Raw genomic sequence first — 67,597 nt, 5'->3', positions numbered from 1 at the left:
GCCTTCACGTGTTCCACTGGCCTCTACCCTCCTGTCAGCATTGGATTTGTATCTCTTCTACTACCCTCTGCTGGATCATCTCCATTCTCCTGGGTTTCCTATGAGTCCAGTTCCACGTGTTGCTGACTCCTGTGGATTTGTGTCCCTGTCGGTCTACTCACCTGTGCGCTGCACCTGCTAGACCGCTGCTTCTCCTATCCAGGGACTTCCTATCCAGTCGGCCTCCAGCCGCTCAGGTACCGCTGCAATCCCATCTGACTGCTACTGCTGAACCACGGTATGCATACTTCTCATTGACTGTGCTGTGTATTGCATATCTTGCTGGACTGTGTTTGGTTCTCTCTGGAGTCTGCTATCCGCTGAGTCTATTGCCATCATTGACTGTGTTATCATTGTGCTGGACTACTTCAAGAGACTTTCTAGATTGCAGACCTGATCAGTCATTTACATATATATATACCTATATTGTGCATATTACTGTGGATCGTGTATAAGGTGCCTGTGTATATCCTGTGTTGCAGTCTTCCCCCGTGCACCTCCTTTCATATATATGCAGTGGTACAACTTGCTGATGTCAGACCACTGATCCCTGTTTCCGGTATCACCTGTTCCATTATCCTCTCACATAGCAGTGGTACAACTTGCTACCGCAGACCACTGACTACCTGGATACCTCCACTTGGATTCCATTCCTTCACTCAGACAGCGGTACAACTTGCTACCCGCAGACCGCTGACTCTCATCACCTCCTTGTTTCTGTTGGACATTCCTCCTCACTATAGCAGTGGTACAACTTGCTACCGCAGACCACTGACTACCTTCACGTGTCCTTGTCCATACAGTTCCTTGTGTATCATTACCTCATTATTACCAGTGTTGCTAGTCATAGACTTTCCTGAGCATCTCATCGGCCATCATTTCATGTTCCGTGATCACCCAGCTACCAGAGTACCCTATTACCATCTACATTGCTCTGGTAAGCCTACCATCTGGTGATCCCTGGGTAAAGACTCCTAGTGCCCGTGACAGTAAGATCAGGCCATGACAGACCCAGATGTGGAACCTACCGCCAAAGAGATGCTGCAACATCTGGTTAGCCGTGTGGAGCAACAGGATGCCCGCCAACAGCTGTTACTTCAGTGTTATCAGTCATTAACCTCCCAAGCAACATCTGGACAGACTGTGACAGCTACTACTGAAGCTCCTGTGCTTTCCTCCGTTTCCCCATTGCCATCCCAGGTGTCTATAGCTTCCACGCTTCACCTGCCTACTCCGTCAAAGTACGATGGAGACCCCAAAACTTGTAGGGGTTTCCTTAACCAATGTTCAGTCCATTTTGAGCTCCAACCTCAAAATTTTTCTACCCATCGTTCCAGAGTGGCCTATCTTATCACTTTGTTCTCAGGACAAGCCCTGGCTTGGGCCTCCCCTCTGTGGGAGAGGAACGATCCAATATTACAAGATAGTGCCAAATTCATTTCTACATTCCGAAGTGTGTTCGATGAACCAGGTCGTGTGACCTCCGCTGCTTCCAGCATCCTCCGTCTGCGACAAGGATCTCATACTGTAGGCCAGTACGTCATTCAATTTAGGATCTTAACCTCTGAACTTCAGTGGAACACTGAAGCCCTAGTTGCCGCCTTCTGGCAGGGGCTTTCCGATAAAATTAAAGATGCACTGACTACCCAAGAGTTTCCTTCGTCACTTGAAGATTTGATCTCTCTATGCCATCGTGTTGATATGAGATTTCGTGAAAGAGAGGCTGAGAAAACGACTTCTGCTAAAGCACCTTTTCGCTCTAACCCTCAATTTCGTCCAGTGTCACCCGCTGTGATTCCCATGGAGATTGGACGTTCCAAGTTATCTTCTGAGGAGAGGAAACGAAGAGTCAAGAATAGACTCTGTATCTATTGTGCTGATTCCACTCATGTCCTCAGCTCCTGCCCTAAGAGATCGGGAAATGCCAGGCCCTAACTAGTTCTGGAGAGGTGAAGTTAGGGTCCCTGGAGTCCTCTCCATCGTCTATGAAATCTAAAGTCTGCGCTTTTGATGTGACTATTTCCTTTGCTACCAAGACCTTTGAGTCACAGGCATTGATTGATTCCGGAGCAGCAGGAAATTTTATTTCCAAATCGTTAGTTAATCAATGGTCTCTACCAATGATTACCTTAAAAACTCCCATTACTGTGACGGCTATCGATGGATCACGTCTCATCAACGGTCTCATCACCCAGAGTACGTCTCCAGTAACCCTTCAGATTGGTGCTCTGCATCATGAAGAGATATCGTTTTTAATTCTTCCTGTTACGACAAGTCCGATTGTCCTAGGCCTTCCATGGCTTCAGTGTCACTCTCCCCAGATTGACTGGCGCACCCCTCAAGTCACGTCTTGGGGGCCTGAATGTCACCATCATTGCCTTTCCCAAGTCATTCCTCTCAAGGTACAGCAAGCTTCCATTTCAGCTATTTCACCGGGACTCCCTCCTCAATATGCTTCATTTACCGATGTTTTTGATAAAGCTCAGTCTGAACGTCTTCCTCCTCATCGTTCTTGGGATTGTCCGATTGATCTTCTTCCTGGCAAGACTCCTCCCAGAGGCCGGGTCTATCCACTCTCGTTACCTGAAACTCAAGCTACATCTGAATATATACGGGAGAACCTCCAGCGTGGGTTCATTCGACCTTCCACCTCGCCCGCTGGAGCTGGGTTCTTCTTTGTCAAAAAGAAGGATGGATCATTACGCCCTTGTATAGATTTTCGTGGACTCAATGCCATTACTATCAAGAACCGGTATCCCATTCCGTTGATCACTGAGCTATTTGACCGCATTAAGGGAGCCCGTATTTTTACTAAGTTGGATCTTCGTGGTGCTTACAATTTAATCAGAATCCGTTCCGGTGACGAATGGAAGACGGCGTTTAACACCAGAGACGGGCATTACGAATATCTGGTAATGCCTTTCGGGCTATGTAATGCCCCCGCTGTTTTTCAGGGCTTCATCAATGAGATTTTTCGGGACTTATTATATGTATGTGTCGTCGTCTACCTGGACGACATATTGATTTTTTCACAGGACCTGCCTTCTCACCACCAACATGTGGCAGAAGTCCTCTCCAGGCTACGGAAAAATTCATTGTTCTGTAAATTAGAAAAATGTTCATTCGAATTACCCCAGATTCCATTCTTGGGGTATATTGTTTCCGGAGTTGGTCTGAAGATGGATCCTGACAAAGTAAATGCTGTACTACATTGGCCCCAGCCAACTACTCTTCGTGCCATCCAGCGTTTTTTAGGTTTTGCCAATTACTATAGACGCTTCATTCAAGACTTTTCTTCCATTGCATCTCCTATTGTGGCCCTGACTCGTAAAGGGGCTAATCCTAAGCAATGGTCTACTGAGGCTATTCAAGCCTTTCAAACATTAAAAGAGTCCTTCTCTTCGGCTCCAATCCTTCGTCAGCCTGATGTGACACTCCCTTTTTTCCTAGAAGTAGATGCCTCTAATGTGGGCTTAGGAGCTATTCTCTCCCAACGCTCGGAACAGCAAAAATTCCACCCTTGTGCCTTCTATTCTCGGGGTCTCCTACCCGCAGAGAAGAATTATACCATCGGAGACAAGGAATTACTGGCTATCAAAGCCGCATTAGAGGAATGGAGATACTTGTTGGAGGGAGCTCGCCATCCGGTGACGATCTTCACGGATCATAAGAACTTGTCATATCTCCAGTCTGCCCAATGCTTGAACCCTCGTCAAGCAAGATGGTCTCTTTTCTTTTCCCGTTTTGAATTAATAATTACCTTCAAACCAGCTGCCAAGAACAAAAAAGCTGATGCCTTATCTAGAGCCTTTGCTACGTCCTCTGATATAGAAGAGGTTTCCAACCATACCATTCTAGACCCCAAATGTATCTCACTGGCTGCTTCATCCACCAAAACGCTACCATTTGGGAAGACCCTCGTGCCTCCTACTCTAAGGAGGAAAATCCTTTCGTGGTTCCATGCCTCTCGTTTTTCTGGACACGCCGGTGAACACAAGACTTTTGAGATCCTCTCTCGAAGTTACTGGTGGCCTTCAATGAGGAGAGACGTCAAAGAGTTCATTGCTTCCTGTGAATTATGTTCGCAATTCAAATCCTCCCGCAGAACCCCAGCAGGGTTGCTGCGACCACTACCCATTCCGTCCAAACCATGGACCCATATTAGTATGGATTTCGTTACTGACTTACCACCTAGTAAGAACCATAACACTATTTGGGTGGTAGTGGACAGATTTTCGAAGATGGCTCATTTCATCCCTCTGTCTGGTTTGCCTTCCTCGTCTATCCTGGCTGAACATTTCATTAAAGAGATCTTCCGTATCCATGGATGTCCATCTGAGATTGTGTCTGATAGAGGAGTACAATTCGTGTCCAGATTCTGGCGAGCCCTTTGTAAAACCTTGGGCATACGATTAGCACTCTCATCTTCTTACCATCCACAATCCAATGGACAAACCGAACGCGTCAATCAAGATCTTGAGACTTTTATAAGGATATTTTCATCAGCCAATCAAGACAACTGGGTAGAGTTACTCCCTTGGGCTGAGTTCGCCCATAACAACATGTACCATGAGTCATCATCCAAAACTCCATTCTTTGTGGTCTACGGTCACCATCCGTCTTTTCCGGAATTTCCTGCCCTCCCGCCCACCCAAGTTCCTGCGGTGGAGACTGTTTGTCAGACCTTTAAAAATATCTGGTCTCAGGTTAGAACCTGTTTGAAGAAGACATCTGTCAAATATAAATCTTTCGCTGATAAGAAGAGGCGGGCTATTCCACCACTAAAAATTGGAGATCGTGTCTGGTTATCCACAAAAAATATTCGTTTGAAGGTTCCATCCATGAAATTCGCCCCTCGTTTTATTGGTCCATATAGGATCATTCAAGTTATCAATCCAGTATGTGTGAAACTCCTTCTTCCTAAGAGTCTTCGGATTTCTAATGCCTTCCATGTATCTTTGCTTAAACCTCTTATTATCAACCGTTTTTCAACTCCTCCCTCAGCTCCGCAGCCAGTTCAAGTCCATCAGGAGGAGGATTTTGAGATTACCGAGGTACTAGATGCAAAAATTTCGCGAGGAGTCCTCCACTTCCTCGTTCATTGGAAGGGCTTTGGTCCTGAGGAGCGCTCTTGGATCAAAGCTGAAGATCTTAATGCTCCTGCCCTTTTGAAGAAGTTTTACTCCAAAAATCCGGACAAGCCCGGTTCCAGGCGTTCTGTGCCCACCTTTAAAAGGGGGGGTACTGTCACTCACCGGACCGTGAGTGCCTCTTCCCGGACATTTAGGAACCGTGGCCGTCCACCATCCTGAGGGTCTGCGCATGCGCAGCCCTTTTCTATACTTCAGTGTATACCCCTTTAACTTAATTGGCAGATCAGGCAACCTCCCTATATTAAGCACCTGTGGTCACCACCACGTTGCCTGATCTTGGAGTCTCATTCCTCATGAGTCTCTGAAGGTGTTCCTGTATTACTTGTGTATTCAGTGTTGCTGATTCCTGTGGTTTCCAAACCACTTCTACTACTGTGGTTCCATACCACTTCTACCATCAACTGTATCATCATGACTGTTTGCTGATTCCTATCCGCTGCCTCCGTGCACTACAGTCTTTTACACCACTTCAACGTTATTTTATATCAATGTGACTGTTTGCTCATTGCTATCCGCTGCCTCCGTGCACTCCAGCTTTTACCTCACTCACCTGCTTCTCATCAAGTCTGTTTGCTGATTTCTATCCGCTGCCTCTGTGCACTACAGGCTCCTGCTTGCAACTCGCCTGTGTTCAACATCGTGACTGCCAGCTGACTACTATCCGCTGCCTCTGTGCACTACAGTCTCCTGCTTGCAACTCGCCTGTGTTCAACATCGTGACTGCCAGCTGATTACTATCCGCTGCCTCCGTGCACTACACTCTCATCTCATCTTTGCTGTGACTTCCTCGAGACTGCCACTTTTCATTACCATCTGCTACACTTCGTGATCTACAGTTCCTGCCCTGCGCTGCACTCCTGTTTCCCATCGCTGTTGGTTCCTGTGGTTGCTACTGGTTACCTCCGTGTGCCGCTGAGTCCTGCCGCTGTGGTCAGCGCTATCGTCCATCTCCTGCTGATCCACTCTCCACGCCTTCACGTGTTCCACTGGCCTCTACCCTCCTGTCAGCATTGGATTTGTATCTCTTCTACTACCCTCTGCTGGATCATCTCCATTCTCCTGGGTTTCCTATGAGTCCAGTTCCACGTGTTGCTGACTCCTGTGGATTTGTGTCCCTGTCGGTCTACTCACCTGTGCGCTGCACCTGCTAGACCGCTGCTTCTCCTATCCAGGGACTTCCTATCCAGTCGGCCTCCAGCCGCTCAGGTACCGCTGCAATCCCATCTGACTGCTACTGCTGAACCACGGTATGCATACTTCTCATTGACTGTGCTGTGTATTGCATATCTTGCTGGACTGTGTTTGGTTCTCTCTGGAGTCTGCTATCCGCTGAGTCTATTGCCATCATTGACTGTGTTATCATTGTGCTGGACTACTTCAAGAGACTTTCTAGATTGCAGACCTGATCAGTCATTTACATATATATATACCTATATTGTGCATATTACTGTGGATCGTGTATAAGGTGCCTGTGTATATCCTGTGTTGCAGTCTTCCCCCGTGCACCTCCTTTCATATATATGCAGTGGTACAACTTGCTGATGTCAGACCACTGATCCCTGTTTCCGGTATCACCTGTTCCATTATCCTCTCACATAGCAGTGGTACAACTTGCTACCGCAGACCACTGACTACCTGGATACCTCCACTTGGATTCCATTCCTTCACTCAGACAGCGGTACAACTTGCTACCCGCAGACCGCTGACTCTCATCACCTCCTTGTTTCTGTTGGACATTCCTCCTCACTATAGCAGTGGTACAACTTGCTACCGCAGACCACTGACTACCTTCACGTGTCCTTGTCCATACAGTTCCTTGTGTATCATTACCTCATTATTACCAGTGTTGCTAGTCATAGACTTTCCTGAGCATCTCATCGGCCATCATTTCATGTTCCGTGATCACCCAGCTACCAGAGTACCCTATTACCATCTACATTGCTCTGGTAAGCCTACCATCTGGTGATCCCTGGGTAAAGACTCCTAGTGCCCGTGACAAGGACAGAGCACTGGCCAAAGTACTACTGGACTCAGCAGGACAGAGCACACTTTACTAAAATAATCAGCAGGACAGAGCACACTTTACTAAAATAATCAGCAGGACAGAGCACAGTATCACTATCTCTCAACAACCTCCCTCTACACTACCCACAGGGAGAATGAAGATGGCGGCCGCGAGCGGGGCATTTATGACATCCGAACCTCGAGAGATCCGACGCGAGACTTGGATGTCATAGCCTCGTTTTGGAATCGTTTGGCGGCCGGAAGTACCCGAACAGTGCTCAGATCCCGTCGGATCCGCACTGTTCGGGTGGGCTCGGATTAGCGAAATCCGAGCCCGCTCATCTTTACTATAGTTACACTGTCACACACATACACACTATAGTCATGCCCTGTCACACACACACATACTATATTTACACTGTCACACAAATACACACAGACAAACTATCTCCTCCCCCTTTCCTTGTTCGATCCAAGGCTAGCTTTGTAGACTCTCTTCACACATGGGACGGCACCTATCACATGGTGCGCGTCACATGTGACACTGATCACCGGAGAACCATTCATAGGGGAGGCAGGGGGGACGCACGGCCACCAGGAAGTCAGTGTAGGGCCGGCCCTATTACTCGGCGCACAGACTGTCATGTAGCGTTCCAGCATGACAGTCTGTGCGCCGAGTAATGGGGCTGGCCAGCTTATAGGCAGCCCATCTAGCCATCGGTCCTTCTGGCATTTGCCAGAACTGCCAGATGGCCAGTCTGGCCCTGCCACCTGGTCAATAACAGATTGGCATGGAAGTTTATCCAATGTATTATCGAAGAACGTCAACTGGCCGTTTCACTCCTTTTCCACTGCAAGATTCTTCACCTGCCGAGGATAAAGCTTTCAGCTTAGATACAAGATTGAGTTATACACCTCCTCAAGGCCCTAATTCAGAACCACTCCAAGATTTTTTTAAAAAAATGGAGTCGCTTTTACTGTATTATTGCAATATGATGTTTTTCCAATTATTTGAGTCTTAACTAAATCATTAAGGAGGATTTATTATACTTGTGGGGAAGGTAGGCAACCAGACTGTCACAAACGCTCAAAACTCAGATCACGTGGGCTTCTTTAATATCTTTATTGCAGAACTTCATAGATTCAAAAGGGCCTACTCCTGGTAGGAGGCAATTCCAACACTATGATATAAGCAGACTAGGATAGATCAGACCTTAGACACATCTCACCATCTCTGGAGGGCTCTAAAGCACTAATTAAACATATGTCTAGGGCTGACCTGTTTAACTTATGAAGGGCAATTGACCCTACACATCAAGGGATTATATTTTATTTTACACCCACATTGTTCATATTCTCATATCAGCAATAATTTTAGGATGTAGTCATTTGCTTCTACTTCTCTCCAAGACAGACATCGTTATTTTTTTTTCACTCAAAATTTTTTCGTTCACTCAATTGGGAATATATATTGTCAGCGATGAATAATTAATAAATTAAACAAAATTGAAAAACATCTAAATAATCAATATAGGAATGTATAAATAAAGTATAATTATAAATAAAAAATAAAAAATACCCAATAAAAATCAAAATAAAAATAAAAATAAAAACAAAAAAGAGTAGTTAGATTACAAATTAACACATACACATTTTAAATTAAAAACATGGTGATAAGGTAACTAAAATAATAAAAAAATATAAAAAATATAGAAAATAATGAACCAAAAATACAAAACAATAATAAATTTAAAAAAAACTAATAAACAAAAAAGAATCAGCAAATAATAAATAATACAAAATGAGTGACAATAACAAATGTAATATATTCAATAAGCAAAATAAACAATAAAAAATATGAACAAATTATATATAATAAATGTGTTAAAAATAAGTACTATGATAAATAAATAAAATATATAAGAATAAAATAATAAATAATAAAAATAAATAAAATTAAAAAAATGTAAAAAATAAAACATAATAAAAATTAAACTTATAAATAGCAAAAAATAATAAATAACAAATAATAAAAAATAAAAAATAGGAAATACATAATGGTAAATTAAAGATTAACTAAAGATAATTAATGCTAATCAATAATTTAATAACATTTAGAGAATGTGAATGGGAACACAAATAGTAATAATTTTTATATTATCATCTGCTTATACATCTATGGCTGAGAATAATGGAACCAAAGAATGCTATATTTCTTGTTATGTATGTGATGTTCTTGATATACTTTCAAGTATCATAGAATATAAAAGAAAAAGGAAAAGAATGTGAATGTTAGAATAGAATTAATTAAGATATAATTGAATGATATTTACATTTGGGACAATCACAATGTACCTGATGTACATATTATCATTGTGTATGGAGTATACTCACTTGTTAATCTAATTATGCAGCAGCGTAAGAGACTTAGTAAAAACTATTCAATCACAAACGTCATGGATTCGCAATAAATTGATTGGCTATCAGTAGTATAAAACTTACCCTCCGTCAGCAGCCCAGTAATTTCCATGATTAAGCCTTAGGGTGAAACGTACGTCGGGCCGACGTCACGCTAGGTGACATCAGACCCGGAAGTATTATTATTATTATTATCTTTGACTCATAAGGCGCCACAAAGGGTCCGCAGCTCCGTACATTACATATACAGAAAACAGAACCAAGACACAACATGATGCAAAAATATATACAACACACTGGTGACAGGGTAAAGCAAATCAGATTAAATCTGGGACAGATAGTGAAGGGGATGGTAGAAATCAGCGAGAAGAAGGCCTAAGCTTAAGAAAACAGGGCTAGCGAAGCAGGCCAAGAGGTACAGAGGGTGAAAGAACATTAGAAGGAGCACACAAGGAAAGAGGGCCCTGCTCATGAGAGCTTACATCCTAAAGGGAAGGGGGAGACACAAATAGGGTGGTACTAATTGGGGGAGAGAGCCAGGACAAGGAAGTTAGGAGGAGGACTGATAGACTTGAATAAAGAAATTAGTCTTAAGGGCACGCTTGAAGCCTTTGAGAGTAGATGCTAACCTGATGGAACGTGGAAGATCATTCCACAGCAGGGGAGCAGCCCGAGCAAAGTGCTGAAGACAAGAGTGAGAGGAGGTGATCAGTGAAGTAGTGAGGCGGCGGTCACAGGCAGAGCAGAGGGGGCGGGTAGGAGTATAGGTAGAGATGAGATTGGAGATGTAGGGAGGGGAAGATTGACTAAGAGCTTTAAAGGTGAGGGTGAGGAGTTTAAATTTAATTCTGTAGGCTATGGGGAGTCAATGTAGTGACTGTTGGAGGGAAACTGCAGATACAGAGTGGCGGTAGAGAAAAATGAGGCGGACAGCAGCATTAAGAGGGTCAAGGCGAGAATCAGGTAGGCCAGAGAGAAGGAGGTTACAGTAGTCAAGGCGAGAGATAAAAAGCGAGTGAACAAGGGTTTTCGTGGCTTCCGTTGTGAGAAAGGGACGTATATTAGATATATTCCAGAGGTGGAAGTAGCAGGATTTTGAGAGGGACAGAATGTGAGGCTTGAATGAGAGGGAGGAATCAAGGATGACCCCAAGGCATCGGACTTGGGGGGACAGAAACGAGGGTAGTGTTATTAACAGAAATAGAGAGGGGCTGAGCTGGGAGAGTCCTGGCAGGGGGGAAGACTATAAGCTCGGTCTTGGAAATATTGAGTTTAAGGAGATGTTGGGACATCCAAGATGAGATGGCCGAGAGACAGGAGGAGACACGAGACAGAAGGGAAGGGGAGAGGTCAGGGGATGAAAGATAAATTTGGGTATCATCAGCATAGAGGTGGTACTGGAGGCCAAAGGAGCGGATGAGGACACCAAGGGAGGAGGTGTAGAGGGAGAAAAGCAGGGGGCCAAGAACGGAGTTTTGAGGAAGGCCAACAGGTAGGTGAAGAGGGGGTGATGTAGAATCATGAGTAGAGACTGAGAAGGAGCAGTTGGTGAGGTAAGAGGAAAACCAGGAGAGGACAGTGTTACATAGGCCTATAGATTTGAGAGTTTGCAAAAGGAGTGCATGGTCAACGGTATTGAAGGCAGCAGAGAGGTCAAGAAGGATAAGAAGGGAGTAGTGTCTATTGGATTTAGCGAGGACAAGGTCATTAGTGACCTTAATGAGGGCAGTTTCAGTAGAGTGGAGGGGCCGAAAAACAGATTGGAGCGGGTCAAGGAGTGAGTGAGAGGAGAGAAAGGAGTTGAGACGGTTGTAGACAACCCGTTCAAGGAGTTTGGGGGCAAAAGGAAGAATCGAAATAGGGCGGTAATTAGAGAGAGAGGCGGGATCAAGTGACGGTTTATTGAGTATGAAGGACACAAGAGCATGTTTAAAAGAGAAGGGGAAGATTCCAGAGGAGAGGGAGAGGTTGAGGAGGTGTGCAAGGTGGGAGTAGGCTTCAAGAGAGAGGGAGCGGAGGAGGTGGGAAGGGATTGGGTCCTGTGTGCAAGTGGAGAGGGGAGAGGAAGAGAGAAGGACATGGACTTCATCTGCAGATACCGGAGTGAAGGAAGAGAAGAAGGGTGAGCTAGCAGGAGGGGAGGGGAGAAAGGAGATAGCAGCAGCAGAAGAGGGTGAAAAGGGGGACAGAATGGGCATGGAGGGGAGAGAGGGTGCGGTAAGAAGGGACTGCTGGGAGATTTCATGACATATAGACTTAATCTTGGAGGTGAAGTGGGTAGCAAAGTCGACAGCAGAGAGCGTGGGGGGGAGTGGGAGAGGGGGAGGGGAGAGGAGGGAGTTGAAGGTGGCAAAAAGCCGACAGGGGTTGGAGGATTGGGAAGAAAGAGCTTTAAAGAAAGATTGTTTAGAGAGGGATAGGGCCGAACTGTAAGAGGCAAGCATGAACTTAAAGTGGAGGAAGTCAGCATGAGTGCGTGACTTTCTCCAATGCCATTCTGCACTGCGGAAACATTTTTTTTGAAGATAGCGGGTAAGTTTAGTGTGCCACAGTTGCGGCGGGGACTGACGAAGCTTGACTGTGACAGCCTGGGCGACAGAGTCAAGTGCAGCGGTAAGAGTGCGATTGTAAAAGGAGACAGCTTTATCGGGGGTAAAAAGAGTGGTGATGGGGGAGAGGAGCGAGTCCAGGGAGGAGGAGAAACTGGTAGGATCAACTGTGTCAAGATTACTCCTGGTGAGAGTAACCTTGGGGGACGGGGACAATGAGAAGGGTGGAGAAATGCCAAAAGAGAGGAGATGGTGGTTCGAGAGAGGAATAGGTGAATTAATGAGGTCAGAGACAGTACCGAGGTGTGAAAAAAACAGATCTAGGGTGTGGCCACTGTGGTTGCGAGGGAGAGGAGGTCCATTGACAGAGACCAAGGGAGGGGGAGAGGGAGAGAAGTTTGGAGGCAGCAGGGTCTGAGGGATTGTCTATAATAATATTAAAGTCCCCCAAGAGGAGGGAGGGAAGGTCAGAGGAGAGAAAGTGAGGGAGCCAGGTGGCAAAGTGATCAAGAAGTTGGGAGACAGGACCGGGAGGACGGTATATAACCGCAACACGGAGGTGGACTGGGTGGAATAGGCGGATAGAGTGTACCTCAGGAGGAAAAAGAGAGGGAGGGTTCAGGGGGAAGAACCCGAAAAGAACAGCAGGAGGAGAGAAGTATGCCGACGCCACCACCTTGCCGTTCCCCAGGTCTGGGTGTGTGGGAGAAGGACAAGCCCCCGAAAGAGAGAGCAGCTGGAGAGGTAGTGTCCTCGGGGATAGCCAGGTTTCAGTGATGGCAAGCAGGTTGAAGGATCTAGATATAAAGAGATCATGGATAGAGGTCAATTTGTTACAGACTGATCTTGCATTCCAGAGACCACAGGATAGTGGAAGAGAGGGAAGAGGAGAGATGTGGATGAGATTGTTGGGGCTGCTCGTCTGCAAGGGTGAGTATGATATGGAGCGAGGGGAATGACAGGAAGAGAGGGTTGGAATTGGATGAGAAGCAGAAATAAGAGGATTTGTCAGCAGATAGGAGACGAGGGGCAGGGAAGCAAGAGGTAGGGGAGGAGTGGAGATGGGGCAGATAAAGGGGTTTATGAATGGGAGAGGCAGAAGGTAGGAGTGACGTGAGGGAGAAGATTAGCTGGGGGGAAAGAGAGGGAGGTGGTAGGTAGGAGCAGACTGACACTGAGAGAAGAGCAGCGAAGGGGATAAGAGGGAAAGGGTGTGTGTGGGGAAAGGGAGGAGAAAAGAAAAGATAGAAGAGGGGGCAGCGTGTTAGATCAGAGGCACACAAGAGAAGAGAGGAGTGAAATAGGGAGGGGGGTGGGAAATGAGAGGGGGGAGTGAGGGGGAGGAAGAATATGGAAAGGTTGGACATGGGAAGCAGGGGGATAGAGGAGAGGACAGAAGTGAAGAGGAGCAAATCATGATAAAGCTAGAGAAGGTGTGGAATAGACAGTTGAAAGAATTCAGAAATCAAGAATGGTAAGGGCTTACAAGTGGAGTGAGGAAATGGTGAGAGCACAAGAGGTGAGTAAAATGAAAGAGTGCAAAGGTAGAAGAAGATAAAAGAGGAAGAAGAGATGTAAAGTAGAGTAAGAAGCAGAAAGTACAGCAGAGATACCAGATGGATGTGTTTAGAAAAAACAGTTAGATGAGACAGTGACATCAGGCATGATTGGAAGGCAATAGTATAACATAAGGCATAATACAAGGTGCACTGAGCTGGTTATACAAGTCCACAAGAGGGAGGCAGTTCAAAGTTCAAGCTAAGTTGAGCAACAGTGTGGGTTAAAAGTGGGAATCCAAGCAGCATAAGAGGAATCACCAAGTGATAATACTGCAGCAGGCCTGAATAAGTGTGAGAAACAGTTCAGCAGGGAGTGTCCAGGCAGTTAGCAATCCAGGTGGTGAAAGATATCAGAGCTCAGGGCTGATTGTTGAATGTTGTCCTCATGTAGCAGTGTTTGCAGGTAAAAGGTTCCCCTCCTGTTCTCCTCTTGTTCCTCTCTTGTATATCTTTAACTGTACTAACCAAATTAGTTAATACACTTGCAAGAATCTCACTTAGAAGAATCTTCACTAGCAAACAGCCTAACACTGCTGTTTAAATAGGTTCAAATAGCCATGTAACCACTTTCATGAGTTAACCCCCACTAATCACAAACTACAAACAAAGTAATACAATTCTTAAACAAACAAATAGGGAGTAACCATACCATATAACTACAATATCTGCACAATTGATCTTTTACAGATAGCTTGAGCAGTGGTAGAATGAGATATTTACCATATAACTACAATATCTGCACAATTGATCTTTTACAGATAGCTTGAGCAATGGTAGAATGATATATTTACCAAATAACAGTAGTGGGACTCGATCGCAGCGTTTGGCCGCTTAGTAGCGCTTAACTTAAATATGTGTACTTTGCTGCAGTGACAATATTCTTTTGAACTTACCTGTGTTTTAGTCCGTCTCAGTGATTGAAGGAGTGTAATGCTCATGGGTATATATTTGGCTTACTAATACGACGCTCGAAAAACGAGCCTGTCAAGGGGAACGTTTGTTTCCAATACCTAATAGCATAGCTCCATAGGAATCTTTATCCACTAATAAAAGCAGATGATTATATAAAGGACTAAGAACAAGGATATACTATAAATGCCTGTGATGGCTGTATTATATCATTAAACATATATATTTCCCACTAATATAAAGAGGCACATGTATGTAAATGGTCAAGAGAATATGTCACTAATAAAAATACATATTAAATAAAGTCATCTCTGAATAGAAATGCAATAATTTAGCAAAGTACTTTAGTCTCGTTCCCTGTACCATAATCTGATTGCGAACAAAACCAAGTGATTTTTTTAAGTGGTAAAAAAAGATTGACCACTATTGCCATCTAGTTACCATGTGTGTATACATATATGAGTATCGTAAGAGATACATTGACCCGTGTTTTGGATTAACAGTGTAACAATGTTGCTAATCACATAATAATATATCCATATACTCACACATTTTAAGGAAATTTTGAACCTTAATAATACGATAAGAGTACTGCGAAGGATGTATCTATCTGTGTTGGGATTATTAGTGCAACAGAGTTACCAATTATGGAACAATATATCTATATACTCACACATTTTTGAATTTTAATACTAATATAATAATTCTTTCTGGACAATTTGCAGATAGCCTTTGAGCTATTTATTCATGAATTATCACTGGTTTTGATAATACAGGACATATGAGTCCTATTTACTAATCGGGTACAACATTAGGGATTTTTTGAGACATTAAGCACATAAGATCCAATCCCACTACTGGGTCACTATATTTTAATTTCTTCTTTATTCAACACTTTATTTTAAATATTTCGCTTTTACTTCATTTTGGTTGAATATATGGATAAAAATTGTTTAATCTATATTAATAAAATTTAATGTATTAATACACTTTACTAATCATATACCTGGAGTGCTATTTCAGTCAACTCTTTTCTTTTGGATTTGTATCTAATATATAAATGTCTAGTGGCGTGTGTTAGTCTGTCTGTGTGTGTGTGTGAAAAAAAAATAAAACCAAGCTGCAGCGCCACCTGCTGGGCGGAGTTATACACTGCCCTACTAAATTCTTAGTGTGTGTGGAAAAAAAAAATTCAGAAAGTGCTGAAATTTGGTATACTAAGATGTTTTTAATTTGTTAATTTAATTTGTTAATTGTTAAAAGTGTTTAGAAAGATTTTAAAAAAAATATATATATTTCTTGAAGGAGAAGTGACAGTTGGGAGTGGTTGGTGGTTGCCGGGGGTGACAGTGGGGAGTGGTTGGTGGTTGAGGCCTGGGCTATGGCCCAAATGCATGACAAGAACCTTTTTAACACCTTAAGTAGCTTGATTTGACTAGAATGCATGAGTATCATGCACGGGTTAACTTGTGTTTCATATGTTGACATAAGCACCCCCTCACTATAATATAACGCATTTAGTTTAACAGTGAGGTTGGTAATTACCTGGTGCAGAGCATTTTTCTTCCCTTTTCCTTGTACCCTATTTTCCCTTTAAAAAATACAACTGTAAAAATGCTCTAAGGAGCTAATTCAGATTGTACTAAAACATGATATGCTGATTCTTAATACATATTCTAAAGAGATAGAGAATATCAGCACAAGATTAAAGAGTTTTGAGAATGATTAACTATTTCTTAAAACCTATGCTAAAAACAAGAAAGATCTTGAACAATTTGAGAACATGATTATAGAAAAGAGAAAAACAAAATTCAATGGAGACAAAAAAGATTATGCCACTGGCAATATTTTCAAATGGCACAGACCTTGGAACCACTCCATTAATAGTAAAAAATCTTGTGTGCGGTTCCTTGATTCTTCTGAAACTGAACCATCAGACAGTCAATCTGATCATTCTGATGCTAGAGATTCAGCCTCTAGATTTCACTCAAGGGGATATTTTTTAGGCAACTCGGCAAGGCCGAAAGAACGGGATCAAGATCAAGTCACAAAATCATCAGGAGGGGACAGAAGAAATCTGAGAGACAGAACCACATGGGGTTGGAAATCAGACCGTCATTTCAGACGACAGGCGAGGAGATGATCATTATGGATAATAATAATTTACAGATCATCAATTTATCAGATAAAATCCTTACCAAACATCATATAGATTTACTATCGAAAGGTCTATCTTTTTCTCCATGTAAGTCCTTCAATAGATTCAATTGGGAGAAAGATTTGCATCTTTTTCTCAGAAAGTTGAAATTGACAAAGTTTTTGGCCAATAATCATGATTCTACTATTGATACCAGTACGGTACCCTCTCCTACATCCTCTCCATTTGATACCTTTGAAGATTCCGAGGCTTTACGCAATTTAGAAGAACTTCTCAATGATCAAACTGAGTTTGCCACCAAATCTGAAACATCTTTGAATAGTACATCCAGAGTGATAGTTCGGAAGAAATCCACTTTTTATCCTAAGGACAACTTAAGCCCACAAATCTTGATATTTGGGGATATTGTCTCTAAAGAACTTAATGCTTTGACATGCAGTTTACATAAGCACAAACACAAAAATCTTACTAAAGAAGAAAAACAGGCCCTTCTTGAAATTGAACAATGGGATGATGTATTAGTGAAACCCTCTGACAAAGGAGGGAATGTGGTCATTTGGCCCAAAACTCTGTATATTCAGGAGATTCACAAACAACTACGTGACACCATCTGCTATAAACCACTTTTTTTACAATCCAACTGATGAATTTAAATCAATTTATCTAGCAATAATTCAATCGGCAAGATCTGAAGGTGTCATATGTAAATCTGAATTCGACTTCTTGCAAGTTGACAACCCTAGGATACCCACCTTGTATCTTTTGCCTACGATACATAAGAATAAGAACAAACCACCGCGGAAACCCATACTTTCAGGCAACGGTAGCCTTACTGAACAGGCTAGTTTTTTTTGTAGACATCCACCTGAGAATATTTGTGACATCGCTACCCTCGTACGTCAAAGACACCACGGATGTATTGCGCATCATACATGGTATTACATTAGATGATGATGTCCTCTTGATCACAGTGGATGTTGAATCCCTCTATACAAGTATAGGCCATGTAGTGGGTTTGAATGCCGTGAGGTATTTTTTGAGAAGTGAGTCTGATAGTGATTTCAGTAACTTCTTGTTAGATCTTTTGAATTTCATCCTCAAGAAAAACTACTTTGTTTTTTTCTAATAAATTCTATTTGCAAATTAGGGGAACCGCTATGGGAGCAGCCTGTGCCCCGACTTTTGCCAACTTGTATTTAGGCCAATGGGAACAGGAAAGAGTCTTTAATGACAATTACAAAATGTACACTGATCATATCATCAGCTGGATAAGATACATTGATGATATCTTGATTTTATGGAAAGGTAGCGAGAATCTATTCCAGTGTTGGCTAACCTGTGACACTCCAGGTGTTGTGAAACTACAAGTCCCAGCATGCTTTGCCAATATATAGCAGTTTATTGCTGGAAGGGTATGCTGGGACTTGTAGTTTCACAACACCTGGAGTGTCACAGGTTAGCCAACACTGATCTATTCCATAGTTTCATTGAAATTCTCAATAATAACAACAATAATCTCAAATTAACTTATCATTTGAGTCCAACATCCATAGATTTCTTGGATCTCACCATCTCCAAGAAAGCAGATGGTACACTTGTCAGTGATCTCTTTCGCAAACCCACGGCCACCAACAGCATACTACATAATCAGAGCTCACATTTTCCAGCGGTGATCAGGAACATCCCAAAAGGTGAATTTCTTAGAATCAGACAAAACTGTTCTGATCTTGAGAACTTGAAGATAAGGGCAACACAACACAGAGAAAGACTTATTCACAGGGGCTTCAGCCGGAGATCCATTAAATCAGCCATGAGACAAGTCTACTACATGGATCGCAATGAACTTATTTTCACAGAGAAGAAAAAAGATCAATCGAACACCATACGATTTGTAGTAGATTTTTGTAATGAATGGAGACAAATCCAGAGCATCATTCAGCGACATTGGCCTATCTTGCTTTCAGATTCAGACCTGTCCAACGTTTTGAATGATAAAGTCCAATTTAGTTGGAGACGTTGTACTAATTTGAAGGACAGAATGGTCAATAGCCACTTTGTCCAAACACTCTCCACTAAATCTGTCACTGGCTCCTACAGATGTGGGGATTTCAAGATATGCAGTAATATGGTCAAAAAACTTGATTTTGAAAACTGTTTTGGTACAATACACAAAATTAGAGATTACATCAATTGTAAAACAAAAGGAGTAGTCTATGCTTTGGAATGTCCATGTAACCTAGTTTATGTTGGTAAACCTAACAGGATGTTAAAAGTACGTATCCTTGAGCATATGGGTACATCCGCAATGCGTCTTGTGACATACAGTGTCATAAACAATTAACATCAGTGGCTCGGCACTTCTTAGCCAAACACAATAGCAACCCCAATTTCCTCAGATGCTATGGCCTCTATAGTGTCCACATGGGCATCAGAGGTGGCAACCTTGATAAACTACTGTTACAAAAAGAAAGCAGATTACATTTTTTACTGAACTCTGTTTCACCATTGGGACTAAATGAGAATAACAGTTTTTCAAGTTTCTTATGATTTTTCCTTTGTTCTAAATTTCATTATCAATCCACTATTATATTTACCATGGGTTAATTTCTATTAGTTACAAATATAAACAATGGGTATGTGATGACTCATAAACATCATTTTTTCATTTACTTTTTTATTTTTCCAACACACATTATGGAATTTGCCTATTAACAATTTATATTTTGTTAGGATCTTGCCCCCTAAAATTCTTTTGCCCGCATGTTTTCCTTTTCTATAATCCAGCATATTGGATGACCAGAATATTCTTTTATTTCAATAATCTTTACAATATTTAATTTACAATAATTATTATCTTCCCTTATACTGTCAGCATTATTTGTTTTGCACAATAACCAGTATTGGCTCTGCAATATGAATGGTAAAATCTACCTAGTAACAGCTTATGCTGTGATTCATTTTTTGTCCTATCAGGAATCTTCTAGCCCATCCTTTTCCTATTGGCTGTCAGACTTGTCAGTTGCTTTAAATAGCATATCATTGGCTATCTACTGCATGAATAAAAATCTTGGACAGTTGATCGGGTTAACCGTCGTAAAAGCAATCAGGCGAAACGTACGTCGAGTCTTGTGACGTCATGAGGGACGTCACATCCCGGAAGTGATTGTCGACACGGAGATTTCTCCGTTTATTGGCTTTTCTTTGCCTCTCTATGCGACTTTGCTCTAACATCACTGGGCTATTATTCCCTCTTAAACATATTAGTTTTATTCAGCACAATCATTGATACTGCCAATATGATTGAGGCTAAGCCGTGTTATATAGAGGGCTGTTTGACCAGATGAGATCCCTTACCTTAGATCTCGCAGTTGCGATTTCACAACCTCTGGTCTTATGAGTGTTACAGCTGAATTATGTAGAGAACTACATGACTATATGAGGATTTTTTATTTTCAGTCAGAATTTTGCAGTTTTCAGCTGCATGAGTACATTTATTAACAGACAAGTCAGAGAAGCATTGGCAGAATGAATTCAGCACTGATTATGTGTGCTATGTGCTAGACCTGTACTTGGTTCTTATTTTTCATATATCTACAGGAATGGGCAACTTTAGATGGATCATTTCTAATTATTAGATATCAATCTAGATTGCCTACACATTTTACATATTTTAGAACTAATATGTTATACAGGATTTTTGTGTCATTAGGAACCTATGATGTATACATTACTATAGGGATACAATAGGGATGTATACATTACTATAGGGATACAATAGGGATGTATACATTACTATAGGGATACAATAGAGATGTATACATTACTATAGGGATACAATAGGGATGTATACATTACTATAGGGATACAATAGGGATATTTACCTCTGACGTCTAGCCTATATGACTCCTGCCTTTATATCAATGCTATCTCTCACTTAATAAAAATTTGTTACTACAGATTTTGTTATTTTCCACATTCACATATGTGGACAATTTAGTCCCGTTTGAATACTGTTCTAATACTCATATTTTTCAGCCCCTGTTACCCATATTATTAAGCGGCATACACTGAAGGGTCCTCTTATTTTAAATAATTTCTGTCTATTTCTCTTCTATCTGTTTTTATCCACATATTTCTCCTCATTAATAATTTTAGTATAATTCTAAATAAAGGCTACGGCCCTGTTATATATAATATATTACCATTATTACCGCCCATGAACTGGAGTGCCCTTAGCGTTCTTGAACCTCAACTTCTATTTCTCCCCTCTCTTCTACTATTCATTGTTTGAGTTGGTGGCGCACCCCCTCTATTTACAGCTTATCACATTTTGAGTGACAATACTCACACCCACTATATTTGTGTTATTCTTTATGAGGAAGTTTCTTTTCCCAGTGCGAACACTTTTTTTCTTGCTCTATATACATTTGTTTACTGAGGACTATCTCAGCCTCTTGTGTTTCAGAACGGGTTTTCTCCTTACTAGTAATATTTGTGTTCATTATTTAATTATCATTACATATCATTATTCCCGGTCTACTTTCTGAGACTTTTCTATTTGTGCCATTGTGGCTAATATCACACTTACCAACCATGGCTAATTTTAGCATTCAAGCTGATTTAAATAGACGGTGTCAAAAATGGAATGAAGATATAGATCAAATCTTTACAGGGATTAATCAACCCGCTTCACATCCCCTCACATATCTCTTGGCAAACAGAATTGGATAACTTGCAAGTCCTGTTACGTAAACAAAGTAAAGTCTGGTGGGACATGACCACAAATGAGAACTACATCAAATACTCTTTAACACCTCGAGGTTTATGTCCCAAAATATATCCTTCTTACGCACTGGCCACTGCTGATATAACGGCAGATTGGGAAAAGCCACTGTTAAATTGATCTAAGGAGCTCATTCAGATTGTACTAAAACATGATTTGCTGATTCTTGATAGATATTCTAAAGAGATAGAGAATATCAGCACAAGATTAAAGAGTTTTGAGAATGATAAACTATTTCTTAAACCCTATGATAAAAACAAGAAAGATCTTGAACAATTTGAGAACATGATTATAGAAAAGAAAAAAACAAAATTCAATAAAGACAAAAAAGATTATGTCACTGGCAATATTTTCAAATGCACAGACCTTGGAACCACTCCATTAATAGTAAAAAATCTTGTGTGCGGTTCCTTGATTCTTCTGAAACTGAACCATCAGACAGTGAATCTGATCATTCTGATGCTAGAGATTCAGCCTCTAGATTTCACTTAAGGGGGGATTTTTTAGGCAACTCGGCAAGGCCGAAAGAACGGGATCAAGATCAAGTCACAAACTCATCAGGAGGGGACAGAAGAAATCTGAGAGACAGAACCACATGGGGTTGGAAATCAGAACGTCATTTCAGACGACAGGCGAGGAGATGATCATTATGGATAATAATAATTTACAGATCATCAATTTATCAGATAAAATCCTTACCAAACATCATATAGATTTACTATCGAAAGGTCTATCTTTTTCTCCATGTAAGTCCTTCAATAGATTCAATTGGGAGAAAGATTTGCATCTTTTTCTCAGAAAGTTGAAATTGACAAAGTTTTTTGCCAATAATCATGATTCTACTATTGATACCAGTACGGTACCCTCCGCTACATCCTCTCCATTTGATACCTTTGAAGATTCCGAGGCTTTACGCAATTTAGAAGAACTTCTCGATGATCAAACTGAGTTTGCCACCAAATCTGAAACATCTTTGAATAGTACATCCAGAGTGATAGTTCGGAAAAAATCCACTTTTTATCCCAAGGACAACTTAAGCCCACAAATCTTTGTATTTGGGGATATTGTCTCTAAAGAACTTAACGCTTTGACATGCAGTTTACATAAGCACAAACACAAAAATCTTACTAAAGAAGAAAAACAGGCCCTTCTTGAAATTGAACAATGGGATGATGTATTAGTGAAACCCTCTGACAAAGGAGGGAATGTGGTCATTTGGCCCAAAACTCTGTATATTCAGGAGATTCACAAACAACTACGTGACACCATCTGCTATAAACCACTTTTTTTACAATCCAACTGATCAATTTAAATCAATTTATCTAGCAATTATTCAATCGGCAAGATCTGAAGGTGTCATATGTAAATCTGAATTCGACTTCTTGCAAGTTGACAACCCTAGGATACCCACCTTGTATCTTTAGCCTACGATACATAAGAATAAGAACAAACCGCCGGGGAGATCCATACTTTCAGGCAACGGTAGCCTTACTGAACAGGTGAGTTTTTTTTGTAGACATCCACCTGAGAATATTTGTGACATCCCTACCCTCGTACGTCAAAGACACCACGGATGTATTGCGCATCATACATGGTATTACATTAGATGATGATGTCCTCTTGATCACGGTGGATGTCGAATCCCTCTATACAAGTATAGGCCATGTAGTGGGTTTGAATGCCGTGAGGTATTTTTTGAGAAGTGAGTCTGATAATGATTTCAGTAACTTCTTGTTAGATCTTTTGAATTTCATCCTCAAGAAAAACTACTTTGTTTTTTTCTAATAAATTATATTTGCAAATTGGGGGAACCGCTATGGGAGCAGCCTGTGCCCCGACTTTTGCCAACTTGTATTTAGGCCAATGGGAACAGGAAAGAGTCTTTAATGACAATTACAAAATGTACACTGATCATATCATCAGCTGGATAAGATACACTGATGATATCTTGATTTTATGGAAAGGTAGCGAGAATCTATTCCATGGTTTCATTGAAATTCTCAAGAATAACAACAATAATCTCAAATTAACTTATCATTTGAGTCCAACATCCATAGATTTCTTGGATCTCACCATCTCCAAGAAAGCAGATGGTACACTTGTCAGTGATCTCTTTCGCAAACCCACGGCCACCAACAGCATACTACATAATCAGAGCTCACATTTTCCAGCGGTGAACAAGAACATCCCGAAAGGTGAATTTCTTAGAATCAGACAAAACTGTTCTGATCTTGAGAACTTGAAGATAAGGGCAACACAACACAGCGAAAGACTTATCCACAGGGGCTTCAGCCGGAGATCCATTAAATCAGCCATGAGACAAGTCTACTACATGGATCGCAATGAACTTGTTTTCACAGCGAAGAAAAAAGATCAATCGAACACCATACGATTTGTAGGCATATTTTGTAATGAATGGAGACAAATCCAGAGTATCATTCAGCGACATTGGCCTATCTTGCTTTCAGATCCAGAAGTGTCCAACGTTTTGAATGATAAAGTCCAATTTAGTTGGAGACGTTGTACTAATTTGAAGGACAGAATGGTCAATAGCCACTTTGTCCAAATACGCTCCACTAAATCTGTCACTGGCTCCTACAGATGTGGGGAATGCAAGGTATGCAATAATATGGTCAAAAAACTTGATTTTGAAGACTGTTTTGGTACAATACACAAAATTAGAGATTACATCAACTGTAAAACAAAAGGAGTAGTCTATGCTTTGGAATGTCCATGTAACCTGGTTTATGTTGGTAAACCTAACAGGATGTTAAAAGTACGTATCCTTGAGCATATGGGTACATCCGCAATGCGTCTTGTGACATACAGTGTCATAACCAATTAACATCAGTGGCTCGGCACTTCTTAGCCAAACACAATAGCAACCCCAATCTCCTCAGATGCTATGGCATCGATAGTGTCCACATAGGCATCAGAGGTGGCAACCTTGATAAACTACTGTTACAAAAAGAAAGCAGATTACATTTTTTACTGAACTCTGTTTCACCATTGGGACTAAATGAGAATAACAGTTTTTCAAGTTTCTTATGATTTTTTCCTTTTTTCTAAATTTCATTATCAATCCACTATTATATTTACCATGGGTTAATTTCTATTAGTTACAAATATAAACAATGGGTATGTGATGACTCATAAACACCATTTTTTCATTTACTTTTTTATTTTTCCAACACACATCATGGAATTTGCCTATTAACAATTGATATTTTGTTAGGATCTTGCCCCCTAAAATTCTTTTGTCCGCATGTTTTCCTTTTTCTATAATCCAGCATATTGGATGGCCAGAATATTATTTTATTTCAATAATCTTTTCAATATTTAATTTACAATAATTATTCTCTTCCCTTATACTGTCAGCATTATTTCTTATCTAATATATAAAAGCCTAGCGGCGTGTGTTAGTGTGTGTGTGTGGAAAAAATACCGGGTGACAGAGTGCTCAAGCTGCAGTGCCACCTGCTAGGCGGAGTTATATACTACACTGACCTACTAAATTCTTAGCATTATCTTCTAATCTAATATATAAAAGCCTAGCGGCGTGTGTTAGTGTGTGTGTGGAAAAAACTATTTTCTCAGAAAGGGCTCATCCAATTGACCTGAAATTTGGTATACTGACATTATTTGTCAAAAAAATTAAAATAGTGAAGTCAGTTAACTTCCATCATCCCCCCTTCCCCCTGTGGGAGAGGTAGTAAAGGCTAAATTTAGGAGTTGAGGGCTGAAACTCATTTTCGTGAGGTAATTTTACCTCATGAACACACATGCTGTGTTAGTGTGTGTGTGTGTGTGGAAAAAACTACCGGGTGACAGAGTGCTCAAGCTGTAGCGTCACCTGCTGGGCGGAGTTATATACTACACTGACCTACTAAATTCTTAGCATTATCTAATATATAAAAGCCTAGCGGCGTGTGTGTGTGGCGATGAAGATGACAAGAACCTTTTTAACACCTTAAGTAGCTTGATTTGACTAGAATGCATGAGTATCATGCATGGGTTAACTTGTGTACAATAACCATTATTGGCTCTGCAATATGATTGGAAAAATCTACCTAGCAACAGCTTATGCTGTGATTCATTTTTTGTCCTATCAGGGCTCTTCTAGGCCATCCTTTTCCTATTGGCTGTCAGACTTGTCAGTTGCTTTAAACAGCATATCATTGGCTATCTACTGCATGAATAAAAATCTTGGACAGTTGATCGGGTTAACCGTCGTAAAAGCAATCTGGCGAAACGTACGTCGTGTCTTGTGACGTCATGAGGGACGTTACAGCTGAATTATGTAGAGAACTACATGACTATATGAGGATTTTTTGATTTTCAGTCAGAATTTTGCAGTTTTCAGCTGCATGAGTACATTTATTAACAGACAAGTCAGAGAAGTATTGGCAGAATGAATTCAGCACTGATTATGTGTGCTATGTGCTAGACCTGTACTTGGTTCTTATTTTTCATATATCTACAGCAATGAGCAACTTTAGATGGATCATTTCTAATTATTAGATATCAATCTAGATTGCCTACACATTTTACATATTTTAGAACCAATATGTTACACAGGATTTCTGTGTCATTAGGAACCTATGATGTATACATTACTATAGGGATACAATAGGGATGTATACATTACTATAGGGATACAATAGGGATGTATACATTACTATAGGGATACAATAGGGATGTATACATTACTATAGGGATACAATAGGGATGTATACATTACTATAGGGATACAATAGGGATATATACATTACAATAGGGATGTATACATTACTATAGGAATACAATAGGGATATTTACCTCTGACGTCTAGCCTATATGACTCCTGCCTTTATATCAATGCTATCTCTCACTTAATAAAAATGTGTTACTACAGATTTTGTTATTTTCCACATTCACATATGTGGACAATTTAGTCCCGTTTGAATACTGTTCTAATACTCATATTGTTCAGCCCCTGTTACCCATATTATTAAGCGGCATTCACTGAAGGGTCCTCCTATTTTAAATAATTTCTGTCTATTTCTCTTCTATCTGTTTTTATCCACATATTTCGCCTCATTAATAATTTTGATATATTTCTAAATAAAGGCTACGGCCCTGTTATATATAATATATTACCACGATTACCGCTCATGAACTGGAGTGCCCTTAGCGTTCTTTGAACCCCAACTTCTATTTCTCCCCTATCTTCTACTATACATTTTTATAGTGTCCTCCTACATTGATATCCTCTCTTAATTGATAGATTGCTTATATGAGATATTGAGTAGGAGAGAGAAATAATGATGGAATCTGGTTCCTCAATAAGAGCACTAGATAGGAGGAAAAAGGGTTATAACTATTCTAACCCTCACAGCTAATGAACAACAGGTTAGGTCTATGACTAATAGAGACAGAAAAAGAACTACAATGATTGAGGATACAGAGATATATTCCACATAAGCACTGACACGCGGTTTGCTGAGAACAGCTTTTTCAAGGCCCAAAATTAGGACAGGACTTAGCATTATATAAATTACATAGTCCGTGAATAAATGTGTACACTCAGCATACTAGCAGAAGATTTTACATTTTTCTGGTTTATTTAACATGATGATTGTGATATTGTTTTAATATGTATCTAATAAAGGTTATATTTACTTTTATATTGGTGCAGCTTAGTGTAGCTAATTTATAATATGATAATACAATAATATATTAACTGTTTTAGTGCACTGTATTCATTAACTCTTTTTCTTGAACAACTATTCTGACATCTAGTTAAACGGTAGCACCTCCATTTTGATATTTGACTATAAATTAAATATGAAATAATATACATTGCAGTACCTTGGGAGATGACAGTCTCTATATCTAATAGTTTCTGGTGCTGTAGCAACAAATACGGTTTTCTTCATCATTCATTTTATTATTTTTAATAGATATCACCTTTAACCAAAGAAATCGGGTGCATTCCGATTTAGATGTAGGAGTTTTCATGTACTAGGCACCTATTGTGGGACATATGCAATGACTGTTTATGAATGAATGAAGCAAGTTTTGCCATGTGGCTGTCCTGGTTGTCTGGTGAAATTATACAGCCATACTGGCTTTGAATTTCGTTTTCTCATTACAAGTGATAGTTAAGCTTTCTGTCCACTAGATGGCAATATTTTTACACTACATTCATTTACATTCTTGGCTTTCAGCCAAGATGTAGTCCCAAAAGTACCAATCAAATTGTAGATCATCTCTTTATCTGTTCTTGGCAAATAAACAAATCACCATCGATCTCAGGTGAGTTATTATTTGACAATGTTGCTTGTGATACACAGTCCACTTAATCTCTATACAAATTACACTGGACATTTTTTACAGCAATTGAGTAAAAAACATTGTTATAACAGCATGATGTATAAAGCAGAACTAAACCCTGATAAAAACATATGCCGAGCATGTAGACCTGTTACCTACAGACAGTGGAGGCAACAATTTTGTGGGCTAAAATACACTATGTGGACAAAAGTATTCGGACGCTTGTCTATTACACCAACAGGGACTGTAATTGCAATGTATTCAAATACATATACTTTAATATGGAGATGGTCCCCCTTTTGCAGTGATAACAGCTTCCACTCTTCTTGGAAGGCTTTCATGATGTTGGAGTGTTTCTAAGGAAATGTGTACCCATTCTGTAGAGCATTTATGAGGTCAGACACTGATGTTGGATGAGAAGACCTGGCTTGCAATCTCCATTCCAGTTCATCCCAAAGGTGTTCGATGTGATTGAGGTTAGGGTTCTGTGTGGGCCAGTAAAGTGCTTTCACACCAAAACTCATCAAACCATGTCTTTTGTAATCCTTGCTTTGTGCGCTGAGGCACAGTCATGTTGGAATAAAAAAGGGTCTTCCTCAAACTGTTGCCACAAAGTTGGAAGCATAGCATTGTCCAAAATGACTCGGTATGCTGAAGCATTAAGATTGCCCTTCAGTGGAGATAAGCGGCCTAGCTCAAACCCTGAGAAACAGCCCCATATCATTATCCCACTTCCACCAAAATTCACAGGTGGCATAATGCAGTCATTGAGGTAACATTCTCCTGGAATCTGCCAAAAGCAGACTTGCCCATCTGACTGCCAAACAGAGAAGTGTGATTCGTCACTCCACAGAACACATTTGTACTGCTCCAGAGTCCAGGTTCTTTTCTTGATTCATTATAAAGGGATAATCATCAATTTATATAAATTATACCCCTAATGAAGCATTTATTTTGGTATATATTGCCTCCTACAATAGTTGGAGTTACCAATATATCTGAACAGCTGATCATACACTTACAATATCTAATATACAACATAGTGTAAGCGCTACGGAATATGTTGGCGCTATATAAATAAATGATGATGATGGTGGTGATGATAGTATGATATCGAAATTATTCCATCGTATAGCAGTAGCGAGGCATTGCAATTTTATATTGCTATTTTAATTCACATTGCACTTTAGTCACAAAGTATTGGTTTTAAATATGTTGCTACCTTTTGAACATTTGGGTAGGAGATATGTCAGTATCTTCAATGTATTTTAAATTTATTTAATAACGAAATAAAATTTTAGCAAAACTTTAATCGCTGAGTGCCCCTAAGAAGCACATTCTTCCTTTTTCTTTTTTTTTTCGTGTGTATTTTTAACTCAATAAAAGGATGCACCATCCGTCATTAATATTACGGGAAGGATATTATTTCTCATTATACCTAATGAATCGGATTTGTGATTACTTGGTGCGGTGGTAATCTCTTTTTCTACTTAAACCTAAAAACAGGTCAACACAACAATTGCTACTGTAACATGTGTCAAAATTAATTACTAGAGAGAGTATATAATGTAAAACAGAAGAGAGGTAACCTCCAGATCCAGACCAAGGGTCACTTTAACATGGGTCAGGAAACACATGTTGCTTGAACTAAGCAGAAACACACAGTTAAGGCCATCTAAGATGACTCTCCAAGGGGTAATAGTGGAGATTAAGGACATTAGATAAAGACATTTCCAAATGAGTCCTGAAACTCAATTCACACTTTGTTCATCAGAGGCATTAGAGGGTCGGAGTCTTCTTCTATTCCTTGAGGCTTTGCACCAGCCCTCTCCACTCGCAGAAGGAAGTGAAGTCAGTAGTGATGAAGGGTTGTGCTAATCCAGAATGAGAATTTTAGGAAGATTGAAACATTTGCTGAATGAGTTGAGTTCTGAATGATTTTGAAGAGTGAGGATTTTACCATCTTGATTCACTTGGATGCACAAAGGGAACCCCCAACGAAATCTTATGGAGCGTTTCTTAAGTTCATCAGTGAGGGGTCTTAACATCCATCTTTGTTGAAGACTGGACCAGGAAAGATTGTGGAATATTTGGATCTCAAGACTAGAAAGACCTCAAGCTTTTTTAAAATTAGCTTCTTTAACCGAATAGTAATAAAGTCTACAGATGACATCTCGAGGCATGTCAGACTGTGCACTTCTTGGAGGAAGGGCTTTTATCGGCCCTGTCAAAAAGGATTTTGTCATTTGGGTCGACTATCAGTAATTCATTGAAAATCTTAGTGAGAGCGTTTATAATTTTCTGAGGAGGGACATCCTCTGGCACTCTTCTAGTTCTGAGATTGTTTCTGAGACTTCTGTTATCCAGGTCATCTAACCTCTTGCAGGACTCAAGGAGGTCTTTTGCTTGTTGCAAGACAATCTCTTGGAACTAATTGATATGAGAATCAGTAGCTTCCTTGTTATCTTCCAATGGTAACACCCTATCCGAAATCTGTGTGAGATCAGACTGAAACAAAACAATCTGCGACTGGAGTGTCTCTTGGATCTTAGCTTCAAATGCCTGAAAGTCTGACTTGTTGGGCAAAGTTTTCAAGTAATACAAAATTTCACCCAGATCACCTTTTTCTTGTGGGCTTGGGTCAGGCCTGCGAGGTGACCTCTGAGAGGCCTCTGTCATGTTTGAATGGTTTGGTTCAGGTGGATCTGGATGAGTGGAGAGAGATGGTGAAAAGCAACTTGTATCGTGGGTTCTTTCAATTTCTTTTGTTCTTTTTTTTTTAGGTAGTTCTATTTTCTTTCCCCGTTTAAGATTACTGTGGAGTCAGAGACTCTTTAAATAGTTGCAGAAGTTACCTTACATAGAAAACCTGGCCATGCGACACCCTAGACCCCATCCCCCAGGGGGGGAAGTGTTAGTAGGCCATATTTATGGAGGCAGTCCAGACATAGCAAAGAAACAGATAAGCTGATTCAGCAACTTGGTAGGAGGTTGGATGGAATTACTGAATATGTGAGTCTCTTTTCTTCAAAGTACTGACTTTGATATGGAAGTATATTGATGAAGATTGCAATATGAAATACTGCTACTAAATGGGAGTAGGTAGCAGCACACGAGTTGTGCAAAGCTAGGTGAACGGATGGAATTAATGTATGTTTAAATCTCTTTTTCTTCTGCGTACTGACAGCAGGGCCGTAACTAGGGCTGTGCGACAGGGGCGACCGCCCAGGACACAACGCTGCAGTGGGACGCAATTTAGGAATAGTTTAGGTTCATTTGGTTAAAATTGAAGGCTAGGAGGGCGGCATTTGTCTTTCTCACCCCAGGCACTAGAATTCGAAGTTACGGCTCGGAAGTCTGACAGAAGTATATTGATGAATATTGCAATATAAATAATTGCCACTAAGTTGGGGCAGAGAGCGGCTCACAGGTTGAGTAGAATTATGTTTGTTAACCCCTTAGGGACTTGTAGATATTCTTGGTTGTTGTAAATTTAGCAGAATGCTTGGATAGCGCAGGTCAATAAGTCTTCTTTATTGCAGGAGGTATATGTTGTAATATTAGATCTCTTGACTCTCCTGCCTGAGCGACTATGATGCTGCAGATGTTTGGCAAATTTCAACTAAATAGTGAGCCTGGTTATGGAAGATGGTGCTGAGTAAGTTACTTCTGCAGTCTAGGAGATTTTAAAGTAGCAGGGGCAGTGGTGACTGTGTGTGTTAAGCCAAAGTATTGAGTATGTATTGTATTGGTACAGACCTCTCTCAGCAGGGAGAGAGACTATAATAGCGGCTGGGAGGGGGAACCTACACATTCAGAGCACTGTCCGTATTTAACTACAGTGACCTCCGCGGCAACGAATGTCAGCCTCCGCTTTTCCAGGCGTGTGATTGAGGACAGAACATCACTACAGGATCACCTGTGACATGTGTACTATGTCAGTTCCTTGTGTGGTGATGCATTTATAATTTACCACTGAATGATAAAACTTGGCAGTATGAGGCTTTGACAAGTCATAACTACAGGGTGTATTATTATTAATTTTGAAGGCAATTTAATTGTACATTGATTTTGTGACATATTTATTAAACATTTATTAATTTCATTACAATTGGTCTCTGATGCGATGAGACAGGTGACGGGCTGTGACATGTGATGCATTAGTGACATGAGCTGTACAGTACCTGACTGACATTAGCATATTTAAAACCAAAAGGCTAAACGTCTAAAGTGAAGGGAGATAAAAAGTGAAGTCAGGACAAGAAATAGGGAGGAGTCAGGATTAATCGCTAAACTGCCCCCCTTAAAAGACAAATCTAGATCCGACCCTGCCCTGCCCTGTAGTGGATGCAAATAATATTGGTGAAAACAAGTGTAGTTGTGACAAGCAGGACTTGAATCGGTCACATCTGTGCCTGAGCTCCCTTACTGTACAGGGCCTATGCCCCATTCCCTCCCCCATTCTGCCTCTCTTGAGCAGGTGTAAGTGGCATTTTCGTTCGGACATGAATTGCTTGTCTGTTTCTGGGCACGCCCATAGCTATTTCACACAAGATACACTATGCAAATGAATTTATGTCCGAACATGAATCAGGTCATTGTCACAAAATGCAGTGACCATATGTTGTAACCTCTGCTTGCATGAGTGTGTCAGTTGCTCTCCATGACTCCTACCAGGTATTACCCTTATGTCGAGCATCACCTCCGTCTCTCTGAATTTAAGCTTTTGTATACAGAGTTCCCTGCACATTAGGTTTGAACAGATGTAATGTAGATGTAGTAGGTGCAGTGGTGCACATATACAACTAATGAACACTAGGTCAACTTCTTTGGATAAACTATGTACATTTATTTACAGCCTCCATCTCCACACTTTACTTCTGTCTCCAGGATAAACCTCTCAGTCTTTCCACTACAATACAAAAGAAAAATTGAATGTATTATAATTTTATATATAGTATATATAATCACTTACAAAGTGATGGAAATTCAACGTTAAAAAAGATTATGTTATGGTACATACTGCTCATATGCCTCTTTGCTTCATCTCCAGGTGTGTCTTGATTGTAGGACTTACTCGCTCCCAACTCAATAACCAACAGCAAGAACCTTTAACCTTCTATTTCTGAATCACAGAGGTTAAGATGGAAAAGAAAACTTAGAAATAATACATTCGATACACATGGGTTAGACAATGCATTTAGCATAGACACTTAAAAAATAGATAAACAATCACTGCAATAAACAGCCTAGAGATCAAACCGGATAGAGGTAATATTCCTTACAATATCTCAGTATTTTACTTGAAATTAAAGTGAAGTAGAAACAGTTTTTCATTCCATTAACAAATGGATGAAATAAAGCAGTTTCTGTATATATCTGCTAGATTTCATCCCTATAGAATAGGCAAGGAGGGGGCAGCACACAGAAGGCTAAAGAATTTCCAAATTAAAACTGTCTAAACTGATTTTTTTCAGACCAGAAGACACATGTAGGTCTTAGTTTCTGTCTAATTTAGTCTAAATTAGTGATCAAACTCCCATATATGTGGGTGGTCACTGTCTGTCCAGCAAAGGGGAAGTGTGACATAACCCCAGATCTGTGAATGTCTGGGGCTAGGAGAGTATGCATACGGACAGTGGGACATGACCACAGATCTGGTCATGCATACGGACATTGGGACATGACCCAAAATCTGGTCATACATACGGACAATGGGACATGACCCCAGATCTGGTCATGCATACGGACAGTGGGACATGACCACAGATCTGGTCATGCATACGGACAGTGGGAGATGACCACAGATCTGGTCAAGCATACGGACAGTGGGACATGACCACAGATCTGGTCATGCATACGGACAGTGGGAGATGACCACAGATCTGGTCATGCATACGGACAGTGGGACATGACCACAGATCTGGTCATGCATACGGACAGTGGGACATGACCACAGATCTGGTCATGCATACGGACAGTGGGACATGACCACAGATCTGGTCATGCATACGGACATTGGGACATGACCCCAAATCTGGTCATACATACGGACAGTGGGACATGACCCCAGATCTGGTCATGCATACGGACAGTGGGACATGACCACAGATCTGGTCATGCATACGGACAGTGGGAGATGACCACAGATCTGGTCATGCATACGGACAGTGGGACATGACCACAGATCTGGTCATGCATACGGACAGTGGGACATGACCACAGATCTGGTCATGCATACGGACAGTGGGACATGACCACAGATCTGGTCATGCATACGGACAGTGGGACATGACCACAGATCTGGTCATACATACGACAGTGGGACATAACCCCAGATCTGGTCATGCATACGGACAGTGGGACATGACCCCAGATCTGTGCATGTCTGGGGCTAGGAGAGTATGCATACGAACAGTGGGACATGACCACAGATCTAGTCATACATACGGACATTGGGACATGACCACAGATCTGGTCATGCATACGGACAGTGGGACATGACCACAGATCTGGTCATGCATACGGACGGTGGGACATGGACCAGCAACCCTCACACTGTCACCTGTGACATATGTACTATGTCAGTTCCTTGTGTGGTGATGCATTTATAATTTACCACTGAATGATAAAACTTGGCAGTATGAGGCTTTGACAAGTCATAACTACAGGGTGTATTATTATTAATTTTGAAGGCAATTTAATTGTACATTGATTTTGTGACATATTTATTAAACATTTATTAATTTCATTACAATTGATCTCTGATGCGATGAAACAGGTGACGGGCTGTGACATGTGATACATTAGTGACATGAGCTGTACAGTACCTGACTGACATTAGCATATTTCAAACCAAAAGGCTAAATGTCTAAAGTGAAGGGAGATAAAAAGTGAAGTCAGGACAAGAAATAGGGAGAAGTCAGGATTAATCGCTAAACTGCCCCCCTTAAAAGACAAATCTAGATCCGACCCTGCCCTGCCCTGTAGTGGATGCAAATAATATTGGTGAAAACAAGTGCAGTTGTGACAAGCAGGACTTGAATCGGTCACATCTGTGCCTGAGCTCCCTTACTGTACAGGGCCTATGCCCCTTCCCTCCCCCATTCTGCCTCTCTTGAGCAGGTGTAAGTGGCATTTTCGTTCGGACATGAATTGCTTGTCTGTTTCTGGGCACGCCCATAGCTATTTCACACAAGATACACTATGCAAATGAATTTATGTCCGAACATGAATCCGGTCATTGTCACAAAATGTAGTGACCATATGTTGTAACCTCTGCTTGCATGAGTGTGTCAGTTGCTCTCCATGACTCCTACCAGGTATTACCCTTATGTCGAGCATCACCTCCGTCTCTCTGATTTTAAGCTTTTGTATACAGAGTTCCCTGCACATCAGGTTTGAACAGATGTAATGTAGATGTAGTAGGTGCAGTGGTGCACATATACAACTAATGAACACTAGGTCAACTTCTTTGGATAAACTATGTACATTTATTTACAGCCTCCATCTCCACACTTTTCTTCTGTCTCCGGGATAAACCTCTCAGTCTTTCCACTACAATACAAAAGAAAAATTGAATGTATTATAATTTTATATATAGTATATATAATCACTTACAAAGTGATGGAAATTCAACGTTAAAAAAGATTATGTTATGGTACATACTGCTCATATGCCTCTTTGCTTCATCTCCAGGTGTGTCTTGATTGTAGGACTTACTCGCTCCCAACTCAATAACCAACAGCAAGAACCTTTAACCTTCTATTTCTGAATCACAGAGGTTAAGATGGAAAAGAAAACTTAGAAATAATACATTCGATACACATGGGTTAGACAATGCATTTAGCATAGACACTTAAAAAATAGATAAACAATCACTGCAATAAACAGCCTAGAGATCAAACCGGATAGAGGTAATATTCCTTACAATATCTCAGTATTTTACTTGAAATTAAAGTGAAGTAGAAACAGTTTTTCATTCCATTAACAAATGGATGAAATAAAGCAGTTTCTGTATATATCTGCTAGATTTCATCCCTATAGAATAGGCAAGGAGGGGGCAGCACACAGAAGGCTAAAAAATTTCCAAATTAAAACCGTCTAAACTGATTTTTTCAGACCGGAAGATACATGTAGGTCTTAGTTTCTGTCTAATCAAGTCTAAATTAGTGATCAAACTCCCATATATGTGGGTGGTCACTGTCTGTCCAGCAAAGGGGAAGTGTGACATAACCCCAGATCTGTGAATGTTTGGGGCTAGGAGAGTATGCATATGGACAGTGGGACATGACCACAGATCTGGTCATGCATACAGACAGTGGGACATGACCACAGATCTGGTCATGCATACGGACAGTGGGACATGACCACAGATCTGGTCATGCATACGGACAGTTGGACATGACCACAGATCTGGTCATGCATACGAACAGTGGACATGACCACAGATCTGGTCATGCATACGGACAGTGGGACATGACCACAGATCTGGTCATGCATACGGTAAGTGGAACATGATCATAGATATGTTCATGCATACGGACAGTGGGACATGACCACAGATCTGGTCATGCATACGGACAGTGGGACATGACCACAGATCTGGTCATGCATACGGACAGTGGAACATGATCATAGATATGTTCATGCAAACGGACAGTGGGACATGACCACAGATCTGGTCATGCATACGGACAGTGGGACATGACCCCAGATCTGGTCATGCATACGGAAAGTGGAACATGATCATAGATATGTTCATGCATACGGACAGTGGGACATGACCACAGATCTGGTCATGCATACGGACAGTGGGACATGACCCCAGATCTGGTCATGCATACGAACAGTGGGACATGGACCAGCAACCCTCACACTGTCACCTGTGACATGTGTACTATGTCAGTTCCTTCTGTGATGATGCATTTATAATTTACCACTGAATGATAAAACTTGGCAGTATGAGGCTTTGACAAGTCATAACTACAGGGTGTATTATTATTAATTTTGAAGGCAATTTAATTGTACATTGATTTTGTGACATATTTATTAAACATTTATTAATTTCATTACAATTGGTCTCTGATACGATGAGACAGGTGACGGGCTGTGACATGTGATGCATTAGTGACATGAGCTGTACAGTACCTGACTGACATTAGCATATTTCAAACCAGAAGGCTAAATGTCTAAAGTGAAGGGAGATAAAAAGTGAAGTCAGGACAAGAAATAGGGAGGAGTCAGGATTAATCGCTAAACTGCCCCCCTTAAAAGACAAATCTAGATCCGACCCTGCCCTGCCCTGTAGCGGATGCAAATAATATTGGTGAAAACAAGCGTAGTTGTGACAAGCAGGACTTGAATCGGTCACATCTGTGCCTGAGCTCCCTTACTGTACAGGGCCTATGCCCCTTCCCTCCCCCATTCCGCCTCTCATAAGCAGTTGTAAGTGTCATTTTCCTTGGGACATGAATTGCTTGTCTGTTTCTGGGCACGCCCATAGCTATTTCACACAAGATACACTATGCAAATGAATTTATGTCCGAACATGAATCAGGTCATTGTCACAAAATGCAGTGACCATATGTTGTAACCTCTGCTTGCATGAGTGTGTCAGTTGCTCTCCATGACTCCTACCAGGTATTACCCTTATGTCGAGCATCACCTCCGTCTCTCTGATTTTAAGCTTTTGTATACAGAGTTCCCTGCACATCAGGTTTGAACAGATGTAATGTAGATGTAGTAGGTGCAGTGGTGCACATATACAACTAATGAACACTAGGTCAACTTCTTTGGATAAATTATATACATTTATTTACAGCCCGTAACTGTATTACTTCTGCCTCTTTTTCTTTTCTTTCCTCGAGAACCCTCTCAGTCTTTCCACTACAATACAAAAGAAAAATTGAATGTATTATAATTTTATATATAGTATATATAATCACTTACAAAGTGATGGAAATTCAACGTTAAAAAAGATTGTTATGTTATATACTGCTCATATGCCTCTTTGCTTCATCTCCAGGTGTGTCTTGATTGTCTGACTACATTATTTCTCATTTCAATGTATGCAACTGATACGTCTTACCATTATTCCCTCTGTTAATGCTTAATCAATTATGCATAGTTAGCTTATCTACAGTAGCTTGTTATCAACTCTTCCACTCTGACATATTTCTTTGATCAGCTGACCAATTTGCTCACCTGAGTCCGTTATTGTAAATAAGCCACACTAGACTATCAGTCTAAGTTATGCATTTGTGATTCTCTTTGTAAGTGATGGAAATTAGTTAAACAAGTCAGTTGAACAAGCAATGAACAGCTGTACTACAAGCAAGAGTTTTCATTTGCTACATCCAGAAACAAAATTTACCTTCTTCCTGCCCTGGACAATGTAACATGCTGATTATTTTTCTCACTACTTCATTTTATTTGCCATGTTTAACAATCTGTCTTTCTTCCTATCCCTCTATGGCATTATCCTTAGAAATACACCATCCTTCACTCTACCTGTATGACATACATTGTCCTTACTGCATCTTCACTACCCCACTCTCCTCTAGTTAACATTCATAAATATCATTCCACCTTTGTTTCCTTAACTGCAAGTTCCCATATTTTGAAGTACATACTATCTGGAATAAATGTTAAATGTTAACTGACTTGTTAAATGGATCTGCATATGCATCTCTACCTGCCTTTACCCCTGGCTTGTTTAAAGCAACTGCTGAATTCTCCTGCACTTGACTAAGGCCTGTTACTCCGTATTTACGACTTCCTCTCTGGCTCTGAGTTCTGTCAAGAATATCCTGGTTGCTCATTGCCTGCTACTGTGTGCTGTCCACTCCACCAGGCATTTGCCAGATTATTCCGTATTAATATCTGCCTGTCTGTCTCTGAGTTCTGCCAATCATATCCTGGATGCTGACTACCTCCTCCTGTGTTCTGTCCACTTCACCGGGCAACTGTAAATCAACAACTACTACTAGCAGACCTTAAATCCTGGGGGCAACCGAGTACTGTGGAATGTGTCAAGTTCCTCGAAAAGGGGGCTGCTATAGGTGAACATCTCGAGAAGTAGTACTTTGAGGATAACCAACAGCTTGCCCTTAACACCCTCCACATTACAACAATCTGCTATATCGCCCACCCTTCCACACTACAGCATTACCACTCAGCACCTCCACATAACAGAATTACCCTTGACCCACATCTCTACAATACAGCAATACCGCCCATGGCTCTCTACATTATAGCAATACCCCCACACACACACACATACTCCCCCCCCCCCTGGACATTAGCACCCAGTCTCTCAGGTATTCACTTAATTCATTATTAAGTCATACAGGATTTATATTTTTACTATGCCAATATTTCTTAATAAGGGCAAAGTCGTTTAGAAAATGCTTCCGTCACTGTAAGGATTTTGCCTCTCCCTGCACTATAGGCTAAATCAACATTAAGGGATGCATACTAAGCACAATGTGTGTTTGTTTTAAAATGCCTGTAAATCAGCTCTGTGTACTCCCAAATTCAAGAAAGGAAGGATCTGTAGTTATGTGCGCTGATGAATATGTGTGTACGTCTGTTCTGCTCTACTAAACAAGATACTGCAGGATATATCCAATACCTATGTGGGATATGAATTCGCAAAAGAATGCACTGAAAAGGAAAAAAACTGTTGTATTAAAAGCACCCTGTAATAATTATATAGGCATTCAAAATAAAACAGTTTAAAATAAAAAAAAGTGTTTTTTTCACAAAAGACATTTATTATGATGTTCTTAATGTCTACTGTCTTCACTAATGAGCAGGACTTAGACTAGCCTTATGGCTTGGGCATGAGATATGGCAGAAAAACACATATCTTTGAGATACCAAGAGATTGAATCGGACGTAGCTGCATGAGCTCGCAATTGGCACGTACTTACTGTTCATTGACAGCGGCCAAATCCGGCTCTGATTCCAGCCATACCAACACAACTAGAAGCTGCACCAAATTGTCAGTCTCCAACAACTTCTTTAATATTGGTGGCTACTAATGCTTCTGCTTTACAGTAGCCATACATTTCACACAATAGCTGCAATTATTATTCTGCTGTCTTATGTTTCAAGTGGCCCCACACTTCTTATATTGTAACCTGATTTGGGCAATGCAAACTTACCTTTTGTTTCATGTCATTGTTTGTAATATGAGTGTATCATGATCCCCTCCATGTACAGCGCTGTGTAATATGTTGGCACATTATAAGTAAACAATAATAATTATTAAACAAAAAAATAGAATAAAGAACCATACCAGCAGAAATCCCGCTTGGATGCTAACTAATGTAAGTTACCTTCAGCCTGCTGCTCTACCCACTCACATCCATATAGTGCGCTTATGCATACTCTTTGGGAGCTAGAAAGATAGAGAATTGCAGTTGTGGAAAAAAAAGATTTAAGAATGATTAATATTAAAAAACGTAATAATTTAAACTTGAACAACTTGAGTAAAGTGAAATTTCATACAGCATGTGCGTGTACTAAATAAACATTGTAGGTTACAGTTATAATGAAGTGCATACACTAGGCCTCAGTACCGCAACCCAGATGACTAAATGGCTATTAGTAAACCGATAACAAATTATATCCCTACTCTTTTTGGGTGTGACAAGTGGTGCTCACATTGCCTCAGTGATTCCACTTGTTCCTACTGGATCGGCAGAATTCTCATGAACAGTGGTTGCTCAGCCAAGAAAATGATCTGTGTGCTGATGACATGGGTATTTTAAGTTACTGCATCCAAGATATTTTATCGCCATGATCCGGCTTCAGAAAAAGCAATATAGGGGTGCTTTGCCTATTGATATGTTATTCTATAGCCCTCTAACCTGTATCATGCATTTGTGAGATAAAAGCACATTTTATTTCTGGTTTAAAGCAGCAATCCCATATAACATTTTTTCTTTAAATAGTAATTTAAGTACCATTTAACCATGCATCTGGTAGTCATTTTTCTTAGCTGTCTTCCTACATATTCGTATCTCCTTTTCCAAATCTCTCTAGATGGCAGAGTAGTATGGCTGCCAATCACACACAAACACATAGACGCACAGCTCGTAGCATGTCATGTGATGCCAGAGGGTGGAGATGTGGGAGCAGATTGAGCCCAGAGGAGCATTCTAAAGCTTCATCATGTGCCATGTGACTGTGATAGTCATGTAACACTGTGGATTCTCTGAAGAATTATAATCGAAGCCTGAAGAAATGGTCCAAGGAAAAAAGAGGATTTTAGTACTTATGTCAAATCTCTTACTCTGAATCCATCTGGGGGACACAGCTACCATGGGGTTGTATGAGGGCGCATGGAGATGGCACTTAAATAGATAACTAGCTAAACTGCTGCTGACTCCTCCCCTCTGCAACCCCTGCTGTATAATACAAAAGTCCCAAGGAAGGAAGCAAACATCCAGCAGAAAAGCAAAAGGGAGGGAACGCAGTGTCCCCAGATGAATTCAGAGAAAGATTTGATGTAAGTACCAAAATCCTCTTTTTTCAGTCATCCAATCTGGGGGACACTGCTACCATGGGGACCTTCTAAAGTAGCCGCTAAGGGAGGGATTGCTCGGAAACCCCCGTACGCAAAACGCTGCAGCCAAATGTAGCATCCGAGGAGACAAAAACATTAAACTGATAAAATCTGGAAAAAGTGTGAACAGAGGACCAGGTAGCAACCCTGAACAGCTGATCCACCGAAAAAGCGAGACGCGCAGCCCAAGATGCTCCCATCGAGCACGTGGAATGAGCAGTGAGTCCCTCCGACACCGGTTTGCTACAACTTATATAATCCTGTCGAATCGTAGATGTAATCCAATGGGCAATCGTGTGCTTGGATGTAGCCAGCCCTTCTTATGAGAGTCATACAAAAGAAAAAGAGAGTCCTACTTATGACAGCAGTGGTCCTGTTTAAGTAGATATGCAAGGCCTGTACCACATGCAATAAAGACGATAAGGAAGGCCCTAAAGACAAAGAACCTTCCCGAAATGCAGGAACTACTCCTGATTTATGTGGAAACCTGACACCAATTTTGGTAGAAAGGAGGGCACTGTCCTCAGAACCATCCTATCCTCATGGAAAATAAAGTAGGGGGACCCTACAGGATAAAGCCCCGAGCTCTGACACTGCGTGCAGAAGCTATCGCCAACAAAAACACCACTTTTCACGTCAAGAATCGTAACCGAATCCAGTGGTTGAAAGGGTGATCGCTGAAGAACTCCAAGGACCAAATTGAGATCCGAAGGCGCTAAACGAGGAACATAAGGAGGTTAAATGTGCAACACTCCCTAAAGGAAAGTCTGAACCTCCGGAAAAGAATAGTCCTACATCCAAACTGTCCTGGAGAAAGTCCAATAGACGAGACAGACGAAAAGATGTCATCTGGCAAGAACGATGTTCACACCATTTAACATAGGCCCGCCACACTCTTTGGTAAATACGTACTGAGGCCAGTTTCCTGGCCTTCATTAAGGTCTCCAGTACGCTGGAGGAGAACCCCTAAGTCCACCATATGCCGGCCTCAACAGCCATGCTGTTAAAGCTAGCCGAGCGGGTCTGATGATAAAAACAGTCCCTTACCCAGACAAGATTGTGAAATACTTGAGGATGTAGGGACCATTCTCCTGGGAGGATTGCATGTCTGCTGAGATAATCCACTTCCCAATTTTCCACCCCGGGAATAAACACATATATATCACTGGAATGAACATCTCTGCTCAATCTAATATCTTGTTCACCACTGCCATGGCGTCTGCGCTTTTTGTACTGCCCTGGCAGTTTATATATGCCACTGCCGTGGGATTGTCTGACTGAATCCAAGTCGGCTTTCCTCAGAGAAGGGATTGAGCCCCTGAAGTGCCATGAGGATAGCCTTTAGTTTGAGGACATTTATTAGAAGGGAAGCCTCTCTGTTTGACCACTGGCCCTGGAGGCGGATATGGAGGACCACCGGCCCCCACCCCCGAAGGTTGGCTTCTGTGGTCACCAGAATCCATGACCATGGGACAAAGTACTTTCCCGTCACCAAATTCTGTGGCTCTGCCCACCACTGGAGGGAGAGATGGACTGCCCTGGATAGACTGTGAGACTTGAGATAGAGGGGAGAACTCAACCACTGGCATAAGAGGTCTCACTGAAAGGCATGCAAATGGAACCAGCCGTATGCGAGTGTCTCAAAGGAGGAGACCATCTAGCCCAGGAGCTTTGTGCCCATCAATTTGGAGGGGTGAGGAAACCAGAGGAGTCTATGCACAGAGGTCCTGATCGCACAAGCCTTGCTGTCTGACAGAAAACTTTCTGCTGACTGGTGTCCAAGAAGAGACCCAAGAAGACTATCCTTTGAGAGGGAATCAACTGGGATTTCGGAAAATTGATTATCCATCCGTGATGTTCAGGACCCGAATGGTCAGGAGATGCTGTTCCAAGATGTGCTTCATTCCAGATACAGAATGATGTTCACTCCCATGGCTCTCAGTCGGACGGCCATGACCGCCATGATCTTTGTGAACACGCGGGGCGCTGTGGAGAGACCAAATGGCAGCGCCCTGAATTGGAAATGATCTCTACCTACTGTAAACCGAATAAGGGACTGAATCCCATCACAAATGAAGACGTGGAGATAGGCGTCATTGTTGTCTATGGATGCCAGGAACTCCAGGGTTTCCAGTCCGTTGATGCCTGAACGGACAGATTGCATGCGCAACTTGTTCACCCGCAAGTGCTGGTTTAGCCCCTTGAGATTTAAGATTGTCTGAAACAGACCAGCCTGTTTTGGGACCAGGAAAAGATTGGAATAAAAACCCCGCCCTTCTTCGACTCCGTACCTTGCATAGGACTACCGCTGAAAGAAGTGAAGCAATGGCTTGCATCATGGCCCATCGTTTCAGCAAGTCGCGAGGCAAAGGAGTGGCAAAGAACCGACAAGAAGCCGGGCCCAATAGATATATTATGTATCCTCTGGACATGATCCCCAAGATCCAGCTATCTTGAGAGGAAATCGTGCACTGGTCTCTGAAGACGATTGCAGATGGTCCCCTACTCCCGCAGCCACGAGGAGAGGGAGTTTCCCATCATGCTGAGGATTTGTCCGGGACCTTGGAGTCTATACACCTCATGGACAACGAACCCCTGTCCCTGTGTGACTCACCTTGGGATGAAAGCGGTCTAACTGAGGACTGACCTCTGCCCGACTGGTGGCCTGAAAGGGCTACCAAAAGGAACTGAACCTGGGTGGCTTAACCCTAGGAACATTCACCGGGAGGAAATTACTCTTACCTCTAGTGGTTTTGGAAATCATGGTGTCCAGTTCTGGACCTAATAAAACCGACCCAGAGTATGGCAAGGCCTCCAACGACTACTTGGACTTCACATCTGGATCCTAGGAGCGAAACCAAAAAGGTCCTCCTGGCGGCCATGGCTGTAGCTGAAATAGAGGAAGAAAGAAAAGCCGCTTTCTGGGCCCCTTCGTAAGGATAGCCTGAAGCTTTCTTCAAATGGAGAGCTAAAGGAAGAAGAGCGAAGTCCTGTAAACCTGCTGCCAATTGGTCGACCCAGATTTCCATGGCCCTGGCGACCCACGCAGATGAGAACATGGGTTTAAATGAAGAGCCCGCTACTGCCAACATGCTCTTAAAAAGACACCCATGCCGGCTCCCCCGCAGGCAGCAAGGACATTCCTTGCACCTGCTTTCCCCGGGCCATTTTGCAGAACATTTTGAACAGGCATAAAACTTGACTAGGGCAGATTTGCACTTATCTGACATGATAAAAGTAGCAGAGAAAGGTAATATACAAAATCTGATGCACGCACTTCACATATACACAGGGTAGATGAGTAATAAGAACAGGGTTTTGCTATGATTGTAACCTCAAAACCGCACCCTAGAAGTTAGTATAAGTAGATATGCTTAAAGTCTTTCCTTCTTACTCTCTTAATAAAAAATATTTTTTGTGGTTTTTTTCATATCTGTTCCTCTGAGAAATGTAATAAGGAGATAAACTGAGAGCAAGCTCCTCAATACAATATACATGTATGGGGAAGAAAATGCACTTAGGCAATTATAATGGTATGTGTCCCCTTCACAACGATAGGAAAATTTTTGTACTTAGCTGGATGCCAGTAGGAATGGAAGGGAAAAGTAGAGGAAGGAGTCAGCAACAGCCCCATTTCTTTCTCCTGCACAGAGCCACTTGAGAGACCTGCGCTACCAACTTGCAGTCCCCGTTTGTCCGCCGGAAGATTTTGCGCTCCTGACGCATGCCAACTATGCAGGGGGAGGCTAATCCCTCTCCACACTGATCAAGGGCTCCCAAAATCCACCGCAGTGCGGTGCACATCTTCCGTGTCATCCGCCTGCGGTCCGGAGTAAAATTATTAAACATGCCCAGCCTTCCAGCAGTCCACCAATACTACTGACTCCGGTGCTCTCTGCCTGTCGACAGCATCTGTCTCGGAGATAGCATCACAGTGTGTGGCTGCTATCACCATAAGAACAAACCTGACAGCCTGTGAAGGTGGGCAGAGGAGTGTTTAGTTGTCTTCATTCAGAACACGGACCACTAACTAATGGATAAAAGTGCTGCACGCAGCACCTGCATCCTCTCCTACATTTTTACTCCTGAGAGTCAGCCTAAGAAAATAATAAAAGAGCTAAATAACCTATCTCTATCCAAATACTGTGCCAAAGCACTGCAGCTCAATTAGGAAAAGCTCAATAGCTGATGATGATGATGACGATGAACTCCTTTGGCACTTAAAATAAACTGAAGCTAACAGGGGTTGCAGAGGGGAGGAGTCAGCAGCAGTTTAGTTAGTTAACTATTTATGTGCCAACTACATGCACCCTTGTAAAGCCCCATGGTAGCAGTGTCACCCAGATTGGATGACTGAGAAATGGTAATTACCAAGATTTTTATTATAGCCTGTAATAATGATTTAGGTTTTAAAAAAAATATTTTTTCATAAGATTGCTGTTTTAAAGGGGGCATACTATTGAAAAACAAGTTACTTATTTGGATAACAGTGTCTTTGATTCAGGTCCTGTGTGTTTGGCACAGGACCAGACTTACACTATTACATAGCACTTGCTTACAAAGCGCACCAGACCATACGTGCCAGGCAAATATTGGGAATATAGAAAAATAAAATATATCCTACATAAAATCTGAGTATAATTTAATTTTTCAATACCGTGTACAGCACATACTGTAAGGAAAAATACAAACAATCTTACCAAGAATCCTCCTCACTATCCTCATTCGATGCTGGCTGATCCTTTTCTATTTTCGTCGATGATCTTTTCCAAAATATCCAAAATATCTGAGTAAAACAATTATTAGTATGTAACTGTAGTACCACCTATAATGACTGCATGACATGCTGACAACTGATGATTATGTCTGCATCGATATTGTTCCCATAAGCATGCTTTTATACTTTCATACACAAGAGAGAATATTTTTGGATGGATATTCACTTCTAAACGGCTGCAGTGGTGATGATTTTGCCATCACATGTAAAACGTAAAATGCACATTTTTGGCAGCGGTGTATAATCAGATATTCTCCTCACCCCACATAAATGTAAGAAATAGCACACCTTAATTAAGATGTGTGCTTTGCAAGCACTTTAAAGTATGTGCTTCGTTGTATAGCAGTGTATGAGGAGTGACAGGGGCAGAGAGTTGTGCCAACATAATGAATAGTATATTAGCACAGGTATAATCAGATGAGGCACAGTGCTGCTATCATCATGTGGACAGTATTGGTATAATCATTGAAGGCAATTTTACTATTATCAGTGGGGACACTTTGTTGACATAATCACATTAGACAGTACAGCTATTTTAAATGGGACAAGGCTGGTATAATCAATGGAGCAGTACTGGTATAACTCAATGGAGCAGTGCTATTTCAATTAATGGGGAAAGGGTTAACATAATCAATGGCAGCTGGTAGTGTTAATGGATGGAAGAAGTTGTACCTCCAACCCCCCCCCAAAAATAAATAAATGCAGGGAACACCAATTAAGCTCCAGAGTGTGTGTACACATCTTGGTTGTGCTGGTATCTTATTCACACTGTGAGGAATACAAGCAGTACAGACAGATGTCATTAGATGCAGGTATCATGCCTGTATGTAGGTAGTTGTTTTTGTGAAAATAGATCCTGTGCCCCTTCCATTTAAATTGAAAAAAGGTTTACGTGTTGATTATTCCAGAGTACCATTTAGTACAATAAAAATATTATTCCAGCAGTCCACCAATACTGCTGACTCCGGCGCTCTCTGCCTGTCGGCAACATCTGTCTCGGAGATAGCATCACAGTGTGTGGCTGCTGTCACCATAAGAACAAACCTGACAGCCTGTGAAGGTGGGCAGAGGGGTGTTTAGTTGTCTTCATTCAGAACACGGACCACTAACTAATGGATAAAAGTGCTGCACGCAGCACCTGCATCCGCTCCTACACTTTTACTCCTGAGAGTCAGCCTAAGAAAATAATAAAAGAGCTAAATAACCTATCTCTATCCAAATACTGTGCCAAAGCACTGCAGCTCAATTAGGAAAAGCTCAATAGCTGATGATGATAATGACGATGAACTCCTTGGGCACTTAAAATAAACTGAAGCTAACAGGGGTTGCAGAGGGGAGGAGTCAGCAGCAGTTTAGTTAGTTAACTATTTATGTGCCAACTCCATGCACCCTTGTAAAGCCCCATGGTAGCAGTGTCACCCAGATTGGATGACTGAGAAATGGTAATTACCAAGATTTTTATTATAGCCTGTAATAATGATTTAGGTTTAAAAAAAAATATTTTTTCATAGGATTGCTGTTTTAAAGGGGGCATACTATTGAAAAACAAGTTACTTATTTGGATAACAGTGTCTTTGATTCAGGTCCTGTGTGTTTGGCACAGGACCAGACTTACACTATTACGTAGCACTTGCTTACAAAGCGCACCAGACCATACGTGCCAGGCAAATATTGGGAATATAGAAAAATAAAATATATCCTACATAAAATCTGAGTATAATTTAATTTTTCAATACCGTGTACAGCACATACTGTAAGGAAAAATACAAACAATCTTACCAAGAATCCTCCTCACTATCCTCATTCGATGCTGGCTGATCCTTTTCTATTTTCGTCGATGATCTTTTCCAAAATATCCAAAATATCTGAGTAAAACAATTATTAGTATGTAACTGTAGTACCACCTATAATGACTGCATGACATGCTGACAACTGATGATTATGTCTGCACCGATATTGTTCCCATAAGCATGCTTTTATATTTTCATACACAAGAGAGAATATTTTTGGATGGATATTCACTTCTAAACGGCTGCAGTGGTGATGATTTTGCCATCACATGTAAAACGTAAAATAAACATTTTTGGCAGTGGTGTATAATCAGTCATTCTCCTCACCCCACATAAATGTAAGAAATAGCACACCTTAATTAAGATGTGTGCTTTGCAAGCACTTTAAAGTATGCGCTTCGTTGTATAGCAGTGTATGAGGAGTGACAGGGGCAGAGAGTTGTGCCAACATAATGAATAGTATATTAGCACAGGTATAATCAGATGAGGCACAGTGCTGCTATCATCATGTGGACAGTATTGGTATAATCATTGAAGGCAATTTTACTATTATCAGTGGGGACACTTTGTTGACATAATCACATTAGACAGTACAGCTATTTTAAATGGGACAAGGCTGGTATAATCAATGGAGCAGTACTGGTATAACTCAATGGAGCAGTGCTAATTCAATTAATGGGGATAGGGTTAACATAATCAATGGCAGCTGGTAGTGTTGATGGATGGAAGAAGTTGTACCCCCCCCCCCCCCCAAAAAAAAAAAAAAAGTGCAGGGAACACCAATTAAGCTCCAGAGTGTGTGTACACATCTTGGTTGTGCTGGTATCTTATTCACACTGTGAGGGATACAAGCAGTACAGACAGATGTCATTAGATGCAGGTATCATGCCTGTATGTAGGTAGTTGTTTTTGTGAAAATAGATCCTGTGCCCCTTCATTTAAATTGAAAAAAGGTTTACGTGTTGATTATTCCAGAGTACCATTTAGTACAATAAAAATATTATTCCAGCAGTCCACCAATACTGCTGACTACGGTGCTCTCTGTCTGTCCCACAGCATCTGTCTCAGAGATAGCATCACAGTGTGTGACTGCTATCACCATAAGAATAAACCTGACAGCCTGTGAAGGTGGGCAGAAGGGTGTTTAGTTGTCTTCATTCAGAACACAGACCACTAACTAATGGATAAAAGTGCTGCACGCAGCACCTGCATCCGCTCCTACACTTTTACTCCTGAGAGTCAGCCTAAGAAAATAATAAAAGAGCTAAATAACCTATCTCTATCCAAATACTGTGCCAAAGCACTGCAGCTCAATTAGGAAAAGCTCAATAGCTGATGATGATGATGACGATGAACTCCTTGGGCACTTAAAATAAACTGAAGCTAACAGGGGTTGCAGAGGGGAGGAGTCAGCAGCAGTTTAGTTAGTTAACTATTTACGTGCCAACTCCATGCACCCTTGTAAAGCCCCATGGTAGCAGTGTCACCCAGATTGGATGACTGAGAAATGGTAATTACCAAGATTTTTATTATAGCCTGTAATAATGATTTAGGTTTTAAAAAAAATATTTTTTCATAGGATTGCTGTTTTAAAGGGGGCATACTATTGAAAAACAAGTTACTTATTTGGATAACAGTGTGTTTGATTCAGGTCCTGTGTGTTTGGCACAGGACCAGACCTACACTAATAAATAGCCCTTGCTTACAAAGCGCACCAGACCATACGTGCCAGGCAAATATGAGGAATATAGAAAAATAAAATATATCCTACATAAAATCTGAGTATAATTTATTTTTTCAATGCCGTGTACAGCACATACTGTAAGGAAAAATACAAACAATCTGACCATGAATCCTCCTCACTGTCCTCATTCGATGCTGGCTTTTCTATTTGTGTGGATGATCTTATCCAAAATATCTGAGTAAAACAATTATTAGTATGTAACTGTAGTACCACCTATAATGACCGCATGACATGCTGACAACTGATGATTATGTCTGCACCGATATTGTTCCCATAAACATGCTTTTATACTTTCATACACAAGAGAGAATATATTTGGATGGATATTCACTTCTACACGGCTTCATTTCTGATGATTTTGCCATCACATGTAAAACGTAAAATGCACATTTTTGGCAGTGGGTGTATAATCAGTCATTCTCCTCACCCCACATACATAATGTAAGAAATAGCACACCTTAATTAAGATGTGTGCTTTGCAAGCACTTTAAAGTATGCGCTTCGTTGTATAGCAGTGTATGAGGAGTGACAGGGGCAGAGAGTTGTGCCAACATAATGAATAGTATATTAGCACAGGTATAATCAGATGAGGCACAGTGCTGCTATCATCATGTGGACAGTATTGGTATAATCATTGAAGGCAATTTTACTATTATCAGTGGGGACACTTTGTTGACATAATCACATTAGACAGTACAGCTATTTTAAATGGGACAAGGCTGGTATAATCAATGGAGCAGTACTGGTATAACTCAATGGAGCAGTGCTAATTCAATTAATGGGGATAGGGTTAACATAATCAATGGCAGCTGGTAGTGTTGATGGATGGAAAAAGTTGTACCCCCCCTCCAAAAAAAAAAAAATGCAGGGAACACCAATTAAGGTCCAGAGTGTGTGTACACATCTTGGTTGTGCTGGTATCTTATTCACACTGTGAGGAATACAAGCAGTACAGACAGATGTCATTAGATGCAGGTATCATGCCTGTATGTAGGTAGTTGTTTTTGTGAAAATAGATCCTGTGCCCCTTCCATTTAAATTGAAAAAAGGTTTACGTGTTGATTATTCAGAGTACCATTTAGTACAATAAAAATATTATTCCAGCAGTCCACAATACTGCTGACTACGGTGCTCTCTGCCTGTCCACAGGCATCTGTCTCAGAGATAGCATCACAGTGTGTGGCTGCTATCACCATAAGAATAAACCTGACAGCCTGTGAAGGTGGGCAGAAGGGTGTTTAGTTGTCTTCATTCAGAACACAGACCACTAACTAATGGATAAAAGTGCTGCACGCAGCACCTGCATCCGCTCCTACACTTTTACTCCTGAGAGTCAGCCTAAGAAAATAATAAAAGAGCTAAATAACCTATCTCTATCCAAATACTGTGCCAAAGCACTGCAGCTCAATTAGGAAAAGCTCAATAGCTGATGATGATGATGAACTTCTTGGGCACTTAAAATAAACTGAAGCTAACAGGGGTTGCAGAGGGGAGGAGTCAGCAGCAGTTTAGTTAGTTAACTATTTACGTGCCAACTCCATGCACCCTTGTAAAGCCCCATGGTAGCAGTGTCACCCAGATTGGATGACTGAGAAATGGTAATTACCAAGATTTTTATTATAGCCTGTAACAATGATGTATGTTTTTTAAAAAAAAATTTTCATGGGATTGCTGTTTTAAAGGGGGCATACTATTGAAAAACAAGTTACTTATTTGGATAACAGTGTGTTTGATTCAGGTCCTGTGTGTTTGGCACAGGACCAGACTTACACTATTAAATAGCCCTTGCTTACAAAGCGCACCAGACTATACGTGCCAGGCAAATATGGGGAATATAGAAAAATAAAATATATCCTACATAAAATCTGAGTATAATTTATTTTTTCAATGCCGTGTACAGCACATACTGTAAGGAAAAATACAAACGATCTTACCTGGAATCCTCCTCATTATCCTCATTCGATGCTGGCTGATCCTTTTCTACTTGTGTGGATGATCTTATCCAAAAATATCTGAGTAAAACAATTATTAGTATGTAACTGTAGTACCACCTATAATGACCGCATGACATGCTGACAACTTATGATTATGTCTGCACCGATATTGTTCCCATAAGCATGCTTTTATATTTTCATACACAAGAGAGAATATATTTGGATGGATATTCACTTCTACACTGCTTCATTTGTGATGATTTTGCCATCACATGTAAAACATAAAATGCACATTTTTGGCAGTGGTGTATAATCAATCATTCTCCTCACCCCACATAAATGTAAGAAATAGCACACCTTAATTAAGATGTGTGCTTTGCCAACATAATGAATAGTATATTAGCACAGGTATAATCAGATGAGGCACAGTGCTGCTATAATCATGTGGACAGTATTGGTATAATCATTGAAGGCAATTTTACTATTATCAGTGGGGACACTTTGTTGACATAATCACATTAGACAGTACAGCTATTTTAAATTATTATTATTATTATCATTTATTTGTTAGGCGCCACAAGGTATCCGCAGCGCCGCACACAGTACTAACAGTAGACTATACAGGGTGAAACCATACAGAACAATGAACAAAAAGTACAATACTTCAGAAACTCCGGCTAGTCATATGCAGTAAAGACGGAGCGGAAGAATAGGTATGGAGACAGGAGGGGAGGGGGCCCTGCTCATACGAGCTTACATCCTAAGGGAGGGTAAACAGACCAGGCACAGGAGGAGCCAGTTGAGGCAAGTGGAGAGAAGGGAGGACGAGCTAAAGGGAGGAGATGGGGGTTAAGTAGATGGTTGGTAGGCTTTGAGGGAAGAGGTGAGTTTTGAGTGCACGTTGGAAGGAGCACAGAGTAGGAGAGAGACGGATGGAACGAGGGAGGTCGTTCCAGAGAAGGGGGCTGCACGGGAAAAGTCTTGGATTCTGGAGTGGGAAGAAGTGATAAGAGTGGAGGAGAGAGGCGGCGGTCATTGGCCGAGCGCAGGGAGCAGGCAGGACTGTGAATGGAGAGGAGGTTAGAGATATAAGGGGCAGTAGAGTTGGAGAGAGCCTTGTAAGTGATGGTGAGGAGTTTGAAAAGCATTCTGTAGGGGAAGAGGAGCCAGTGTAAGGCAAGGCAGAGAGGGGGAGGCAGAGGAGGAGCGGCGTGAGAGGAAGATGAGTCTTGCGGCCGCATTGAGTGTAGAGCGGAGGGGGGAGAGGGGGAGAGACGGGAGTGGGGGAGACCAGTGAGGAGGAGGTTAGAATAATCGAGGCGGGAGATGATGAGTGCGTGGATGACAGTTTTGGTGGCATCCTGAGAGAGAAAAGGTCGGATGCGGGCGATGTTGGCGTAGTTGGAAGCGACAGGCTTGGACAGGGGAAAGAATGTGGGGAGCAAATGAGAGAGAGAGGAGTCGAGGGTGACACCCAGGCAGCGAAGTTGGGTGACAGAGGAGATGGTGGTGTTGTTGACGACAATAAAGAGGTCATGGTGGGATGGGAGTCTGGGCGGAGGAAAGACAATGAGTTCAGTTGTAGAGATGTTGATTTTGAGAAAGCGCTCGGACATCCAGGAGGAGATGGCGGAGAGGCAGTCGGATACCCGAGCGAGGAGGGTGGAGGAAATATCAGGAGAGGAGATATAGAGTTGAATGTCATCAGCATAAAGGTGATACTGAAGACCGAAGGAGGAGATGAGAGCACCAAGGGAGGAAGTGTAGAGCGAAAAGAGTAGAGGGCCAAGAACAGAGCCCTGCGGGACTCCTACGGGGAGAGGGTAGGGGGAGGAGGAAGAACCAGACGTGGATACAGAGAAGGAGCGATTAGCGAGGTATAAATGGGACAAGGCTGGTATAATCAATGGAGCAGTACTGGTATAACTCAATGGAGCAGTGCTAATTCAATTAATGGGGATAGGGTTAAACATAATCAATGGCACCTGGTAGTGTTGATGGATGGAAGAAGTTGTATCCCACTTCCCCCAAAAAAACAAGAAATGCAGGGACCACCAATTAAGCTCCAGAGTGTGTGTACACATCTTGGTTGTGCTGGTATCTTATCCACAATGTGAGGAATACAAGCAGTACCAACAGATGTCATGAGATTCAGGTATCATGAGTTTATGTAGGTAGTTGTTTTTGTGAAAATAGATCCTGTGGGTCCATTCCATTCGAATTGAAAGAATGGTCCACATGTTGATTCCCTCTGTCAATGGCGATGGATTACTGTGGAGGCTGGTATTTATGCTTTTCAAATCTCGCGAGAACCGACATCAGAAAAACAAATACGTCACGATGGTCGTTTTGCCTCGATTTAGAATCCGAGCGGGCGGGAGAGTACCGAGCGTGCTCGGCTCGGTACTTCGGATAGGCTGAATTCGGATAAATTCGGATCTCGGGGAACCGAGCTCGCCCATCTCTAATATATATATCTCCTGAAACATCAAACAGACGGGGGCGCTTCCATAGTGTGTTATGTATGTGTGTGTGTATATATATATATATATAAGAGATTTCTAAAAAGTAAAACAGAAGGACAAGGCGCACAATAGTGTAGTATTTATGTAACACAGTGATAGTATACTGTGTGAATGTATACCAAAAAACATCTCCCTCCCTCTTCGGGGAGGGAGAGGAGATGGTGACAGGCACCCAGGTATCCTACATAGGTAAGGACTGTACAGAAATGCCATCATTTCTTGCACGAAAATATGGGCATCTAGCAAGGAGACTGGATCTGAGCTTTAACTTGTTGCAGTGCTAAACCAAGAAATTGGAGGAATTCTGGATAAAGACCCAAATTATACAGATAAGCTTCAAAGATTGTACATCTGGTACACTGCTATCTACTAATAGGGATGGTGTGTAATGTTCACCATTTGTTTTGAAATATAATCTTTCCAGTAACCACTTGGATATCAATAAGATCTATTACATAATATATTCAGTACAGAGACTCACATAAGTGGGCAATGGTGTGCACTGTGTGCCTTCAATTGAAAACACATTGTTTGGTGTACCCACATTTTTTCTGGTTCAACTGACTGGTGTTTGATTGTATTTATACATCACAATATTTTTTGGTATACATTCACACAGTATACTATCACTGTATTATATAAATACTACACTATTGTGCGCCTTGTCCTTCTGTTTTACTTTTTAGAAATCTACTACACCTACTGGCCTACTTGAAGGACCGGCTGCCGCCTGCACATTGGAAGTGTATTTAAGAACTTTTCATTGGACTATTACCTATATGTGTGTTCCTAATAATTGACCTTTGTGCCAATTTGTATTAACAATTTGTTATATATATATATATATATATATATATATATATATATATATAATAGAAAAGCTCAGGCTTGGCTCCTCGGAAACCGAACACACCCGAATTTAGGGGATGCGCGTACCGAGTCCTTTTGCGCTTTTTCGGATACCAAAACGAGGCAAAATGTCATCATGACATCGTCTGATCTCGTGAGTTTTGGAATCTAAAAATATCGCCCTCCCTGACGATCTAGCGCCATTTGAGAGAGGGCTACAGAAGGGGTAGGATAGAGTGTAGAGCAGTTGGGCAGGCAAACTTACAGAAGTGAAAGAGGAGGGTGGTAGCAGTGTTCAACAAAGCTCCATTGCTAATTGTCATTGCTGAAATACAAATATACTAGTTCTTACAGGCTTTTTTTTCTGAATTTGCACCAAAAAGTGTAGGGTGTTATATACACCCAAAGACAAGAGCTCCATTGCTCAATTTGTCATTGTTGAAATACAAATATAATATACTAGTCCTTGCAGGCTTTTCTTCTGAATTTGCACCAAACAGTGTACGGTGGTATCAAAATGGATTCACAGCAGTACACAGAAGACCAGGAGCACCAAGCAGCTGCTGCACCAGTCATGATGATAGTTATCCCTGTATGTCATCTGGTAAAGCCTATGTAAAAGTACATAGTGCTTAAGTCCGGCAAACAAAAATGTAAAAAAACACCTTTTACCTTGGTCAAGAAAAAACACCTGTAATCAAGGCATAGTTAAGTGCTGAAAAAATAAAATTGCCAACATGCCATTCTACACACACACAGTGGCAAAGAAAGAATCGGGCCTTCACATTTCTCTATGAGTGCTAGTTCTGCAACTGTCAGTGGGGCATCTTCTTGTAAGGTCAGTCATGATGATGCAAGACCTTGTCATTTTGCCTCAAAAAGTGTGTTATATAGGTAACACAAAAAGGAGAACTGCATTGCTAATTATCATTGCTGAAATGCAAATACTAGTCCTTGCAGGCTTTTAGTGTTATATAGGTAACAGACAAAGAGGAGTGCTCCATTGCTAAGAGTCATTGCTGAAATAGAAATTATAGGGCTGGCTGGCTTTGTCTAAATCTGCAGTTACATTTTACTGTACCATAGCTCACTCAGAAACAGTAGAGGTGGCAGAGTTCAGTGCTGAATCAGAAATTGTAATAATAGGGCTGTTAGTGTTCTGCAAAATCTCCAGTGACATTGTATTGTACCAAAGCTCATACAGATACAGGAAGGGTGACATTGTTGTGGTCACTCTCCAGTCTCAGTCATGATGATACTAATACCTCTACCTTATGTGCTAAAGCCTATGTTCAAGTGCATAGTGGTTTTAAGCCAAGGAAACAAAAATGTAAATAAAAAGCTTGTACCTTTTTAAAGAAAAAAAAACCCTCTATAAAAAGGTGAAAGTTTACTGTAGAAAAACATAAAATTGCCAAGATACCATTCTACCCAAAATATTACCAGGCATACCAGCATCAGGTAGCTCCCTTCTCTTAGCTAGATTTCAGCACCTGCAATCTACTCTGTCATCATATTCACCCTCATTTTTGTGTACATCTTCCTCAAACAATACGAATTCATCCCCGCTGGAATCCACCATCACAGAAGTCTGTGTACTTTGATGTAATTGCTGATAATGGCCTTCCTCATGGAGTTTGTAGCCCATTTTATGGCAGAGCTGTCACGATTTTTTGCAATTCTTTTAGACCAGAGCAAATGCCAAAATGTTGTGCTGACTCATCTGCATCTCCACTGGGTGTCTTGGGAAAGCTAAGTTTTTTCCTAGAAGCATTTGCCAGAGAAACTGAAGGAGGAGACGTCATTAAAAGATGTTGATAGCTCTTGGATCCTGGTTAAGCACATTAAGTCCTAGATCTACAATTACAATATAGTTAGCGGATTTGCTTCGCTTAATTTCATCCTTCAATTTCTCTAGCTGCTTCTCAAAAAGTATAATTAAGGCAATCTCTTGACTCAAGCTAACCGGAATTTCCCCCACTGTAATGCTCTGACAATATTGGTGGCGTTATCAGAAATCACATATCCTCAGGAGAGTCCAAGCAGGATTAGCCATGTTGCAATGACATCCCTTAGTTTTTGTAACAGATTGTCAGCTGTATGCCTCTCAGTGAAGCCGCTGATACACAGAGTAGCCTACTTCTGAAAAATGTGACGTACTTGGGTACATGCTGCTGCTGTTCCTGCTGGTGAAGGCGAATCACCAACCCAGTGGGCCTCAAGTAACTGTCTAAAACCAGCTGCATTAATAGTGGATATTCAACGCAGATCTAATACTAGCATAGTCCCTATGGCTTCTGTGATCTGCTTTGCAACTGGGTGACAGCTTTCTTATTTTCTTCCTCTAGCAAAGGATTGTTTAACAGTCAATTGTTGTAAACTACTAGTAGTCTTCTTCTGGGTTGAAGATCAACCCCCAGCGCAACAGCAGCTGCAGCAGCGGGACTAACGCTCAATAATTCTTCAGAGGAATCATGGTTAGTGGAGGAGTCATCTAGCCTTAGCAACTAGGATGCAGGACTAACTCCCATCACTTGTGAGGATATTGATGATGAAGGTGTTGGGGGTGTAGATTACAGGTGCTAGGATCTAGATGAGAGAAGGGAGGTAGATGATGCTGGACTGCTTGTTGTTATTTTTTTAACATAAGTTTCTGATTTTCCGAACAGCTTTGCATGAGCTCGCTTCAAATGCCGTAAAATAGATGACGATCTTAGATGGTTAAGGTCCCTACCTCTAATGAGCGTGGCTTTACAAACGCTACAAAGGGCTAGACAACTGTTGTCAGGATTAGTGTAAAAATAATTGCACACATAAGAGGTAGATTTTTGGTCTTATGCCCAGGCATGACAATGGCATTCTTCTTATCACTGGCAAGAACTGCTGCAATCTTTGTTTGAAAGTGTATGAAAATAATATTCTGACCTGTGAGGTGGACAAGATTGACTGCAAATGACTTTAAATTAGTGATAGTGAGGTTAATAATAATGTAGGATAAAAAAATAGCAAAATTATGTGATTGTAGCATATTTTAGCAATTCTTCTAAAAAAAATACAGAACCAAAACCAAAACCACTTCACGGGGGTCAGTGAGCATCTCTAGTATGTATATATATATATAGATATATATATATCTATATATATATCTATATATATATATATATATCTATATATATCTATGTATATATATATATATATATATATATATATATATATATATATATATATATATATATATATCTATCTATCTATATATCTAATATATAAGCCTAGCGGCGTGTGTTAGTCTGTGTGTGAAAAAAAACAAAACAAGCTGCAGCGCCACCTGCTGGGCGGAGTTATACACTGACCTACTAAATTCTTAGCATTATCTAATATCTACTATATAAATACCTAGTGGCGTGTGTGGGGAAAAAAACCAAGCTGCAGCGCCACCTGCTGGGCAGAGTTATACACTGACCTATATATTTCTTGAAGGAGAAGTGACAGTTGGGAGTGGTTGGTGGTTGCCGGGGGTGACAGTGGGGAGTTTTTCACACCTTAAGTAGCTTGATGAAGGATGTGGCGATGAAGATGAAGGATGTGGCAATGAAGATGAAGGATGAGGTGATGGAGAAAAATGATGAGGTGGTGACATGTGGACAAAACCATGTTAAAAAAGGGCGCTTGCGTCGGGAAGTAACGTTCTTCCCTTGAGGAGGCCTGGGCTAGGCCCAAATGCATGACAAGGACCTTTTTAACACCTTAAGTAGCTTGATTTGACTAGAATGCATGAGTATCATGCACGGGTTAAGTTGTATAAAAGTAAAAGCCTAGCAGCGTGTGTTAGTGTGTGTGTGTGGAAAAAACTATTTTCTCAGAAAGGGTTCATCCAATTGATCTGAAATTTGGTATACTGACATTATTTGACAAAAAAATTAGAATAGGGAAATCAGTTAACGTCCATCATCCCCCCTTCCCCCGTGGGAGGGGTAGTAAAGGCTAAATTTACGAGTTGAGGGGTCAAACTCATTTTCGTGAGGTAATTTTACCTCATGAACACACATTAAAAAGGGCGCTTGCGTCTGGAAGTAACGCTCTTCCCCTGAGGAGGCCTGGGCTAGGCCCAAATGCATGACAAGAACCTTTTTAAGACCTTAAGTAGCTTGATTTGACTAGAATGCATGAGTATTATGCACGGGGTTAACTTGTGTATATATATATATATATATATATATTAGTGTCCTGTAACTTATGTAAATGAAGAAAATCCCATCACTTACTGATAAGAAGGACATTATGATCAGGATGACACAAGCTATGATGCAAACAGCTATGTCGATTTGTAACATGCCTTGTTTTTCCTAAACAAAAAAGTACAGTAAGTAAAGACCATAAGTATTATATATAAAGATAAAGAGTACCATAGTAATTACAGTCACACACAGCAGTACAGCGGTCACACACCTCACAGTACAATGTGAACCGGGCACCACAGAGACAGTGACAGTTGGCGGCTCTGTGTAACTGAACACCTTGCAGGAGGGGAGGAGCCACCCACTTACTGAGGACACGCCTCCTCCCCAACTGTCATCCCTAACATGGCAGTTATTCCTGTCCATTGCAGATCCTGGTGGGAGCTGTTACTATTACAGCTCTCTACCAGGACATAACACCACCTGCTACCTCAGGCTCCAACGCTGTCTGAGTCCTCTGTAGCAGGTGAGGACCGCCGGCAGACCTGTCTCCTCCGCACTGGGGGACACTGGGGCTGTATGTCGCGGCTCACAGCACTGCCTGTTGCTGCCCTGGTGTAGATTCTGGGTCCCCAGTTGCTTTGTGTCTGCGACCGGGTGACCCTTTTGCCGGGTAACCAGAGTTGGAGAGCAGGGGGCGACATGGGAGCGCCATTGTAATATATACACGAACATTCACCCAAATAGGATAACCCCATTCAGTTATCTCATACTTTAATTTGCTCGTTTTTGTGGTGGTATATCAAATGTGTATGTCCTTATAGCATATTTTGTATAGTTGTACAGGTGAAAATTGGATATTTTAATTCATTTATTTTTACTTCCAATTTTAATTTCCTTTTTTAAATGTAACTAGGAGTCTATAATGAGTAAGCTGCACATTAGCTCAGCTCTATGTTCAAGCTCACACGTTTCTTTATTCTCACAAATATAAACCATTGGATATTTCTGAATACTGTTTGCAAACATCACAGTAGTGCTGAAGATCGACTACACACAAAAAACAAGGCTGTTTTAGGATCTACTGAACTACCCTCTCTGTTCAACATCTGTTCAGCTGCCCACTGAGCTCAACTGTAATTGTTGTTGCCATCTCTGTATGGCTGCTGGATCCTCTGCACCCAACTATCAGCATCCTGGACCTCACTTAGGTCGACAATTCAAATGTAGACAGTATTATTTGTTGGACAATAATATCCCTAACCCTAACCATATAATACTGTCTACATTTGAATTGTTGACCTAATTATGCTGTCTACATTCCAATTGTTGACCTGTAAACTGTCTACATTTCAATTGTCGACCTAATAATACAGTTAACCTAATGTTGTTGACTTTCTGAATGTCGACAAAAAGAATGTCTAGCCATCGACCACATACCCAATAGTTGCTAGAGGTGGTAGCCTGCAAGACATTATCTTTGTCTGGGAAGTTGACTTGTTGGTTGTAGTTGGCCTGGATTAGTTGATGCATATCTTATGGTCTTTCGTCTGTGAATTCTTTATCTTCTATGCTGCGGGCGAGCGGCCTCTCTGATTCTATAGTCAGTGTGACTGTCCTGTTTATGTGGTGCACTCTGAGAGAGTTTTAAGAACTTGTTTAAAACTGTATTGAGCTCTACATAAAAAAGAAAGAAATATTAAATAGTTGACAGTGCCACTCACTTGATTATATTTGTATAATTAATGCTGGTTCTTTAAGGAACTATAAATTCTTCATTAGCATCATAATACAACTTTTATAGATTACATTTTATATTGACTTCGAAGAAGAGATTTAGTAATTGATTTTATTTTTCACAATGATTACACAATAGTTACACTAGTTATGGTAATGTATTACACAAAGCGCTGAACAGGAACTTTATTACAATGCAAATATTGTAAAATGTAACAGAGCACATTATGGGTTACTTTTAAAATTCGCTTTAAAAACATATGTTTATCATTCTCTTTATTTAGCATACATGTCAGTACACAAACATTTTAAAAAAGGGGAATGATTAATTGGTTTTCAGAGCATATATGAAAACTGTTCTACAGGTAACTGTATAGAAAAGGTAGTATTGCTCATATCAACCATTGACACATTTGCTCCTTTTAAAAAAAACAAAAAACCTGTACTATCAAAAATTCCTGAGGGATATTTAAATGGAAGAATCTGAAAATGAGTAGAACATTACTTACAGAATCATGCCATGGGTGGAACAGTATTTCCTGACAATGTCGTAGATGGTCACCTGACAGTGGTTGGAATGACCCTGCCTTACGCAGCCAGTTTCGTCTAGGCCTGTCGGAACAGATTAAAGACTCCTTGGTGCAATATCCGTCTCCTACCTCACTGGAGGATCTGATGCACCTCTCCATTAAAATTGACAGGAGAATTAAAGAGCGAAAATCTGAAAAGGAGGCATCTTCCCTTCCATCTGCCTTGATTCCTGTTTCCACGGATGATGAGGAGCCTATGCAATTAGGAGCATATCGTCTCTCTCCTGAGGAAAGAGACAGGAGACGATCACAAGGTCTATGTCTTTATTGTGGCACTAAAGGCCACTTCTCCCGTTCCTGCCCAAATAAGCTGGGAAAAGAGCATGCCTAGGGAATGAGGGAAAAATTCACCTCGGTCTGCAAATTGTCTCCCCGAAAAATGCAGTATTGATCCCTGCACAGCTCATGTTCAGTGCTCATTCTGTGGACCTGTCGGCCTTCATTGATAGTGGAGCTGCAGGCAACTTCCTTGACATTGGGTTTGCCCGCACTGCTGGAATTCCGATGGTAAAACTCAAATCTGCTATTACTGTCTGTGGTTTAGATGGAAGTCTGTTGCCTGGTGGAAAGATTTTCTGGGAGAACCCGCCACTACAGTTGAATGTCGGAGCTCTCCATTCAGAGTCAATAACCTTCTTCCTTATCGACTGTTCGTCGGTTCCCTTGATCCTGGGCCACCCATGGCTTTCCCGTCATAATCCTGTCATGGACTGGGTAAAAGAAGAAATTGTCCAGTAAAGCTCTTATTGTACACAGTCTTGCTTGTCACTGCCTCTGCGTATGATTCAGTCTATTCCGGAGCAGCTTCCCTCACAATATCATGAATTCTGGGATGTGTTCTCCAAGAAGGCTGCTGATACCTTACCACCACACCGTGACTTTGACTGTGCCATCGAGCTTATTCCTGGTTCCAAGTTACCTAAGGGGCGCTTGTACTCCCTCTCTGGTCCAGAGACCAAATCCATGCAGGAATACATCAATGAAAATCTGGAGAAAGGCTTTATCAGGCCATCCAAATCTCCCGTAGGAGCCGGATGCTTCTTTGTATCCAAAAAGGGTGGAGGACTAAGACCCTGTATAGACTACCGGGGATTGAATCTTATCACAATTAAGAACACCTATCCACTTCCACTTATCTCAGTATTATTTGATCAATTGAGAGGTGCTACTGTTTTCACAAAAATCGACCTTCGTGGAGCGTATAACCTCATCCGTATCAAGGAAGGAGATGAGTGGAAGACGGCATTCAATACGCACTCTGGCCTTTACGAATATCTGGTCATGCCATTTGGCCTTAGCAATGCACCTGCAGTGTTCCAGGACTTGATCAATGAAGTTCTTCGGGACTTCCTTGGTTGTTTCGTGGTCGTCTATTTAGATGATATCCTCATCTATTCCAGATCTTTGCCCGCACATCAGAGCCACGTCAAACAAGTTCTACAAAAATTGCGAGAGAACCACCTTTACGCCAAGCTTGAAAAGTGTGAGTTCGAGGTGCAGAAGGTATTCTTTTTAGGTTACGTAATCTCTTCTGAGGGATTCTCCATGGATTCAACTAAGGTTCAGGCTATTTTGGATTGGGTGCAACCAAACAATCTTAAGGCGGTTCAGAGGTTCCTGGGCTTCTCCAACTATTATAGAAGATTCATTCATGGCTTTGCTGACATTGTGGCTCCCATTGTCACCCTGACCCGTAAAGGAATGGATCCAACTAATTGGTCGCTCCAGGCAGTAGCCTCATTTAAAAGCCTGAAAAAGGCCTTTGTCTCTGCTCAGGTCCTTAGACACCCGGATCCAGCTAGGACATTTGTTCTTGAGGTCGACGCCTCTGACGTCGGTGCTGGTGCCATCCTATCGCAGAAGGACCCTCATTCTAATCGTCTACACCCATGTGCCTATTTCTCCCGTCAGTTCTCTTCAGCAGAAGCCAACTATGATGTCGGTAATAGAGAACTATTGGCAATCAAATGGGCCTTCGAGGAGTGGCGGCATTGGTTGGAGGGTGCTTCACATCAGATTTCTGTCATTACCGACCACAAGAATTTGCAATATATACAATCAGCCAAACATTTAAATCCCAGACAGGCCCGTTGGTCGTTATTCTTTACCCGGTTTAACTTCCTGATCACCTACAGACCAGGTTCCAAAAATGTCCGGGCAGATGCTCTGTCCAGAAGTTTTTTGGCACACCACGTTCCAGTCACAAACCCAGAGCCTATTATTCCTCCTTCCGTAATCCATGCTGGGTTAACCCAAGATATGAGTATCACACTTCAGAGATTCCAGAAATTAGCCCCTGATACTACTCCGGAGCGATGTCTCTTTGTTCCAGTTCATTTAAGGAAGGCGGTTCTCACAGAAGCGCATAACAGTAGGTCCGCTGGACACTCTGGAATTCACAAGACGCTGGAAATTCTTTCCCGTATGGTCTGGTGGCCGTCCTTGTCTGCTGACGTCAAGAGTCATGTCCTCTCATGTGAGGTTTGTGCCAGAAACAAAGTCCCCAGGATCCGTCCAGTAGGTCAGTTAGTTCCTTTGGCCATTCCTGCAAAACCATGGACACACTTGTCCATGGACTTTATAGTGGATCTACCACTTTCTGCAGGACACAATACCATTTGGGTCGTGGTAGAGCGGTTCAGCAAAATGTCACATTTCATTCCATTAACCAGATTGCCTACTGCTCGGGATTTGGCCGTCTTATTCATTCAACATATTTTCCGGCTCCATGGACTCCCTACTGACATCGTCTCCGATCGGGGTTCTCAGTTCATAGTACAATTCTGGAAATCCTTCTGTACCCTTCTCGGAATCAAAGTCAGTTTGTCATCCGCATACCACCCTCAGTCAAATGGGCAAACTGAAAGGGTTAACCAGTCCTTAGAGAAGTTTTTACGATGCTACACATCAGAGTTCCACGATAACTGGTCTTCCTTGTTACCCTGGGCGGAATTTGCCTGTAATAATTCCTGTCACTCATCTACCAAGACCTCTCCGTTTTTTTGTAATTATGGTTTTCACCCCAGATGTAACTCCTTGTATTCACTCAAGTCTGTTGGTATCCAGGAGATCCGCTCCCCTGCCAGAGATCTCAGAGTTATCTGGAGGAAAGCACAGTCATCTTTGAGACAAGCTTCATTTGTTGCAAAATAAAATTCAGACAGTCACCGTACCACCTGCTCCCTCAAAGTGGGCCAGAAAGTGTGGCTGTCCACAAAAAACATCAGGCTCAGACAGCCTTGCAAGAAGTTGGGCCCTAAGTTCATCGGTCCCTTCCTAATCATTAAGCAAGTGAATACTGTCGCATTTAGGCTAAAAATTCCGGGCTCATTAAGAATCTCCAACACATTTCATTGTTCTCTATTGAAGCCAGTACTTTATCCAACTCAAGCCCAGTCTTCAAGCTTCTTTGGGAGAGATACAAACAGACCACAAAAATACATTATCCAGAAAATCCTTGATTCTAAAAAAGTGCAAGGTCAGGTGCACTTCCTAATGCAGTGCAAAAATCGAGGTTTAGAAGAGCGGTCTTGCGTTCCGCGAAGACAACTCCATGCCCCTAAACAGCTGAGGCAGTTCTTCAAAAAATTACCTAGGAAACCTGGGTGTCGGGGTTCCTTAACCCCTCCTCAAGGGGGGGGTACTGTCACGAGCCACGGCGGTACTCACAGCTGCCGCGGCTCGCTTCTGGCCCCCTCTGGCGTCCCGGCCGTCACCTTGACGACCGGGGCGTCACTTCCGGATCCTGGCCGACCGTTGCCAAGGCAACGGTCGGAAGCTTTGTGCCCTGCACTGCGTCCCGGCAACGGAGGAAGCCGGGCGCGCAAGCGCAACAGTTAAACAAACCTGTGGCTTGATTTTACAAGCCTTGCTCTAGCCTGTGGGCTGATTAATGCTTTGTACATTAATCATGCAGGGGCTGTGTGTGATTCAGAGCTAGGCTCTGATTGGTGGCCACTAGTATTTAAGGCAGTGAGGTCTGCAGCCTCACTGCCGGTTATAGTTTCTGTATCCAGTCTGCTGAACCTGCTCTCTGCCTTGTTCCTGTCTATTGGAATTGCTGTTGTTTACCCGTGTATGACCCTTGGCGTGGATTTGGACTTTGCTTGTGAATCTCGTGACCCTGACCTCTGGCTTGAATACCGATCTCTCTGTCTGCTCGTGACCCCTGACCTCAGCTTGTATACTGGTATTGTTGTCTGCTGCCGGCCCCTGACCTCTGTTTGGATTCCACTCCACTTGCCTGGGTTCTCCCCAGCCGGTACACACTTCACGACCCTCTGTCAGTCTGCAGCCCAGTCTGTCCCCACCATCAGGGGCTCCAGTGAATACCTGACTGGCAGAGTAGACTCCGGGTTGTGTTGTGCTGGCTGGAGGGGTTCCTAACAGCCACAGCACCTCTGGGAGCCGCAGTGCACACTTTGGGAGCCGCTGCTTTAAGGTTATAATAATATCATCAGCGATATTCAACAAACAGATCCCTCACTTTCTTGGTGATTCTACGATATTTCAGGACATCTCAACTGGGTGAAAAGAGGTCATACAAAACTATTTTGCATTTACACAGACTTTCTAAGTTTGACATCATAGGAAGGGGTGCTCTTCCCAAAAAACCTTGGTGGAGTCATAATTGGTAGGGCAAATTTAGTGTGTGGGACAGACAGGGAGAGTTTCAATAATTTTTAAACAGACCAGGGGGTAAATGTATCAATATGCGGGTTCTTCAACACCCGCGTGTTCAGCCTCTTCCGCGATTAAATTTCAAGCGGCGCTGCATTGTAAAGGGTTAACTTCCCTTTACAATGCAGCGCCGCTTGAAATTTAATCGCGGAAGAGGCTGAACACGCGGGTGTTGAAGAACCCGCATATTGATACATTTACGCCCAGGTGGTTGTTTTTGATAAACCCTTTGCCACACACATCACACAGGCTCAGATGAGTGCTGGGTAATGACAAGTTCTTCAGTTCAAACAATATAATATATATGGGGCCTACAAGTCTCCTGCATTAGATGTGGTCTATTGGATAAACCAGCTTACTCGCTGTAAAAAAAAGTTTGTTCTTGAACCTGATATGGTCTGGACCTTTTCTGATAGACGTTTTTGGACAGAGGTGTATTTTTGAGTAGGTATTAATCTTTCCCCATATTACTTCATCTATACTGTTTATTGTATTTAGTTGACAAACATTTTACTTAAAACTTATACTGCAATTAGAAATATGGATTTTTGAGCCTATGTTGTTATGTGGATATTTTTTGTAATTAGAATTTGAACACAATTAATGTGTACGTGCAAGGTAATAATTGTATTATGCTACAGAGATTATTTTACAGTACTATTATCAATCAATAACTTAATGTCAAGTCTCAAAGACAAATTGAATAAGTTTGCATGCAACTAATTGCACACAGTAAGAGTCACCACTCCCATGTGTGATTAGTAGCATGTGATTTAATCCAGCAATGTTTCAATTGCTGATGCAGCCCCATATCATTTTCTCTCAACTGAGAGAAAATGGTGCTTTTGTGGACAGAAACAAACATTCTTGTTTTTAAAGCTGTTAAATATTTGTTGACATTGTATAGACAATGATTTATATGTCCACATTTAGACTTATATTTAAGAAGTAAACAAACTATACAAGTTCATAGGGCTCCTTGGTTAAAAGACACCTCTAAAAATACATGACACTTGTGTTTCTGCCCCACCCCCTCCAAGAGAGCCACAAAACTTCAACATAGGTTTGAATAATCCTTTATTTCAATGTTCTTCAAACCGGATTAAAATAATTAGTGAAGATTAACCCAGGATTTTTGTTGAGAGGATGAATCCATGTGTTTATCTCAGAAGAGGGATCTCTCCATACCCAAGGTCCCATCGCAAATTTCCAGAACGGCTACAATATGTTCCAGAGTTTAGACACACGTGGCCGTATGGACAACAGTGCACTCTATCAGGACAGCATACACCCTGCAAGGGAAAAAGGTGGTTACATATCTATACATTCTTTT

The 67,597-nt window shown here is 41.4% G+C and overlaps 1 protein-coding gene and 1 long non-coding RNA gene across 4 annotated transcripts in view; both read right to left on the bottom strand.

Moving 5' to 3' along the window:
- Positions 1-32,712: 32,712 nt before the first annotated feature.
- On the bottom strand, positions 32,713-60,930 carry LOC142094789 (uncharacterized). Of its 3 annotated transcripts, none has more exons than XR_012677709.1 (12): positions 60,698-60,930; positions 59,345-59,425; positions 51,709-51,786; positions 49,878-49,948; positions 48,020-48,105; positions 46,164-46,249; positions 40,232-40,293; positions 37,699-37,775; positions 35,556-35,657; positions 35,379-35,444; positions 32,911-33,012; positions 32,713-32,799 (listed from the first exon to the last, which is right to left on the bottom strand). It is a non-coding gene; the product is annotated as an uncharacterized LOC142094789 (long non-coding RNA). The 3 variants fall into 3 exon arrangements; XR_012677710.1 differs by having other exon boundaries at positions 35,556-35,648; XR_012677708.1 differs by having other exon boundaries at positions 37,727-37,775.
- Positions 60,931-67,324: 6,394 nt separating this feature from the next.
- The window catches only part of LOC142094788 (progranulin-like), a 10,636-nt gene continuing 10,363 nt past the window's right edge, over positions 67,325-67,597 (bottom strand). Inside the window, exon 11 of the mRNA XM_075177295.1 lies at positions 67,325-67,556. Within this exon, the coding sequence (XP_075033396.1) occupies positions 67,425-67,556 (132 nt within the window). The 3' untranslated portion in view covers positions 67,325-67,424. The remainder of the gene's footprint in view (positions 67,557-67,597) is intronic.

The sequence above is a fragment of the Mixophyes fleayi genome, chromosome 6 (genome assembly GCF_038048845.1).
Source record: "Mixophyes fleayi isolate aMixFle1 chromosome 6, aMixFle1.hap1, whole genome shotgun sequence".
Classification (NCBI taxonomy): domain Eukaryota; kingdom Metazoa; phylum Chordata; class Amphibia; order Anura; family Limnodynastidae; genus Mixophyes; species Mixophyes fleayi.
The sequence above is the reverse complement of the archived record's forward strand: the minus strand, read 5'-3'. Positions and strand labels throughout refer to the sequence as shown.